Source organism: Macaca thibetana, chromosome 9, assembly GCF_024542745.1.
Source record: "Macaca thibetana thibetana isolate TM-01 chromosome 9, ASM2454274v1, whole genome shotgun sequence".
NCBI classification, from domain to species: Eukaryota; Metazoa; Chordata; class Mammalia; order Primates; family Cercopithecidae; genus Macaca; species Macaca thibetana.
In genome coordinates, this window is record NC_065586.1 from 9,278,321 (window position 1) to 9,350,409 (window position 72,089).

Genomic DNA, 72,089 nt, shown 5'->3' on the forward strand with positions numbered 1-72,089 from the left:
ATATGAGTTATAGAGTGGAAATGATTTTTAAGTAAGCAGGTGAGAATACCATGTTCTGTGAAACTAGAAATTGAAAAGAATTATAGATATCACTCTCATTTGTTTATGTCCAATCAGAGTATCAGCCCAAAGGAATTAAATGGGTATTAGAATTGCCACAGATCTTTGGATTCCTTAAGAGGTTTGGAAGATAGTTCAAATACAGAAATTCTGATGGCTCTAAGTTCTTTTTCTCTTTTTAAAAATTTTTATTTTTATTTTTATTTTTTTGAGACTGAGTCTCGCTCTCTCCCCCAGGCTGGAGTGCAGCGGTGTGATCTCACTGCAACCTCCGTCTCCCAGGTTCAAGCTATTCTCCCACCTCAGCGAGCTAGCTAGGCTCTTCTGCCATGTGAGGTTAGGGTAAGCAGACAACTATTTATGAGGAAGCAGGTTCTCACCGAACACCAAATATGCCAATGCCAATCCTGGACTTCGCAGTCTCCAGAACTATGAAAAATAAAATTCTTTTATTTATAAAACACTGTCCATGGCATTTGATAATATCAGCCTAAATGGACTAAGATGGCGGATATTTTTTTTCATTAAGTTTATACTGAGTGGTTTTAAGGTTTATTAATTTCTTTATCCCGAAGTTCTTTGCTACTGCTCTCATTGTTCAATTGAGACAGCATGTTGTACCTATTATTTGTTAGCCAATAAAAGAAAACAAGCCAATCACTTAAGCTAATAACAAGTAGTTTGCTGGTGGTTCACACTACTTAACATTTTAAGAATCTTTGTTTGTAGAATGTCTCATCATTAACTAGCAGCTGATTAATAGAACTACATCATCAACAGTTTGATTTGCTTTTAATACATCAGGTATTTAATAATGCCACAGCTAGTTAAACATGTGATTGCTGCAACTAACGATATTAGATAAAGAATTGAGATGCAGACGTATAAAATCAGTAAATGTTTTCATGGCACCCTAAAAGACAAATGATTTTGAGAGTAAAGGACCTTTATATGTAGCACTCCTGACATTTTCCTCTTCACTATTTTGCTCCATCCCCATGAACTTGTATTGTCCAGAAGATTCAATGTCTGCTAATGTGGGGGGAACACTATTTGGGGAAATCTCCCTGGTAATCTACAGCAGGGGTCCCCAATCCCTGGCCCATGGCCTGCTGGGAAATGGGCCACACAGCCAGAGGTGAGTGGCAGGCAAGAGAGCATTATCGCCTGAGCTCTGCCTCCTGTCAGATCAGCAGTGGCATGAGATTTTCATAGGAGCAGAGCGCTCTTGTGAACTACACACGCGAGGGATCTAGGTTGCACACACTTTATGGGAATCTGATGCCTGATGATCTGAGGTGGAACAGTTTCATCCTGAAATCATTACCCTCCCCGATCCACCCCCATCTGTGGAGAAATTGTCTTCTATGAAACCAGTCCCTGGTGCAAAAAAGGTTGGGGACTGCTGCTCTACAGAGCCAGTCGTTGTAAGAAATATCTTGAAGAAAATATTTCCTTTTAGGGAGATAAAAGAGAAGGGACCCAACCAGTCTTCCAACAACAACAAAAAAGAGGCAACATTGTAAGTCATTAACACTTTAAAATGGATTAATTTCATGTGTTATTCAATGCATAAGGATTCATATACACAATTTGACATTGATTGGAGAAACCTATCAAAGTAACATATCTAGGACATGGAAGAGAGCCAGGCATGGCAGGTTGACTTATTAGTTCTTATAAATTGAATGCATCTATGGTAGAGTTTCAGATTCTGCATAACCTGACTGGGAAACTGTTTTTTATGAACTTGCTTTGACGTTGCCCATCTTACAGCAATTAACTTCCCAATTGTAGCACTGAGTTACATATTTTTCTTATGACACCAAGTCAATTTTTTCTTCTTCTAGATTCTAGCCTTTGACATTGGACTCTTGGAATTGGAGAAGACATAAGAAGATCAATAAGTTTGGAATTTTTCTGTTAAAAATAGGAAAACTCTATTCTAACCAATCTATTTAAATGTCTCCTGGACTGGATGCATTGCTCCCCTGATACTAACAATCCTACTGACTCTACTTTTCCCTTTTCCATAGTATTTGCCACCTTTTAATATGATAGAACATATTATTATTATATGACAGATTATTATGTCTATTATTTAGTGGATGCCGCCTTCCACTGGAATGTAAACTCAACAAGTGTGGCACCTAGAAATGAACTACTCTCATCTATAAGATAGAGACAATAATCATATGACCAAATGAGCTTATATTTGTAAAGCTTCTGAAAAATGTCTGCCCATAATAAGTGCCATTGAAGAAACTGCTGCAATAACATAAGTAAATAAATAGCTCTTCACAAAGAGACATTCTTCTTTAGGTACAACTAAAATGAGAGAATGGGTGTCCGAGAGGACAAGTTCATGCTCACCCAGTGATGACAGTTTGATTGCAGAATAAGGCTAGACAAAGGGAAGCTGAGCATGACCAAAGTTACGTGACATATGATCCTCGAATATCACAGTATCTATAGTCAGATACATCCCTAGACTGTTCAGGTATGAGAATCAATCTTTTCTGTTTCTTCTTCATTAAGTTGTTTTGATATGATGTCTTTCTTTTTAAGGTGTTTTGATTTGATGTCTTGTCACCTGCAGCCCCTAAAACCCTGAATAATCCACAAACCTACTGCTGCTATGCTGCTATCTGAAATTTTAACTAATTAATTAATTAATTTTTTTTGAGACAGGTTCTCACTCTGTCACCCAGGCTGGAGCGCAGTGGCGGGATCATGGCTCACTGCAACCGCTGCCTCTGGGTTCAAGGGATCATCATGCCTCAGCCTCCTGAGTAGCTGGGATTGCAGGCACCTGCCAACACTCCTGGCTAATTCTGCATTTTTAGTGGAGATGAGGTTTTGCCATGCTTGCCAGACTGGTCTTGAACTCTTGACCTCAAGTGAGCCACTCGCCTCAGCCTCCCAAAGTGCTGGGATTAAAGGAGTGGGTCACTACACTGGCCTGAATTTTTAATTTTATATGCCATTTGTGGGCGTGTATTTATTCTAATTTCTTTCTCCATCAAATATCTGTTGAATATATGCTGTAAACCAGGCTATATTGAGTAAGTTAGATATGAGCACTGCCAGTATAGAGCTTATAGTCTAGTGAAGAAGAGACAGGCTAAATGATTCTGATAATTGCTTTAAAACAATAAGCACAGCATCAGAAAATAAGGGCCAGTGAATGATATTCACTGAAGATGTATCAGAGGAAGTCTTTTCTGAGCAAATGTTTGTAATGCTACATATAAAATTATAAGAAAGGAGCAGGGGCTGGGCACGGTGGCTCACGCCGGTAATCCCAGCACTTGGTGGGAGGATCACCTGAGGTCAGGAGTTCGGGGCCAGTCTGGCCAACATGGCAAAACCCTGTCTCTACTAAAAATACAAAAATTCGCTGGGTGGGATGGTGCAAACCTGTAATCCCAGCTACTCGGGAGGCTGAGACAGAAGTATCGCTTGAACCCAGGAGGTGGAGCTTGCAGTGAGCTGAGATTGTGCCACTGCGTGCCAGCCTTGGTGACAGACCCAGATTCCATCTCAAAAAAAAAAAAAAAAAAAAAAAAAAAGAAAGAAAGAAAGAAGAAGGAAACAATCAGGTAAATGTAGGTGAAAGGACATTCCAGTCTGAGAGGCAAAACATTAGTGAAGCCCTGAGCTGTAATCAATTTTGGTGTGTTCAAGGGTTTGCAAGAAGGCTGCATTAGTTAAGCCTAACTGAGCATTTTGGGGAGTTAGGCAATAGGAAGGTTGGAGCAGGTAACAGAGAGAGATGCTCCCTAACAGGCCTTAGAATTTACCAAGGATACAGGAGGTCAGTGGTGATGGGAAAGAGGCAGAAGTGATGCTTTTGAGAGCACATGTGCTTCACCTTGGAAAGAACTGGCGAAATGAGCTTCTATTAAAACTGAACAAAGGGGAAGAAAAATGTGGAAACAGAGAGGGGAGTTTGATAACAGAATGCCAACTGAGTGCTTTTAAAAGTTTCTCAATGGCTGGGCGCGGTGGCTCAGCCTGTAATCCCGGCACTTTGGGAGGCCGATGGGGGGCAGATCACCTGAGGCCAGGAGTTTGAGACCAACCTGGCTAACATGGTGAAACCCCGTTTCTACTAAAAATACAAAAAATTAGCCAGGCATGGTGACATGTGCCTGTAATCACAGCTGCTTGGGAGGCTGAGGCAGGAGAATTGCTTGAACCCAGGAGGCGGAGGTTGCAGTAAACCAAGATCGCGCCATTGCACTCCAGTGTGGGCAAAACTCCATCTCAAAAAAAAAAAAAAAAAGTTTATCGGTAAAATAGGAGACACACTTATCCACAGAGACCGTATTGGATATTGTGGATTGGAGACTTTAAAACAACGCTTTTATTTGTGAAGACTCTCTTGGGAGTGTTCTTGGTAATCAATGAGAAGCGTGCCAGGCACTTGCTATGCTACACCCTTGTTTAAAAGTGTATGCCACTGAAGGAATCTTGCAAACATTAGCATTGATAGCATAAATAAGTAATACCCCCAATACTACAAGGCTTTTGTTTTCTTAAGTAGTATATTCACAGTTACTTTGGAAACGGTTTAGCTTTTCTGACTCAGATTGTTACAGCATGCATAGCAAATGAACCTAGCACATAAATAGCATCCGATGTATTCATGACATGATACATTTCCAAAGATATACACAACAGGTCTAACAATGCTTTTGATTTAAGAAATGCTTGGAACTTGCTCATTGTGCCTATTTTGTGTGATTCCCCCACAGAATCCCATCTGTATCTCTCTCAGCAAACCACATCCAACCACCTCCGTAATTATTAAGTGCATGTGATCTATACATACAGGCATCTGGATGTCTTATTTGAATTATATTACAAGATAAAAATATTTTACAATTTCCAATTTTTTTTTTCCTTTTTTTTTTTTTTGAGATGGAGTCTCGCTCTGTTGTCAGGCTGGAGTGCAGCGGCGTGATCTCGGCTCACTGCAGCCTCCACCTCCCTGGTTCAAGTGATTCTCCCGCCTCAGCCTCCTGAGTACCTGGGACTACAGGCGCACGCGCCCAGCTAATTTTTGTAGCTTTTAGTAGAGATGGGGTTTCACCATGTTGGCCAGGATGGCCTCGATCTCTTGACCTCGTAATCTGCCCATCTTGGCCTCTCAGATTTCCATATGTTTTTGAAACCATCTGAAACATGTCAGGAACTTTTCTTCTATAAGTATTGATCATGCTTTCTTTCTCCCATACTAACCTGGAGGCATCTTATGGAAAACGCTTTCAAATTAGCCTGTTGAATTAGCAGTAGACAATCTTCATATACATATACACACACACATGCACGCACACATACATATATATCAGGTGTATATATATATACACACACACACACATATATATCAGGTACACATACATATATATCAGGTACATATATCAGGTATATATCAGAGTTTCCAGCACTGACTTGGATTGTAGGATGGGCACTAACAGCTGAATCTGAAAGACAAAGTAAATGAGCCAACTACAATTTTATAGGAGCTTTTTTCTCCTTGGTAGACTGACCCCACTCACCTCCTCCTAAATGCCAATTAATCCCTTGCTTTCCTTGCTCTATTTTCTAGAAAATACTTGACATGGTGAAAATATTTTATGAAGATTAAATTGTTTCCTCTCCTAGGAATTCTGGTACTTTACGAGGATGTAAGAAGACTCCGAACAAAATAATACACTGCTCATGGTAGCTAACAGGTCTTGGCAGCAGTATTTTAAAGAGAAGAATCGGGAGGCAGGTGGTTTTCTTTTGCAAGCCCATTGCCTAGACACTGCACACCAGCCTGGCTCTGCTGAAGTAGTAAGCAGAGGCCAACCACATCTGAAGATTCTGTATTTTTTTCCTCTCCCCTCTTCCCTCTCTCCCTGATGTGGTTTGACTGTGTCCTCACCCAAATCTCATCTTGAATTGCAGCTCCCAAAATTCCCAGGTGTCATGGGAGAGACCTGGTGGGAGGTAAGTGAATCATGGGGGCAGGTCTTTTTGTGCTGTTTTCGTGATAGTGAATAAGTCTCACAAGATTTGATGGTTTTATAAAGGGGAGTTCCCCTACACACGCTCTCTTGCCTGCCTCCATGTAAGACGTGCCTTTGCTCTGCATTCACCTTCTGCCATGATTGTGAGGCCTCCCCAGCCATGTGGAACTATGAGTGAATTAAACCTCTTTCCTTTATAAATTACCCAGCCTTGGGTATGTCTTTATTAGCAGTGTGAGAACAGACTAATACACTCCCTCTTTCCTTATTTCTCTTTCCTCCTTTCTTATTTCTTTTTCCTTCTTGCCTCTCCTTCTCTTCCCATACCTTCCCATTCCTTCATTTTTTTCTCCTCCTCCTCCTCCTCCTCCCTCTTCTTCTTCTTCTTCTTCTTCTTTTCTTCTTCTTCTCCTCCTCCTCCTCCTCCTCCTCCTTCCTACTCCTCTTCCTCTTCTTCTCCTCCTCTTCTTATTCTTCTTCTCCTCCTCCTCTTCTTCTTCTTCTCCTCCTCTTCCTCCTCCTACTCTTCCTCCTCCTCCTCCTCCTCCTCCTCTTCCTCCTCCTCCTCCTCCTTCTTCTTCTTCCTCTTCTTCTTATTTTGTTGTCTCTTTAAGAGACAAAAAAGTCAGTGTCTCAGGCCAGATGCAGTGGCTCATGTCTGTAATCCCAGCACTTTGGGAGGCCAAGGTGGGTGGATCATTTTAGGTCAGGAGTTCGAGACCAGTCTGGCCAACATGGAGAAACCCTGCCTCTACTAAAACTACAAAAAATTAGCCAGGCTTGGTGGCATGAGCCTGTAGTCCCAGATACTCAGGAGGCTGAGGCAAGAGAATCACTTGAACCCAGGAGGTGGAGGTTGCAGTGAGCAGAGATCACACCATTGCATTCCAGCCTGGGTGACAGAGGGAGACTCTGTCTCAAAAAAAAAAAAAAAAAAAAAAAAAAAAGGTCATGGCTACAAATCAAGTAGAGTTGGCCAGTTTGATTTTTATAACACAGGGAATGTTGATTATATAATGCATCTTATTGTAATAGAGTTATTTGAAAGCATTTATCAAAATTCATTCAAATTTTTATTTCCCAGAATGCTTAGCACTTAGCATTGCTCTCTGCATAGTAAGTGATGAAAAATATTTTTCAAAGGATTTGAAGATATTTCTGTTGTTTTATAGTGTCTATACAAAATGATGATTATTCTATTTTATTAGGATATTTTTTTTCCTATAGGTAATATTGCATTTTCATTTCCTTTATTGTTTAAATCTACAATTTATTTTTGCGTATGTACTTTGTGTTAGCTCCTGTGTTCAGTGTTGGGGATACAAACTTTCTTTAAAAAGACAATTTCTTTTTTGAAGGTATTCACTGTCTACTGGATGGGACAGATGAGTGAGTATATATTAAAATATGGCTGAGATGTGAGGTAGGTACTGGACAAATTAGAACACACACAAGAAATTTATTTCAGACCAGAAAAAACCGTGTAAGTAATTAAGTGCATAGCAGCCTAATGAGATACCAAGTGCACCATAGTCAGTTCAAGCTGCTATACAAAACTGCCACAGACTGGGTGGATTAAACAGCTAAAATTTATTTCTTATATCTCTTGAGGCTAGGAGGCTAGGAAGTCCAAGATCGAGGTTCCAGCCCATTTGGTGCATGGTGAGAGCTCTCTTTCTGTTGGGCAGAGTGGTGCCTTGGTGGAGAGAGTAGGGTCTGGTCTAGTCATCTTTTTAAGGACACTTACCTTATCATGGGGACTCCACCCTCCTCATCTAAGCTTAGTTACCCCCAAAGGCCATCCCCCTCCCCAAACACTATCACCTTGAGGATTAAGGCTTCTATATCTGAATTTCATGGGGACAAAAACATTTAGTCCACAGCAATGTGCAAAATTTTAGAGGCAAGAAAGAGTGGGATATTTGAAAATAGTTATAATAATAGTTATAATAATCTGGATTATATAGATTTTATGGACAGGATACTAAAATGATGCTGGTACCATCAACAGTTAACTAGATGACCTTATCATGGTATGTTCACACAGTGGAATACTATCTAGTCACAGTTCTCAAATTCTAACGAGGCATAATAATCCCATGAACAGCTTGACAAAACACAGATTCCTGGGCTCCACTTCAAGAGATTCTGAATCAGCAGGTCTGGGGCGGGACCTAAGCATTTGCATTTCTAACAAGATCTTAAGTAACGCTGCCGCAGGTCTAGAGACCATGCTTTGGGTAGCATACCCAAAACAGTAACCCATAGTGATGTGCATGAATGAACTACAATATGGATGCATCTCAGAAATGTAAAGTTGAGTGAAAGAGCAGCCAGGCACTAGAGAGCACAGTTGGTATCACTCTACTTATATAAAGTTCAAAAGTAGACAAAGTTAATCTGTGCTGTTAAGAGTCAAGATAATGGTTACCTTTGGGATGAGCAGGTGGTGAGACTGTATAAGGTACCAGAGAAACTACTTGGCCTTTGGCAATGCTTTGTATCTTTATTTGAGTGCTAGCTACATGCTTGTATGCAGTTTTAAAATATTCATAAATCTGTATTCATTTTTTGCAATTTCTTCATTGTATGTAATTTTTAACAAGAAACAATGATGAAGGAGTAGGCAGAACCCAATACACCAGTTATTGGGCACTCGTCTTGTTCTAGATGCCATGATAGACATCGTCAGTGATCCAGTAATAAAAATGACTTAGTTACCACCTTCAAATAAATCACAGTTTAATCGGAGAATACAACACTTTAATAAGAAAGATTATGATTTATGACAAAAAATGGTATCAAGTGCTGCAGAGTTTCAAAGGAGAGAAATACAACTTCTGGTTTAGGAGATCAGCATAGATTATAATGAGGCAATAGTAGTGGAAATGGATCTTGGAATGATGCGTAGATTTCACAATTGGTTTGGCTTCATGTTTAAAACCATTTTTTCTCTATCCAGGGTCTTTTAACCAAGTTCTCATGTTTCTCTCAAGTGGCATCTCTACAGGTCTTTTATTATATACTCAAGCTTCAGCTGACACTGCTAGTAGTCACTCTCAAGATGAATTTCATATAGCCTATGTTGCCAATAGTTTCAATGGGACTATTTCAAATATAACCTTCAAATTTGGTGAAAATCTGCCTACTTTTTACATGATGCAATAGCTGAAACATTACAAAAAAAATGAGCAAATAAAACCAAAGTGCATTTTACTAATACAGGCAATGAGGTAAGGTATATTCCTGAAGCCTATGTTCAAGGGCACAAAAATTTATTCCTTATTTTATTTCACAAAAATATTACCAGGTATATTGTTAAATATAGCTCAGCTGAGACTACATTGATAGCAAAGGACAGAAGAAAAATGCTACAATAATAAATTGCCAACAATAGAGATGGCCCAAATATGAATATAAAAACATTCAAATTAGGAAATCTCCATGAATAACTTAAAGTCCAAAAACTATATCTCATTGTCCTTTTAAATTAAAGCTCATGGAAATTTACAATAGTGCCCACTACAGTCCCACCCTATCTCGTATTCTGCTCAAGCACAGGTGGGAGCCTCGCTTAGGTATGTGGATGTATTAGTTGCTGTAGCATTATACATCCGTTAAGAAATGGATGAGAGTTCCACTGTTTCTGCATTCTTGCCAGTACTTGGTATTGTTAGAATTGTTTATTGCAGCCATTCTAATAGCCATGTGGTCATATCTTGTTTTGTTTTGATTCGTTCGCATTTTCCTAATGATTAGTGATGTTGAGCATCTTTTCACGCACTTGTCTGTTATATTGTCTTTGATGAAATAGCTATGCATTTTCAATTTTAAACTGAGCTGCATGATTTTATTAGTGATTTTTGACAGTTTTTATAATCTATGCTGGTTTAAGTACTTTGTCAGATATGTATTTTGTAAGTAATTTTTCCCAGTTTGGGGCTTTTTTCTCCATTTTCTTAAAATCATATTTCACAGAACAAAAGTTTTTAATTTGGATAAAGGTCAATGTGTTAATTAATTTTATTGTACAAATCTAAGAAAGCTTTGTCTAAGCCAGGCTCATAAAGATTTACACAAAGAATTTCCTAGAAGTTTTTGTAAGTTTTAAGACTTACATTTAACACTATAACACTTCTTGAATTAATCTTTGGATAAGGTGAAAATACGAATAAATATTCCTATTTTTGCATATGTATTTCTAATTTTTCTAGCACCATTTTTTGGAAGACTATTTTTCTCCACTGAATTTGTCTGGCATTTTATTCAAAAGCCAGTTGGTCATACATATGGGTCTAATTTTAGAATTTCTACTCTGATTCATTGACTTATATCTCTACTGCTTAGTCAATACCACATGTATCATAAATTGTAGGCAGTATTAATTATATTACCACTATTATAAATGTAAAAGCATTGGCTATATCTCAATATAAAACATAATTACTGGTTACTTAAGTCTAGAAATCAGTGTGAGTGCTGCAATTTTGTTCTTTTTCAAAATTGCTTTTGTCTATCCTATTAGCTTTATATAACGTACAGTCTCTTTCTACCAAAGAGTCTATCTCTGCAAAATTCACTGTCTATTTCTGCTAAAGGTTCTTTTGTGGTTTTGAGGAGTATTTTGTTTAATCTATTTCAAAGTTCTGTTGAAGTTTAAGGAAACTTAGTATCTGAAAATTATTGAGTCTTACATGAAAATCTCTGTGTATGTGTGTGTGTGTGTGTGTGCATGCACAAGCATGTGTGTATGTATAAACTACCCACGTATATGTCATATTTGATTTATTCATTGGTTTTATAGTTATAAAGAGATCAATTAATCAGCTTTGTACAGGGTTGCTTAGAGTAATTTCTAAATATTTTATATTTTATATTATTGCAATTGGTACTAGTTTTAATTATTTCGATTGTTCATTTCCAGTGTACAGAAATATAACTGATTATGTTCTATTGTTCTTGTGTCCCGTGGCTTTGCTAAAGTCACTTATCAAGTATAGTAGTTTTTTGTCGATTCCTTGATATAGTCTATGTATACTATAATGGAACCCAAGAATAGAAAAGTTTATTTTTTAGTTTTCATTCTATATATTTTTTTATTCCTTTTTCTTGCCTTATATCACTGGCTGGGAACCCACAACATGATGTTGGATAGAAGTAGTGAGATTGAACATCTTGCTTTTTCTGAACCATAGGGTAAGGGGTAAACATTGAGTATGACGTTAACTGTACGTTTTTTGCAGATGTCTTTTATTACGTAGAGGGAGTTACTTTCGATGTCTAGTTTGCTGAGAATTTCTAGACATGTTCTGTTGTTAACACTTAATTGTTAATATGCCAAATTTTGTCAAATTATTTTTCTGTATCTATTGAGATGATGATACAGATTTTTCTTATTAGTCTGTTGGTGTGATGATGTATATTAATTGACTTGCAATGTTAAACTAGTCTTGCATTCCTGGGATAAATCTCACCCAATAATTATGGATATTGCTTGATATGATTTCCCAATATTTTCTTGACGACTTTTGATCTAAGATCATGAAGGATATTGTTCTATAGTTCTCTTTTCTTAAAATGTCTTTATCTGGTTTTGGTATCTGTACTTTCATGGTCTCATAAAATGAAATACTATTCCCTATCTGCTATTTTCTGAAGGATTTTGTATACAACTGATATTTTTCTTCCTTAAATGATTGATACTATTAAATCATTGAAGCCATTTAGGCCTAGATCCTCTTTATTAGATTTTGTTTTGTTGCTTGTTTGTCTTTTAGAAGTTTGATTGTGATCTATCTAGACAGATTTCTTTGGGTTTACGCTGTTTGGATTTATTGTAGCTTCTTGAAAGCTTCTATAAATTTATATCTCAAGATCACTTTGAGAAATTTTCAGCCATTATTTCTTCATAGGTATTTTCAGTTCCATACTCTTTTTTTTCCTCTCCTTTTTAAGGTAAGTCCTTTAACAGGACTAAGATAATTTGTTATTTGTATAAAACAATGATATCATAGCAATCTGCATTTTTTATTACAATTTTCACATGTTCTGATTATGCATTAGACATACTTGTTCTTACTACATTCTGTGCTTTTTTTCTCCCTGGCAGCTTTATTGAGATATAATTTATGCACCATAAATGTCACCCATTTAAAGAGTACAACTTAGTGGTTTTCAGTATATTCACAGATACATGCAACCATCACAGTGGACAGTTGTACAGAACTTTCATCACCCCGAAAAGAAACTCTGTACCTTGTAGCAACCATGTCCTACCACCTAGTTTTCCCGCCCTCAGCCCTAAGCAACTACTCATCTACTTTCTGTATCTGTAGATTACCTGTTCTGGACATTTCACATGAATGGAATCATATGATTCCTTTGCAATTGGCTCCTATGATTTAACACATTACTTGAAACAAAAACATTAGCTACCATCAGTGTACTTTATCTAAAGTAACAGGAATAAAAGGAAGAAAGAAAGAAAGAAAGAAAGAAAGAAAAACGGCTAAGACTTAGCCCCTGTATTTTCTACCTCTGTAGCTGTTTTAGAGACTAACCAATATAGACAGGACCATTTCAAGTTAGATTTTTTGGATTGAAAATTTAGATCATATTGATAGCTAAAGATCCCCAAGTACTCAATATGCTAACAGAAGACAAAAGTGTTACAGAATATCATATATTAGTAAAATTGCTACATAAAAATCAAAATATTAAATGATATCAAAGGGAAAAGCTGATCTATAATGTAATTGTTACTACGACCTCAACTGATCCTTTTTGGAGCTCTGGAAAGAAAGTTAGCAAGTAACTCATTTGTTAGCCAAGCAAGGAAAGTGGTTGACTTGTGGTAATTCAACTAAACCATGTTTGATTGAAGCAGATGAAGAAATGTGTCCACATTTTGAAACAAACAAAAAAAAAGACTACAGATACTCCTTGACTTGCAATGGAATTATTTCCCAATAAACTTATTGCAAATTGATAATATCTTATAATGAGTTTATCAGGACATAACCCCTTGTAAGTCCATGAGTATAATAAATGCATACTACTTTCACACCATCATAAAGTAAAAAAAAAATTGTAAGGTGAACTATCCTAAGCCAGGGACCATCTGTACTAGCCTTAGTAGATTTTAAGTGTTCTTATCACAAAAAAATACTAAGTATGTGAGGTAACGCATATGTTAATTAGCTATATTTAGCCATTCCGCAATGTATACATATCTCAAACCATCACGTTGTACACCATAAATATACACAACTCTTATTTGCCAATTCAAAAAACTAGTAGTTTTTATACAAGAATAGTTGCTCCAAAGTTGAAACAGTGGAAGCAAAGTTAATCATCGATTAAAAAACAAGGCAAACAATTGTGTGTGGTTGTCCTTGGTTCTCGATAAACGGACAGATGTAACTAATCCTGTTCAGTTGTCATTGTGTATTAAAGGAGTCAATGTTGAGTTTGAATTGGCTGAAAAATTCGCCTCTATGAGTAGTCTGCATGGAACAACTACAGGCAAGAATATTTTGAGACGTTGATAAAACACTCATTCAATACAACCTGAAGTGAAATCATCTAAGATGCACCACAATTGATGGTGGTAAATGTGCATGGTGTAGAAAAAGGCATAGTTGGAAAAATTTACAAAGCTCCTTGTGAAAATGTAAGGAGCATAAGTCTTGCCATTATTCACAGTAGCATTCATTAGCAGATACTTTGCAGAAGACATTTATCTATCAACATATTATTAAAAAGTAGTGTCAGTATTGAAATTTAGTCACACTCATGGACTTGGACATTGTGAATTCTGTAAACTTTTGTCAGAAAAAGTCGAATACACTAAATTGTTCTACCATCTATACAGGCAATTTGATGGCTTAAGCAGGGGCAAAATTTCATTGTGGATTTTTTTTTAGCTTGAGGCCAAAACTGAAACTTATCTAAACAAGAATTGCCCTTGATCAATATTACTGAACACAGAATGTTTTGGGAAATTAGCTTTTGCTGCACACTTGATTATGTTTCTTGGTTAACTCAACCCCAAATTACAAGGGAAAACTGAACTTATATGTGAAACTTATACTACAGTAAAGTCATTTAAACAGCAAACATTGTTTGAATCATGATGTCAGCCTGCTTCATACATTTCTTGTGCTATCAAAAGTTAAAACAAGAAGTGAGATCTTTATTTCTACACAAGTTTCCATAGAATATATTTTCTGAGCTCAAACTAGGTTTCAGCAGCATATTTTGACCTCAATGAAAGTGCAAAGGGAATTTCCATAATTTACAATCTACTTTGGTGTGAAATTGAGAAACTTTCACCTAACGTTCAATTGGGACAGATTAATACACAATGTAAAGCCATGCCAAAACACCAATATCAAGTGGGAATCTAATAGAATTCTATCAATGCCCTGAAACGGATGCATATGCTCAGTTAAGATCATATGCTCATCAAATGATATCAGTATTTGGCTGCAAATATCTGCACGAAGGCATTTTCAAAGATAAAATATGTAAAATCTCATTACAGATCACTATTAACTGATGAATATTTCCAACAGATTTTGATTGTAGAGAACATTAACTCTGAACTCCAGTTAAAATATTATCTCCTTCAAAAATAATTCCATTCTTCACATTAGTGGGTCTGTATTAGCAAAAATTGTACTCAAATATTATTAGTATAATCAGAATATTGTCTATAAAATTTTGTGGAAATTTGTTTCTCCCTTCTTAGGTATGTATATAAGAAGGGAGAAATGTACATATATAAGAAGAAAGAAAGAAATTACCACAAAAATATATTTTGTCTCTTCAACAATTTAAACAAATTTTGTCAATCAACAAATTGATTTCGCTTTTGAGGGTTCATCCTTAAAACAATGACTAATACGTAAATGGACACCTTGAGGAAGGTTTGGAATGGCCAGGATATGAGGCTGCCTGTTGAGTGGATTATTCTCTTGACTTCATTATGAACAGTCTTCACAAAGCAGATGTCTTGTGCTTCTGTTTCTAGTGGTTCATCTATAAACTACTCCTGTAGACCACCTTCTTAACTCGTTTCATTTTTTTCTAGCTTTTTGATAGATTTGCAACCTTAATAAGTTGCCACTACTCATGCATCGCTATAGATACATGCATCAAGCCATCTCTTATTTTACATGAAATAGAACCATATACTGACCTAATATAAGCACATGGGAGGGTTTTCCTTCACTGCTGCTTCCAGGGCCCCTCTTAATTAACACCATCTTTTGCCTGATACCTGTAAACAGCGCATATCTAAATGCAACACAGAGCTACAGATCCCTTAACAAGTCATAGAAAACTCACCGCAAGGTAAGAGATGTGTTGAAAGAGAGCCAGAAAGGTGGCAGGAGCAAGTACCGAGACCATCAGAGCCATCTGTGCTCTGTTAATTACATTCTCCTATAAACATTCAATTTTATGGTTCAGCAGACTAGGTAACACCCAGGTAATGATGGATAGTTCAAGTCATGTAATCAGTGGGGTTGCATGGCCAGCAGCTAGGAGTTTCCCAAGAGGTTTGGTGAGCATAATACCATCCATGTAAGGGACCAGCCTGATGTCCTGTAGGACAACAAGACAATCAGTGCCTCTTCCAGGTAAACTGTGACACAGGGTAAGAGGTTTCACCAAGTTCTGAGGAAAGACAATGAAAGAAGTATTGTTCCATTCTCTAGAAAGTTAACCACTTCTGATGACCTTTGTTAACAGTGATGCCGGAGATAAGGCAACCAAGTAACTGTACATCTATTGCCATAGTCTATGGTGGATTCTTTAAATTAAGACTACAGATAGAATTACAGCTGCAATGGGAAACATCACCTGATAAGGATTTTTCATGATCATTCCCCCAAATCTTTACCACCTTTTCACTGGACAAACACAGTCAATGGGGCTGCTTTATGAGTCACAGTCACTACCTCTCTCAATTGTCTGATGGTCACATACATCTCAACAGTTCCGCCAAGCCTAGGGTTTTATGGTTCCATCATGCAGTGAGCAGGGAGGGCGATTTGAGGACCTTCCACTTGGCCCTTTCTAAGAAAATCCTCACTCTGTGAGTTATGTCTCACTGCAGTGATTTTGCCAGGAGTTAATTGCATCTATTCTCCTAGTATATTTGGGGGCTGGAGAAATGATTGTAGGACGGAAATGTTACAAATGTTAGACATGAACTCAGGCCAAAGCTACGTTCATCTTCTTAACTCCATAAACCCCACAGTGGCATTTATGGTCTAGAGTAATGAGTGTCAGTTCAGAAATGGTATCTAATAGCTAGCATGACTGCACAATTCATCACACAAAACAGGATGCCTTTTAGTGTGAAGAAGACTTTGACTGGACCGATGCTGGGACAATGGGCGTACAGCAGGGCCACCCCTGAGCAGCTGCAGCGTGTGGCCACTCTACTGATAGACTGGTAATCTGGATATTTCTCTTTCTTCTGGACACAGTTATCCTAGTAAATGGGTGCAGTTCCCTGTGGCAATATAGTATTAGGTTGGTGCAAAAGTCATTGTGGTTTTGCCATTACTTTCAATGGCAAAAGCTGCAATGACTTGTGCACCAATTTAATAGAATTTTTGCCAAAGAACCTGGCTCCTTATCAAGGGCAGAAGTGCTAGCTTTGTTACCTGGCTTAGAACTGGAAACTGAGTAAGAGCAGTCAGAATCCCACACAGGAAGCCAAGGTGGTTCTGCCCACTAAACAAGTAAAGTAAGCAAACACTAACAACAATGAATATTAAACAATGCATGCGTGTGTGTGTGTGAGTGTGTACTTGCCCAAAGTATGCTTCAAGAGCTGCGCATATATTTTCCCTCCAGGAGCTCCGTGATTAATTAGCAATCACTATGGATTTTGCAAGCCAGAACAGTCTGAAGACTGCTGTATCAGCATGACTTATTGTAGAAATGGAAAATGCTCTGTTGTTGGAGCACCCCCACATTAGCCCCTTCCAATCTAGGCCCTCATTATTTTCACTGAGATGAGAATTTAAATCCCACCATCACCTGTGGACTACAGAGGACTGGTCCCACCACAGAACTGGATAAGGATGCTGGCGCCGCCCGTTACCGAGACATTTCTTAATGCCTGGTATGGGATGGTCCTTCAAGTATTCATTGCAAGGGGGTAAGTTAAGAGAATGGCTGAGCAGTCTGCAAACAATGTGTCCTTTCAGTCATTCCCAAATCCCTGGATCTTCAGATTCCTTCCATGAAAGCATGCTAGGGGAACACCAGGATTTACACTCCTTCATTGTAAAGCATATTTAGATGCAGGCTTTAATTAATCCATCTGGTAGACAATTGTTGTCATTGCTAAGTACTCAATAAATTTCAATTTTTAAGGTAGCTCAAATACATTAAGAAACATGTCCTAATCCAAGTCTTATATTTCACTCTTGTTGCTCTAACACTTTCTGAGTGAAATCTGATAGATTTTTCCAAATTCTTGCCAAAACAAAATGGTGAGGTCCTACAACTCCTTCAAGGTTCTCTCTTTTGCCAGATGAATCCTTTTGTTTCTGGGGGAGGGGTGGCAATGTGGAGAACTCAGTCTCTTCGTGCGGCCTGAACATAATGAGGTTTAATGAGTGTTGTTGCTATGATAATCATTAAGTGTCTAAGCAATAGTCATTGTAAAGTTTTGATAAGGAGTTTTGTTCTCCTAGTGGGGAAGGAGGAGGTGGACAATGACCTCTGCTAGCAAGGGATATTTGGGAATTCCACAGTTTTCAGTGTCTTCTATGTCTTCTAAAATGATCCCATTTCCGGACTCAGGGACTCAATCTCTCCCAGGAACCTAAGATACTAGATGAGTTGGTGGTTGGTGCTGACACCCTATGACACTCACAGTTGAGGTCTGGTACAAGTGATCATTGGCCCTACCTGCTTTGCAAGATCAAACACGCCATGGAGACTGCTGCTCACCCACCTGTGGTCTGCGTGGGACATTCATGGTCTTCCATTAGCTCTTTCGTTGTGTGCACGCTCTCAGGCCTTCTGAAGCTGTCAGCCGATTCTGCAATCTTTACAATCGCTGTTGTCAGCATTGCGATTAATACCGGTCACTTCATCTCTAGACATCTCGCCCTTCTCTTGTGTTCATTCCTCTGTCACAGTGCAGATGACTTGAAGTAATTGTGTTGTCACTACATGCCCAGGTTTCAATCTGACCCTAAGCAGAGAGTTGTTCATACCCTCCTCACATACGTCAGCATCCCAATTCCAGACATATGGGAGGTTCTACTTCCGGAGGCAATGTCTGGCAATAGTTATTGTACAAGTCAGATTCCCAGCAGACAGACAGCACTTTCACTTTTAAGTGGGTGGGCTTAATAAAGAACTATTTTCAAAGTAATGGGCAGGATTTAAAGAAACCAACAAGTGATAGATCACACCCCAGGATGGCAAACCCCCAGGCCTCCTGACCAGAGTGATGGCCTTGGTTGGAGAAAGTACAATCATCTCATGTTACACAGCTTGCTGGGTGTGATGGTTAATATTAGGTGTCAACTTGAGTGAACTGAGGGATGCTTTGATGGCTTGTGAAGCATTGTTTCTGGTTGCCAGAGGAGATTGACGTGTGGGTCAGTGGACTGAGAGAGGAAGACCTATCTGCAATGTGGGTAGGTGCCATCCAATTGGCTGCCAGCATGGCTGGAACAAGGCAGGTGGCAGAAGGTGGATAAGTTTGCTAGCTAAGTCTTGTGGCTCTCTTTCTTTTTCCAATGCTGGATGCTTGCTTCCCCCGCTCCTGCCCGTGGACATCAGACTCCAGGTTCTTTGGCCTTTGTACTCTGGGACTTGCACCTTTGTCCTCAGACTGAGGGCTGCACCATCATCTTCCCTGGTTTTAAGGCTTTCAGACTTAGATTGAGCCATACTATCGGTTTCTCTTTTTCTTTCCCCAGCTTGCAGACTGCCTATCCTTATAATGGTGTGAGCCAATTCTCCCTAGTAAACTTTCGTTTATATATACATATATCCTGTTTGTTCTGTCCCTCTGGAGAACCCTGACAAATACAAGGAAGATGCAGGAAATATGGCAAACTCACTTTCCTCCTACCTTCTTCTTTCCTGCAAGGGGCCCATTGATTAAGTCCAACTGAAAGCTAGAAGCAGAAAGTATGGGGATGGCCTCTGCATCAGTCTCCATCCACGCATCAAGGAAGGAAGAGTGGAACCGGATCTGGAGAGGGAAATGACGATGTCGCCATCCAATGCAGATGTTTTCTGTATCGCTTGTGACACAAAAACACATGATTCACCTGATTATTGCAAAAACCTAACACAATTTTAAAAATCACTCAGAACGTTCTAAAATGAAAGCTCCTTTCCTCCCCTCACCAAATCCACTCTGAAGCAATAAAACTTTGTAGGGTTTCTATAACTTAGTTTTTCTGACTCTAACTTTTGATGATATATTTAACCATGTTAGACCAAGTTCATCTGAATCATTCTCCTCATATAATTCTATGAAAATGTGGGTGAAATACCATCATCTGAATACTGCTGAGAGTAAATGGGTGAAGCTAAGCATATGTGAGGGTGGTAGTGTTAAATGTCAGAACTAAGAAAAAACCTTAAGCCCTGACCATTAAGTGTGAGTGCTGAAACTGTGGTGGTTTAATCAGACTGAGATATGCATCCTAAACTTTAAGAAAATGCGCTTTTAATGCTGAATAGGAACAGAAACAGGGACCTTAAACCACTATGACACAACAGTAAGGAGCTGGGACCACTGTATAAAGTCTGGGTTTTGAGAGAACTGCCCATTTCATCCCTGTGGATGAGAACAGCTCTGTGCACTGCCCCAGTGAACTGTTGAGTGAAGCTTTCTCCACCAAGGGTTCTCAATGGGAAAAATAATCTCCCATTATAAGAGCCAGAGTGCACGCTGGACATAAGAATGGCTTCCACATTATACTAACTGGGGCGTGTGGAAATCCCAGCTTGAGAAATTAATGCACAAACTGATTCCAGACTGGGTCATCTTCTGCAGAAAGCTAACAAAGGCCAAATTTTTCCCTAAGGACTTTCTACAATATGAATTGCATGAGGATCCTACATAGGAAAAAAAAATACACGAAAGATTCGATCAGGAAAAATCATTACAAACTATAAGAGCTGGTGATGAGTTAGAATCAGCAGAGACACAAAACAGGAGGATTAGGACCCCAAGTAAATAAGAAAGAACACAACGCAAGCGTCTGTTTCTTTGGGGGTGTGCAAGATCAAACACACCATGGAGCTGTGGTCTGAATGGGACATCTATGGTCTTCCATTAGCTCTTTCCTTGTGTACATGCTCTCATGTCTTCTGAAGCTACCAGCTGATTCTGTGATTTTTACAATCACTGTTGTCAGCATTGCAATTAGTATGAGAGTCACTTGATCTCTAGACAACTCGCCCTTCTCTTGTGCTCATTCATCTGTCACAGTGGAGAAGACTTGAGTAATTGCATTGTCACCACATGCCCCGGTTTCAATTTGGTCCCAGAAAGAAAGTTGTTCATGTCCCTCCTCACTTAGGGCAGCAACCCAATTCTAGACATAGGTGAGGGTCCTAAACAGGAGAATTAGGACCCCAAGAAAATAAGAGAGAGCAAAATGCAAGAGTCTGTTTCTCTTAGGGTGACTATCATTTTCCCGGACATGACTTCTCCAGGAGGTGTCTGTGGGGTGAGCCGCACTTACTGTCCATGCCCTCACATCAAAGCACTTTCTTCTATTTATTTGATCCAGGCACCTCCACATAGACGCCTCTACTTCTGCCCTTTGGAATCTCTTCTGCCTCTGAAGGGCGTCTTCTGCATGCTCCATTAGTTTCTCCCAGGCCACAGTCATTAAGGGGCACAACCTCATTAACCCACTTTAAAAGGTGTTGACATTTTCTGGCCCCCTTGTGAGACCTGCCACTTGCATTCCCTGGACTTGCTTCCACCCAGGATTTCTGCACTTTGTCTTTTCACCTCCTACCCCCAGTGCCTGGGGAAGTGTGGAGATAGCTTTTGAGCACTACCATGGCTAGGAGGTTTCCAGAATCCCTGCTCTTGCTGGCACTCCAATGGCTGCTTCCCATCATTTCTTGCCAGATTCTGCCTCATTTTCAGCAGCACTTATGCATAATTTGGAATTTTTCGTGATATCTCTTTATTGTTTCACTGATAATTTTTTTTTCTTCTTACTTTTTTTCGGACAACATACTCGCCTGCTAAATGATCAAATTTATGACTAAATACCTATATTTACCACTGCCTCCTTACAGATATCAGCTCTCGATCTTGCTCTTGCAAAGCTAACCTCATTTAGCTACAGCAGTGATGACTTAGTGACTCACTTTGTGGAAAACAGAAAAGAATAAAAAGAGAAAGGAAGTAGCTAATACAGCTAGATAAGTTATGTTCATATAAAAACATTTGATTTTGAAGTTACAAATTGGGTCAAAGCGTCAATTTTATCCTTCTATGTGTTATGTCAGCTCATACAACTTTCACAATTGACCCTCCTTCATTCATCCTCTGGAATGGAAAGAAGAAAGAACATGAGAATAAAACATAATGATCCAACTGCAGGGAGGCTGACACCATGGTCTTTGATTCAATCAAGTGACTTTTAGAAGAAACTCATCTCTTAGGACCACATGGATATATCCAGTTTCTTAAGCTGAAGAAAAGTTTGCTGACTGTGTCAGAAAATGGAAAAGACGATTTAATGTGCATATATATAAAACCGTACATTGACCAGAAACGTCAAACTCAATGAAACATCTATTCCTAGGGTTACTCAGGCACTACTATTATCGGCTTAAAGAAAGAAGTCTTTCACAACACCATGTATTGTTAGCATTTTTTTTAAAGGTATAAAGATCCCTGGGAAGTCTCAATGCAGTTTGATAAATAAAGAATCAAAAGGAGTAATTGCATTACTGATTAGCTTCTATTTAGAATGCAGTTGGCAGAGTTACTTAAGGTTTTGGAAGTAGAGAATGTTATTTTGACGACAGGCTGAAGAACAAGACAGTCTTAAGGATTTGAGCTTTGTAAGAAAGGAAATTGATTTTTAAGAATCGAGGTGATCAAAGGATCTGACAATTTGGAATGCAATACATTTTTCATGGAGAAGCAACATAATATGAGAAATTCAGAAGGATATGAGAATAAGTATTCAGGAATTCAGGAAAGAATTAAAAAGGAAGTCTCTAAAAGAATATTTATAGTTTAAGAGAGAGTAATTGTGTGATAAATGAATAAATTAAAAAATGCCAAATGACACATGGGAGATAAGTAAAGGAATTAAACCTTGTAACATGTTTTGTTATATTAAGTGACTGTGCTCTGCCATTCCTTATGTTGTTAGCAGATACTTTAGGAGAACGTCAGGCTGAATATCTTTGTGTTATGCAGAAAAAATATTTGTTTCCCAATGCAAGCATGTTAATGAATAAATTACTACTATGTACAGATATATTTTATAGGAAGTCACTGGAAGACCTCAGTGCTTGTTTGGGCTACAAAACATTTCTTCTGATTCCATATAAAACCTTCAGAGTATAATATATCTCTGCTAATATTTTCCTTAAAAATCAGTGATGTGGCTTATGGATTTTTATCACATTTTATACTGTACTTCAAGAATGAATTATGTAATGTGAGTCCTCCTGTGTTAATATCAAAGGAAGATGAAAAGACTTTACTGTTCCAATTCTGCATCTCAGATATGTCTTCCAAAAATAGATCTCAGGGTCGAAATACCACTAACTATATAGTTCTCTTTCAAACAAACAAACAAATACCACCATATTCTAGAGAAATAAATGCCTTAGGGTTATCTCAGGAAACTGAACTAGAAGTGAGGAATAATATACATTACATTTAAAATTCATTAACCTCTTTACATGAAACAACTGGGCTCTGGAAAAGACATTTGCTTGTCAACTCAGCAAGGAACTTGTTGCAATATAAAAGGAGTTTGCTTGCATTTTTAAGTTACATTTACGAACTATATTACCAATATATTTGATGGTTACAATTGGGTTCAAATGCACATTCTGCCACAGCTGTAAGAAAAAACCACGCAAGAGAAAGGAAAACCTTTCATTTAAAGTTTTTGCTTGAGTAGAAATAGTATATCTGTTGACTTAAGGGCTAAAAACGGTTTGTAAAACTATAGCCATGCATCACTTCATGATGGGTATACTTTCTTAGAAATGCATTGTTAGGTGATTGCATCACTGTGTGAACATCACAGAATGCACTTCCATGCAAACATAGATGGTAGAGCCTACTACACACCTAGGCTATATGGCACAGCCTATTGCTCCTGGGCTATAAACCTGTACAGCAAGTTACTGTACTAAGTGCTGCAGTCCATCGTAACACAATGGTGAGTATTTGTCTATCTAAACATATTTAAACACAGAAAAGGTAAAGTACAAAATACAGTATTATTATATAATCTTACAGGACGGCCATTGCCTATGTGGTCCATTGTTGATGAAAACATCCTTACGTGACGCATCGCCATTTATGTACATTCATGCCGGACTCTACTCCAGAATGAATGTAGCTTAAATGTGAGATCTCCTATCCAGCATTATCTCTAATTAATTTTCCTAATACACTCTATTATTTGCCCAACCTATACCCCTTATCCAGCTTAGAGCACATTCTGCATTCCGTAGCCTCCGTGGATTGCTCATCTTGTTCCCGCTGCCTAGACCGTTCATCTCTCCTTCACTGCTCTACCCATTAGCACTCAAGGCTAAGTAGACTTTAGGGTCCGCCCAGTGGAAACTGCACTTCCCCCTTGAAGTCTTCCTGGATAATCCCTAGAAGCAAATATCTTCTATTTTGGGCTCCCATTTCATGTCATTTGTATTTGTCAGAACAGGTGATTAATTTTTGCTTGTTTTATAGGATATTGTGGGCATCTCTTGTTTCCTATGCTAGATGGTATGATATTTCATGGAAACCAGTTTAACCTTAGTCATCTTTATTTCCCAAACAGGCATATAGAGAAAAGATCGCATGTAGTGGGCACTCAGTAGATAATTGTTGAACTGGTGAAGGTCGCCACTTTGTCAAGAATAGAATCAATACAAACAACTGAATTTTCAGACACTTATACCAGAACTGCTCCATAACACAGGTTTTTAAATTTTTGGTTGATTAAAACTTATGTGTATATATGTGCACATATATATATACCTACTCACACAAATATATATGCACAATATATACTTATATACATTTAAACATATATGCATATATTTTATTATGCTTATAAAATATATGTATATATGTAAATATAAATATGCATACACATATATTTAACACAAATATGTACACACATATATTTAAACTATATATAAATATTTACATAAACATACATATATATTTAAACTACATGAATATTTAGTGGGAACAATACATTTTGCTGCCATGAGGAAAAAAAATTAAAAACTCACTTATGCTTCTTTACCCAGAATGATGAAGACTATAGTCTCTCTTTCTTTCTAAATGTTGCGAAGAAATCACTCATAGAATATAGCGTTTTTATAGCCTGGAACTTGAAAGAGATTGTGTTAATTAGAGGAAATAAGAATTATCAAGACTTTGTATTTTAATAACATTTACTTTATTAGTGTACCATTTTCTCAACAATAAATTAACAAGCAGAGAGGGAGGCAGAACCCTATAGAAATAAAATATGAATTAGAACGGCAGAAAAAAGAGAGAGAATGGGAGCAGAGAATAAATGAAGAGATCAACAATGCAATATATAAATTTTGAAATACTTTGAGTGAATACTAAAATATCAAGAATAAAATAATCTGGACTAATAGCCACTCTAGGGATCTTCTCCTTTCAAACTTTTGAAATGTTTTCTCATAGCAAAATGATTCCCTTAATTGCCAAGAGACAATGATAATTACAGATATTCAATAATTTTATTATTAACAATAATGTTCACATCAGTTGAATGCAAGGCCAACAGAAAGTCTCAGGGACTTTTCTCTCTTGTCTTGATAAAATTAGATTGTTCTGAATCAGGCACCTGATGCCTGACACATCAGCTGAGTCCTGACGCAATGAAAAGAGTTCTTTTCACCTGTTTAAATGCAGACAAAGAGTAAAATACGAAATTCGAGGGTGCGAGGAAAGTCTGGAAGAAAAGCACTTCTTTCTCTTTACTTTGAAAAGGTGGTGCACTTAGAAAATAAAAAAAATAGGTGCTTTGTAGGAAAAGGCGTGCTATAGAAACTACATTATCGGTATTCATAGAACTTCTTTAGAGGATTCGCTTTAAGTAGTTGTGAAATTGAGCTCATGCTTCAAGGTAGCGAGCAGTATGTGCTAAACCATTGATTTGTGTCTAATAGCAGTTGGATTCTCACGGAGGCAACTTTTCTCACGTCCTCCCTTTTTCCAAGTTTTCGATTCTAAATGTCTGGAGCTTCCACACATAAGGGGTTGGAGGGAACTGCCCCTATTCCTGACCCTTGGTAGTGGGCTCTTCCTAGGACAAACAGCATAAGATGCTTATGGTCCAGATGTCCAGATGCAACACAAGAGATGGATTGTCTTAGTTTTCCGCAACAGATTTATAAATTGTAGTGAAAATATTTTTACAATTAAAATTGTTGAGGAGAACCCTTAATCAATAGAGTATGGAAGCTACAATTCGCCCTGACATTTCATCATGTTTTACTATTCAATGCATTTTTACCCACCTTTGTCATTTGTTAATCATAAAACCCTGACAGACAGGTATTGATCTTCACCTCTGGCAGATGAGAAAAGCGAGCTTTAGAGAGGACTGGATTGTACAAATGGAAATAGATTATCAGGAATCCAGCCACCATTCAAACTTAGTGGTCCTGATATAGGGTTTTTTTCCACTACCTTATGGCTATATTCTTTGGAGTTACTTGATGAATGTGACTAATGAAAATATGAAGTCCAGGTAGTTGTGGGCATGTTGAATTTGCCCTTTTTTTTTTTTTGTGAGACGGAGTCTTGCTCTGTGGCCCACGCTGGAGTGCAGTGGCCGGATCTCGGCTCACTGCAAGCTCCGCCTCCCGGATTCCCGCCATTCTCCTGCCTCAGCCTCCCGAGTAGCTGGGACTACAGGCGCCACCACCTCGCCCAGCTAGTTTTTTGTATGTTTTTTAGAAGAGACGGGGTTTCACTGTGTTAGCCAGGATGGTCTCGATCTCCTGACCTTGTGATCCGCCCGTCTCGGCCTCCCAAAGTGCTGGGATTACAGACTTGAGCCACTGCACCCAGCCGAATTTGCCCTTTTTAAACATTTCTACTTTTTAAAATTTTTTTTTAATTTTTTAATTTTTTATTATTATTATACTTTAAGTTCTAGGGTACATGTGCACAACGTGCAGGTTTGTTACATATGTATACTTGTGCCATGTTGGTGTGCTGCACCCATCAACTCGTCAGCACCCATCAACTCGTCATTTACATCAGGTATAACTCCCAATGCAATCCCTCCCCCCTACCCCCTCCCCATAATAGGCCCCGGTGTGTGATGTTCCCCTTCCTGAGTCCAAGTGATCTCATTATTCAGTTCCCACCTATGAGTGAGAACATGCAGTGTTTGGTTTTCTGTTCTTGTGATAGTTTGCTAAGAATGATGGTTTCCAGCTGCATCCATGTCCCTACAAAGGACACAAACTCATCCTTTTTTATGGCTGCATAGTATTCCATGGTGTATATGTGCCACATTTTCTTAATCCAGTCTGTCACTGATGGACATTTGGGTTGATTCCAAGTCTTTGCTATTGTGAATAGTGCCGCAATAAACATACGTGTGCATGTGTCTTTATAGCAGCATAATTTATAATCCTTTGGGTATATACCCAGTAATGGGATGGCTGGGTCATATGGTACATCTAGTTCTAGATCCTTGAGGAATCGCCATACTGTTTTCCATAATGGTTGAACTAGTTTACAATCCCACCAACAGTGTAAAAGTGTTCCTATTTCTCCACATCCTCTCCAGCACCTGTTGTTTCCTGACTTTTTAATGATCGCCATTCTAACTGGTGTGAGATGGTATCTCATTGTGGTTTTGATTTGCATTTCTCTGATGGCCAGTGATGATGAGCATTTTTTCATGTGTCTGTTGGCTGTATGAATGTCTTCTTTTGAGAAATGTCTGTTCATATCCTTTGCCCACTTTTTGATGGGGTTGTTTGTTTTTTTCTTGTAAATTTGTTTGAGTTCTTTGTAGGTTCTGGAATATTAGCCCTTTGTCAGATGAGTAGATTGCAAAAATTTTCTCCCATTCTGTAGGTTGCCTGTTCACTCTGATGGTAGTTTCTTTTGCTGTGCAGAAGCTCTTTAGTTTAATGAGATCCCATTTGTCAATTTTGGCTTTTGCTGCCGTTGCTTTTGGTGTTTTAGACATGAAGTCTTTGCCCATGCCTATGTCCTGAATGGTACTACCTAGGTTTTCCTCTAGGATTTTTATGGTATTAGGTCTAACATTTAAGTCTCTAATCCATCTTGAATTAATTTTCGTATAAGGAGTAAGGAAAGGATCCAGTTTCAGCTTTCTACTTATGGCTAGCCAATTTTCCCAGCACCATTTATTAAATAGGGAATCCTTTCCCCATTTCTTGTTTCTCTCAGGTTTGTCAAAGATCAGATGGCTGTAGATGTGTGGTATTATTTCTGCGGACTCTGTTCTGTTCCATTGGTCTATATCTCTGTTTTGGTACCAGTACCATGCTGTTTTGGTTACTGTAGCCTTGTAGTAGAGTTTGAAGTCAGGTAGCGTGATGCCTCCAGCTTTGTTCTTTTGACTTAGGATTGTCTTGGAGATGCGGGCTCTTTTTTGGTTCCATATGAACTTTAAAGCAGTTTTTTCCAATTCTGTGAAGAAACTCATTGGCAGCTTGATGGGGATGGCATTGAATCTATAAATTACCTTGGACAGTATGGCCATTTTCACGACATTGATTCTTCCTATCCATGAGCATGGTATGTTCTTCCATTTGTTTGTGTCCTCTTTGATTTCACTGAGCAGTGGTTTGTAGTTCTCCTTGAAGAGGTCCTTTACATCCCTTGTCAGTTGGATTCCTAGGTATTTTATTCTCTTTGAAGCAATTGTGAATGGAAGTTCATTCATGATTTGGCTCTCTGTTTGTCTGTTACTGGTGTATACGAATGCTTGTGATTTTTGCACATTAATTTTGTATCCTGAGACTTTGCTGAAGTTGCTTATCAGCTTAAGGAGATTTTGGGCTGAGACAATGGGGTTTTCTAAATATACAATCATGTCATCTGCAAACAGGGACAATTTGACTTCTTCTTTTCCTAACTGAATACCCTTGATTTCTTTCTCTTGCCTGATTGCCCTAGCCAGAACTTCCAACACTATGTTGAATAGGAGTGGTGAGAGAGGGCATCCCTTCTTGTGCCAGTTTTCAAAGGGAATTTTTCCAGTTTTTGCCCATTCAGTATGATATTGGCTGTGGGTTTGTCATAAATAGCTCTTATGATTTTGAGGTACGTTCCATCAATGCCGCATTTATTGAGCGTTTTTAGCATGAAGGGCTGTTGAATTTTGTCAAAAGCCTTTTCTGCATCTATTGAGATAATCATGTGGTTCTTGTCTTTGGTTCTGTTTATATGCTGGATTATGTTTATTGATTTGCGAATGTTGAACCAGCCTTGCATCCCAGGGATGAAGCCCACTTGATCATGGTGGATAAGCTTTTTGATGTGCTGCTGAATCTGGTTTGCCAGTATTTTATTGAGGATTTTTGCATCGATGTTCATCAGGGATATTGGTCTAAAATTCTCTTTTTTTGTTGTGTCTCTGCCAGGCTTTGGTATCAGGATGATGTTGGCCTCATAAAATGAGTTAGGGAGGATTCCCTCTTTTTCTATTGATTGGAATAGTTTCAGAAGGAATGGTACCAGCTCCTCCTTGTACCTCTGGTAGAATTCAGCTGTGAATCCATCTGATCCTGGACTTTTTTTGGTTGGTAGGCTATTAATTATTGCCTCAATTTCAGAGCCTGCTATTGGTCTATTCAGGGATTCAACTTCTTCCTGGTTTAGTCTTGGGAGAGTGTAAGTGTCCAGGAAATTATCCATTTCTTCTAGATTTTCTAGTTTATTTGCGTAGAGGTGTTTATAGTATTCTCTGATGGTAGTTTGTATTTCTGTGGGGTCGGTGGTGATATCCCCTTTATCATTTTTAATTGCGTCGATTTGATTCTTCTCTCTTTTCTTCTTTATTAGTCTTGCTAGCAGTTTGTCAATTTTGTTGATCTTTTCAAAAAACCAACTCCTGGATTCATTGATTTTTTGGAGGGTTTTTTGTGTCTCTATCTCCTTCAGTTGTGCTCTGATCTTAGTTATTTCTTGCCTTCTGCTAGCTTTCGAATGTGTTTGCTCTTGCTTCTCTAGTTCTTTTAATTGCGGTGTTAGAGTGTCAATTTTAGATCTTTCCTGCTTTCTCTTGTGGGCATTTAGTGCTATAAATTTCCCTCTACACACTGGTTTAAATGTGTCCCAGAGATTCTGGTATGTTGTATCTTTGTTCTCATTGGTTTCAAAGAACATCTTTATTTCTGCCTTCATTTCGTTATGTACCCAGTAGTCATTCAGGAGCAGGTTGTTCAGTTTCCATGTAGTTGAGCGGTTTTGATTGAGTTTCTTAGTCCTGAGTTCTAGTTTGATTGCACTGTGGTCTGAGAGACAGTTTGTTATAATTTCTGTTTTTGTACATTTGCTGAGCAGTGCTTTACTTCCAATTATGTGGTCAATTATGGAATAAGTGCGATGTGGTGCTGAGAAGAATGTATATTCTGTTGATTTGGGGTGGAGAGTTCTATAGATGTCTATTAGGTCTGCTTGCTGCAGAGATGAGTTCAATTCCTGGATATCCTTGTTAACTTTCTGTCTCGTTGATCTGTCTAATGTTGACAGTGGAGTATTGAAGTCTCCCATTATTATTGTATGGGAGTCTAAGTCTCTTTGTAAGTCTCTAAGGACTTGCTTTATGAATCTGGGTGCTCCTGTATTGGGTGCATATATATTTAGGATAGTTAGCTCTTCCTGTTGAATTGATCCCTTTAACATTATGTATGGCCTTCTTTGTCTCTTTTGATCTTTGATGGTTTAAAGTCTGTTTTATCAGAGACTAGGATTGCAACCCCTGCTTTTTTTTTGTTCTCCATTTGCTTGGTAAATCTTCCTCCATCCCTTTATTTTGAGCCTATGTATGTCTCTGCATGAGAGATGGGTCTCCTGAATACAGCAGACTGATGGGTCTTGACTCTTTATCCAGTTTGCCAGTCTGTGTCTTTTAATTGGAGCATTTAGTCCATTTACATTTAAGGTTAAGATTGTTATGTGTGAACTTGATCCTGCCATTATGATATTAACTGGTTATTTTGCTCATTAGTTGATGCAGTTTCTTCCTAGCCTCGATGGTCTTTACATTTTGGCTTGTTTTTGCAATGGCTGGTACCGGTTGTTCCTTTCCGTATTTAGTGCTTCCTTCAGGGTCTCTTGTAAGGCAGGCCTAGTGGTGACAAAATCTCTAAGCATTTGCTTATGTGTAAAGGATTTTATTTCTCCTTCACTTATGAAACTTAGTTTGGCTGGATATGAAATTCTGGGTTTAAAATTCTTTTCTTTAAGAATGTTGAATATTGGCCCCCACTCTCTTCTGGCTTGGAGAGTTTCTGCCGAGAGATCTGCTGTTAGTCTGATGGGCTTCCCTTTGTGGGTAACCCGACCTTTCTCTCTGGCTGCCCTTAAGATTTTTTCCTTCATTTCAACTTTGGTGAATCTGGCAATTATGTGTCTTGGAGTTGCTCTTCTCGAGGAGTATCTTTGTGGCGTTCTCTGTATTTCCTGGATTTGAATGTTGGCCTGCCCTACTAGGTTGGGGAAGTTCTCCTGGATGATATCCTGAAGAGTGTTTTCCAACTTGGTTCCATTTTCCCCCTCACTTTCAGGCACCCCAATCAGACGTAGATTTGGTCTTTTTACATAATCCCATACTTCTTGCAGGCTTTGTTCATTTCTTTTTCTTCTTTTTTCTTTTGGTTCCTCTTCTCACTTCATTTCATTCATTTGATCCTCAAGCACTGATACTCTTTCTTCCAGTTGATCGAGTCGGTTACTGAAGCTTGTGCATTTGTCACATATTTCTCGTGTCATGGTTTTCATCTCTTTCATTTCGTTTATGACTTTCTCTGCATTAATTACTCTAGCTATCAATTCTTCCACTTTTTTTTCAAGATTTTTAGTTTCTTTGTGCTGGGTACGTAATTCCTCCTTTAGCTCTGAGAAGTTTGATGGACTGAAGCCTTCTTCTCTCACCTCGTCAGAGTCATTCTCCGTCAAGCTTTGATCCGTTGCTGGCGATGAGCTGCACTCCTTTGCCGGGGGAGATGTGCTCTTATTTTTTGAATTTCCAGCTTTTCTGCCCTGCTTTTTCCTCATCTTTGTGGTTTTATCTGCCTCTGGTCTTTGATGATAGTGACGTACTGATAGGGTTTTGGTGTAGGTGTCCTTCCTGTTTGATAGTTTTCCTTCTAACAGTCAGGACCCTCAGCTGTAGGTCTGTTGGAGATTGCTTGAGGTCCACTCCAGACACTGTTTGCCTGGGTATCAGCAGCAGAGGCTGCAGAAGGTAGAATATTGCTGAACAGCAAGTGTACCTGTCTGATTCTTGCTTTGGAAGCTTCCTCTCAGGGGTGTACTCCACCCTGTGAGGTGTGGGGTATCAGACTGCTCCTAGTGGGGGATGTCTCCCATTAGGCTACTCAGGGGTCAGGCACCCACTTGAACAGGCAGTCTGTCCCTTCTCAGATCTCAACCTCCGTGTTGGGAGATCCACTGCTCTCTTCAAAGCTGTCAGACAGAGTTGTTTCTGTCAGCAGAGGTTTCTGCTGCTTTTGCTGTTGTTTAGTTGTGCCCTGTCCCCAGAGGTGGAGTCTACAGAGAGGCAGGTTTCCTTGAGCTGCTGTGAGCTCCACCCAGTTCGAGCTTCCCAGTGGCTTTGTTTACCTACTTAAGCCTCAGCAATGGCGGGCGCCCCTCCCCCAGCCTCGCTGCTGCCTTGCGGTTAGATCGCAGACTGCTGTGCTAGCAATGCGGGAGGCTCTGTGGGCGTGGGACCCTCCCGGCCAGGTGTGGGATACAATCTCCTGGTGTGCCTGTTTGCTTAAAGCGCAGTATTGGGGTGGGAGTTACCTGATTTTCCAGGTGTTGTGTGTCTCAGTTCCCCTGGCTAGGAAAAGGGATTCCCTTCCCCCTTGCACTTCCCAGGTGAGGCGATACCTCGCCCTGCTTCAGCTCTCACTGGTCGGGCTGCAGCAGCTGACCAGCACCGATTGTCCGGCACTCCCTAGTGAGATGAACCCAGTACCTCAGTTGAAAATGCAGAAATCACCAGTCTTCTGTGTGGCTCGCGCTGGGATTTGGAGAGTGGAGCTGTTCCTATTCGGCCATCTTGCTCCGCCCCCCCAATCTTTTCTACTTTTAACACACTGTACTCTATTTGCTAAGCAGTGGCAGGAAAAAAATTTTGGAAAAGGCAAGTAAATTGCACTGCTGACCCACTTCTTTCTCTATCATACTTATAGAATTAATTTCTAACAGGTTTAGCCTCAGCTACATATGAGACACATATTATATATTATATACTAAATATACACATACAATGCACATGTATATTATATATGTGTATATATGTGATGTATACATATATATTTCATTATATATGCATATGTAATTCATTGCCTCAGGACCCAGTTGTATCATACATCAGGTGCCTCACACATTTAAGAACAATGTATATATTATGTATAATATATTATGTAAATACTATACATTACATATTGCATAATATATTGCATATATTATTTATAATATATTTATAATATACATTATGTAATAGATTGTGCATATATACTATATACACATAATAAATGTATATACATATATAATATATACATAATTGTAATATGTGTATATACGTACATAATATATAATATAGATATATTATAGATACTATATTGTATTATGTATATAGTATATATGTAATATGTAAATAATATATTATACATAATATATTTATATAAATAATGTATAATATGTATAATATAGGTAATATATGTATGTACATATATACTATATATACATATTATAGAGAAAAATATTGTATTATATATAATATATTATATTTTATATTACATATAAAATATACATTTTATATATAATATAAAAATATATATAGAATATTTATATATAAAAAATATATATTACATATAAACATACATTTAATAATAATATATTACATACAGAGAAGTTATTTATCTATTTCTATAAACTAGATAAATATTTACATTAGAGGTTGCAATTTGTTGAATTTTTGCTGTGTGAGAAATCAGACCTTGGCAATGACCTTGAGCCGTAGGATATAAATAGCTCCCACGTGCTTAGCATTCCAATTCCAATAATGGAAACCTAGGTATAAGTGCATTAACCCACTTATGTGGGTTAGTCTTATTGTATTATTCTTATGACAAGGAATCCACTTTTTATGTACAATCAGGATTGTATAATATCTATATAAGATACATATTCTTACAATATAATGTATAATATATGTATAGAATACATATATATAAAATGTATACTATTCTTACAATGTTACGTGTTTAATTTTATTCCATAAGAATGACAAGCTGACTCTGACACTCATTTTATAGTTAAGAAAATGCAACTGAAATAAGTTAGTGAATCTGCAAATATCACATAATTAGTAACTGAGGTGGGTATTTTGGCTCCTAGGTTTGTTTGTTTGTTTGTTTCAGAACATCATGCTTACGTACTCTCTACCTTGTGTTTCTTCAGGTAACTCCTATGCAATTTTCTGCTAGTTTATGACCCTCCAGAGAATGCCCTTTAGCTCTTTAGAGCCTCAGTGTAGAATGTAATTGCATGATACTCTAAAGCTTTGCTTGCAGGAAATCACTTTTCTCTATTCTATGTTTTGTGTCCTTATATTTCCTTCAAATACAGTATCTGACATAGTTATTAAGACAAAACTCCTTAAGCTGAATCATACTAGGTGTGGATAATGTGTTATTATTCTTATGACAGGGATTTCTTTTTTATGTACAACTATGATTGGAGAAGTTTGGACAAATGCTTAAGGCAGAAGCACCCTCAATTTGTATGGTTGCATTTTTCTTCATGTGTTAAAATTGTTATTTCTCCACATTTTAACTGGTGGGTACTTGAGTCACTCATTTTGATGGGACCCAAGGGAGAGACAGGGGAGAGACTTGTGCTGGAGACTGGATTTAAAAAGTCTAGTGAGATAGAAGCTACAGTGTTAGTTTTTTGAGGACACCAAGAATAGAATTGGAGCAGGGCAAGTCTCGCCCAGGTTACAAGTTCAAAAGGCATAAGCAGATTTGAGAATAGGGAAAACAGAGTGGGTAGCAATAGAAAAGAATAATAGAAAAGAATAAACACTGTTAGCAGCTTCCTAGGGAGTTTCTGAGACAGGAGTGGGAATATCAACGACTTGCATTTATTAGTTGGCATTTGTTGAAAGAAGGTTAAGAATATAACATACGGCTTGCATAGAGCCTGCTAAATGCTGTAACGAAATATATATATTCTAAGTGGGATTTTAAAAATTTGATTAAAACTAGAGATTCTAGTGATCTTAGGAAAATTCTTTCCCTAATATCAATGTATCCATCATACATTCTTAGACAAAAAGTGAGTTAGCTTTGGCATATTTAAACAGAGAATAACAAAGATAGGGTGAATTGAATAGAAAAAATAAAAGGAACGTACTCCAATATTTAGATTTGCGTTTTTCAAAGATTATTTCTCTATGAATTATTTATGTGTCTGCTGATGGCGAATGTGTCAGTGGAAGCACTGGGATTTCTTTCATGATGGTTTCTTTTCTAAAAAGAAAAATATGACCAGCGGCCATGGAGACCATCTTCACCCCTCTATTAAAGTGATAAAGTCATATTAGACTGATGCTAAGGTTTTTATTTGACAGGAATGAAATTTTTTAATTTCTTGTATATTTTCAGAAGAGAGATACAAATTATATTAAAAGTCCAGAAAAAAGAGTCACTATCATCCAGCAACATGAACAGAGCATTCTCAGGTAAAATCAATGTAAGTTTCTAAACAAAAGATATTGACCAAAAGCAGCAAGTTTCTTTCTGTCTAGAAAAACAATTATGACTTTCATTTGAATGGCATGTTGTCATAAATCATCCTTTGTGTTTGTCCAGGATGCCCCAAGAGCTATACATTAATTTTGGTCTTAGCCCAGGGCAACTGCACATGTCAGTGTTGAACACATGCCAAGAGTTTAATACAAAAATTGATGTGTGCTTTTCATAGAAAATATCAGACACATTAGCCAAATCTTTTGCAGAAATACATATTCTTTTGCAGATTCTTCATTACTTATTAAATCTCCTGTATTAGCCAGAAGCAAAAGGGAGTAGGAATTTAGACAACTTTGACTGCAGGGTTTTCCCGCAGGGGCGTTCATGAGATTGGGAAGCAATTGAACTTTAACCAAAAAGAAAATAATTTTATTGTCTAAGATGGAACCCAGTGTTCCTTAGAAATTTTAAGGGGAAAGAAATAGATTTGGGAGGAGAGGATTCAGGGATTCATTGAACGGGGGTGGGAGGGAGGGAGACAATAAACAAGAAAAATGAAGAAAGTAAGAAAAAGATGAAGGAAAAGGCACACAAATATCCAGAAATATATTACACTTAATATTTCATCTGGCCCACCATTTTCCTCCATTTATTCATTTTCCCTCATTATTTGATGAGATTATCATTTTCTTCCTACCCAATGGAGTCATTATCTAGTTGTGGCTCATTTGGAATGAATAGTAAACAGATCTTAATTCTGCCATTTTGTAGACCTTAGTCCCTTGAATCTAACCTTCTTCTTACAAAGTCAGTATATATATCAATTTTCCTAGACTGGAGTAAAGCCAGCCGACATTCTCACACATGGAATTCAAGGAAAGAAAGAATTTCATAATAAAAGAAGTAATCAACGCAGCCCAGAGGTCAAGTAAGTCAAGAAGAAAAATACGCACTGCAGTATCTAGATGGTTAAGAATGGAAAACCTTTACCAAATTATTTCAACAGATTTAGTGAGTTTAGAAGCCTTATATAGTGAATTGAAAGTTTATTAAAATTCTGTACAGCTAAAACCAAACAAATATCATTTAAAAACAAGCAAATTAAAAAATATTTTTTGTCAGGTCAGGCATGGTGGCTCACACCTGTAATCCCAGCACTCTGGGAGACCAAGGCAGGCAGATCACTTGAGGTCAGGGGTTCGAGACCAGCCTGGCCAACATGGTGAAATCCCATCTCTACCAAAAATACAAAAATTAGCCAGGTGTGCTAGAGCACACCTCTAGTCCCGGCTACTCTGGAGGCTGAGGCATGAGAATCACTTGAACCCAGGAGGCGGAGGCTGCTGTGAGGCTGAGATTGCCCCACTGCACTCCAGCCTGGGTGACAGAGACTCCATCTCAAAAACAAAACAAAATAAACTGTCACAAAATACCTAAGCAAATAACAAATTGTAAGTAGTATCTGTTTGCAGCAGAAGATATCCGAGTCACGTGGCACCATTGTACGTTTGTGGTGGTGAATCCCTACGAGTCTGCAGCAACCTCAATTCTTGCCCCCTCAGAAGAAGGAATTTGACTGAGGGGCATAAGGCAGAAAGAGAGACTGAGGCAAGTTTTAGAGCAAGAGTCAAAGTTTACTGAAAAGCTTTAGAGCAGGACTGAAAGGAAGTAAAGTACACTTGGAGGAGGACCAAGAGGGCAACTTGAGAGAGCAAGTGCCTGGTTTGACCTTTTGATTTGGGGTTTTATAGGCATGCTTCCAGGGTCTTGCATCCCTTTTCCCCTGATTCTCTCCTTGGGGTGGGCTCTCGGCATGCACAGTGGCCTGCTAGCACGTGGGAGGTGAACATGCCCAGAGTGTTGACTGGAATTGTACGCATGCTCACTTAAGGCTTTCTTCCCTTACCAGCTGAATGTTCCTAGCAGCTCATATACCAGTTAAACACCACCATTTTTCTCTTAATGTATACAGTTGAACCTACCTGCCCAACTCCTGAATCTTCTCAGGAAGTGCCTTCTCATAGCTTCAGGTGTTTTCTATTTATTGGGGGACTGCCTTTCCCTGGCACTGGCTGTGACCAATCATTATTTGAGAGAGACAATTAACAACTGCCTGACCATCACCTGATGATCTCCTGACATGCCTGGTGTGACAAGGGGGAGCCCTCTCCAGCCCTGATCATGCCTGGCTAGCTACCTAGTATAATATGTCCACATGGCTTTCATGATTTCATGAGATAGAAGGGAATTTAAAATTTTTCTAAGAAGAATTAGGAAAAATGAGAATATGCACAGGTTTATTTTTGCAGGACTGAGAGACAGTTATGGAAATAAAAAAGTATTTGCATCTATTAATCATTAATAGATCACCTTTATTCAGACAAATAGGTCTACAAATGGAACACTATATAAACATATAAAAAGGTTGAAGATACTAATTTCATTAATATTTTATTAATCAAATTAATATTAATATAATGTAAAGTTTTCTGAGTTGCTTAAATGTAACAATTTATGGAAGACCTGTTGGTTTTGGATACTGTTATGCTAAATCATTCTTGTGATAAAAATGTGGATCATTTTATCTACATGGGAATGACTGTATTTTATTGCTTGGTTTGCCATTAAACATGCTTTCTTTATGGGTTATCAACTTCCCATTCAGTCTAGGTAGATTTAATTTTCAGCATATATAGGTGGCCTCAGCACTCTAATATTCTGACTTTTCTTCAAAAGGAAACAGGAGCAAATATTGCATTCTCAATATGCCTTGCACTTTGATCAAAATCTTTCAACCTGACAGATTGAATATACAGACACCAACCAAACTAAATATGACAATACATCTCTCACCTAGGTAAGAAGCCCAGTAGGCCAAACCCCAAGGTCTGATTCAGTCATTCCTAAACAGTCAAGACTTAATCAAGGACGACCACCTTCCACTTAAGACAAACTAGAAAAAGCCAAATATGCTCTCCAGCCAATCACATAAGATGACCTGTTTCTCCCTAAGCCATGCCAACCTCAGCTTCTCCATACCAACAACCTCTAGCAAGAGCATATCTGAAGCCTTCTCTTCCCCTGCATCCTCCCCAACCCACTATAAAACTTTCCCACACCCCTCTGTGCTTGGAAGCATTGGGCAAACAAAAGTGATGATGGCCAATTGCTCGGACCCCGTAGGCGGAGGTTGCAGTGAGCTAAGTTTGCACCATTGCAGTGCAGCCTGGGTGACAGGAGTGAAACTCCGTCTCAAAAATAAATAAATAAATAAATAAAAACAAAACTTACTGAAGACAGAATTTCTTCCTCCTACTCCCCTGGTTTCTGTAAGCATGGACTTTTCTATTTTGCCATTTTCTTTCTTCAACCTGTGGAAAAGGAACATGTTACGTGATTGATGACAATAGATTAGTGTCAGTTTCCTATTTAAGTGGACTTCAGCTATCAAAAGTCATAAGCATGGGGCTTTGAGAACACCTCTTCTTCTCACAGACTAAATCGGAGAGGTAATGACCCTGGTTAGCATGCCTGTGTCTTAATCAGCTCAGACTACTATACGGTGTCACAGACTGGGTGACTTACTAAACAACATGAATTTGTGTCTCACTCTTTTGGATGCTGGAAGTCCAAGATCAGGGTGCCACCCTGGTTACTGTCAGGTTCTTGTAAGGGCTGTCACGAGGTTGCAGGTGGACATGTTCTTGTTATACTGCCACAGGCAGGAAAGAGGACCATAGAGTTCTCCGGGGTCTCCTTCATAAAGATACTAATCCTATTCATGAAGGGTCCACCCTCATGACCTGATCACCTCTCAAAACCTCACCTCCTAATACCATTACATTAGGGGTTAGGATTTCAACATAGGAATTTGGGAGGAGGACACAAACATTCAGCCCATCACAATCTACAAACTCCAAATTTCCTTGGTGCAAGCATTCAATAAGTGAGTGCCCACTGGAGGGTAAGGGTGTCTTTAAACCTAGAATTCATAAGCAAGTACAGAAGTGTTTTTGGATTCTATCTGCCTAATCATTTGGATGTAGGGAAGATTTTGAGATACTTATAAGCACCAGTAACAGGTCCCCCTATTTCGTTTTGTTCTATTTTCCGACATTAAAAAGAGAGAGAGAGAGAGAGAGAGAGAGAGAGGTGACTTCACCTTTCTCTGCTTCACAGAACAGAATTCTGACCATTATAAATCCTGTTGGGTTCATAAGAAGTTTCAGTTTTGTTGAATAAGCTCTGTTATTCATTTTTTTCTCCCAAATGCTTTGATTTTTTAAAATGTGTTCTCACCTTTTTATTCTTTGTAATTTTACAAATTTATAAGTTTTGCATTTTCAGTGTGTGGGTGTGTGCAAATGAGCTTAATGTGCTTCTGTTAATTTTTACACTGTTTGCTGCTGTGTTCCTGCTAGGCTGCTAAAACCAGCTTGGGAAAATGTCATTGCTGTTACCTGGGTATTAAGGAAATTATTATTTTTGTAATTCTCTTGTAAGAAAAATAGTCATGTTTTAACAAAACAATAACATGCCTTGTGTTATTTTACTTTAGATCACTGGGTTAGCATGGAAGTGCTCATAGGAACACCAAGCCCATGTTTCCAGAGATGCTCCAGGGATCAGGCAGTGGGGTCTGGGTGGGTGGATAAAAATGTCAAGCCCATGACAGGCATCTTCATATGAGAACAGATTTATTTACTTTGTCTGAGACTTGAGGACATTTTTGTTCTTTCTCATATTTCACCCCTTTAATATTGATTGGTTGGATTGATTGATCCAGTTTCTGGAAATATATCTCATGATGTATGGAATGATGAGGCAAAAAACAAAGGGAAGATGTTTTATTTCCATGTCAGGCTAACTTGAGAGCTCGCTCTGAAGTTAGGAGAGTGCTTAAAAATGATGCCAAAGGTGTAAGTTGCCGGTGAATTTTGCTGTATGATTATGGGAGCGTGTTCCTAATGTTCTCACAGGTTTTTTTCCCCCAGAAACCAAACAAAAAGTAGAAATAATGAGGGAAGCAAAAGCATATTTTTAGTGAGACTCTGAGTTGGAGAAAATCTACAAATTTCAACTAATATATGACTACTGCCAAAACCTCTGAGGCCAGAACACCCCATGTGGGAAGCAGTGACGGTCCTGCCAGGAAGGAGTGGGAGTCATGAAGGGGCGTAGAGGGTGCACATTTGTTGGTTTCAATGGAGCAAATGCTAAACTAGTGCTTATTATGTTCCTGGGATTTTTCTAAGTGACTTACAAATATGACCTCATTTAAACCTCATAACAACCCTATGAGGTACTATCTTATCTACATATTACAGGTAAACAAAAAGTGAAGTACAGAGAGTCAGTGGTGATCACCAAAACTGACAATGAAGATTCCCTTTAAATGAGAGGGCATGTGGACAAAACCAATGGCTGAGGAGAGAGAAAAGGTATAGAAAGTGCCCAGAGAAACCCAGAATTGTGCTTGCAGAAAATACACTTTGTAAGGATATGCAAGTTACCTAGGTAAGCAGTTAACTGTCTGGGTAGCAAGGGCTACAGAAGCCATGTGGCTGTACCAGCTGCCAAAGTTCCCCTGAGTCTGGTAGGTTATGGGAGTCAGAAGAGATGAGGAAGTTACACAAAGCAGGTGCAACTATGGGTGGAGAGTCCCTTGCTGTAGCAACAAATTCCTGACCCCTCTCTTCTCCAAAGGATGTGTCTGCTAATAGTTTTCTAAAAATCCAGCTCATTCAGAATTAAGCAGTGAAACAAGAAAAAAAAAAATAAGCGCAGTACAATAAAATTGTAAAAGAAAAGTTAAATTGAACTCAAAAAATCTGAATCTACTGCCAGTAGACACAATAGATGAATAGTGTGACCAAAATTGCAGTATGAAACAAAGAAAAAAACTTTGATGAAGCAATCAAACATATACATAAAAGAACAAATTTAAAGACCAGATAACAAGAAAAAGGAGAAAACAAAACAAAATGAAACAAAAACTTCAGGAAAGGAATTAAAAAAAAAACATTTTACAAATAAAGATGAAATAACAAGCATAGAATGGAATAGACATCATAGATTTGCATAGTAAGTGAAGGAAACATAATGAAAAAAAAAAAAAAAAGAACTAGAGAAAGTGTGTATAGATAACAAGCACCCAAAGGAGGAATTCTCCCCCAATTGTAGTTTAAATTGTATTGTATTTAAACTACAATTCAAGAAAGCTTTCCTGAAATAAAAGAAGATTAAATCTATATATTGACAAAATACACTGTACACCAGGGAAACTTGATCCAAAACAGTCAATACAAAAATATATTCTATTAAATACTGGGACTTTAAAGGTAAATGTATTTCAAGAAGTCAAACAAATATATCAACCTCTTACAAAAAGAGGTTGATAAGCAAAATTAAATACCAGTTTGTAAAATTTTAAGCAAAATTAAATGACAAATATTGGAATAATACCTTTAAGAAAATCAAGGAAATAAATGGTAAGTCAAAGTTTTATTTTCAGACAAAATTTGAGTTAAATTTAATTATACTCTCTAACAGGTTTGAATTTTAACAACTCAGTGACTATTCTTCCACTGAGCTCATTACGAGAAAATGCCAGAGGAGAAACTCCTACCAACCAAGAACCGACAGGGAAAACTACAGCAAAGACCCAGTGGTGGGATCTGAGTATATTTAACTGTAGGTCAATACAAAAATAGAAACCAGAGCAAAATAATCAGAATGAAAATAAATATTGTAAACTACAAGAATGTAGAAATGATAGAGGTAACAAAATCATGACAACGGGAGAGAAGATACAAAGTAAAATAAGCCCAGTATTACGTTAATGCTAGTAGCTACAATTCAAATATTTAATTTCTTAATGGCATATTCTCCACTTTTCTCTCAATCATAGAAACAGGAGTATTAGAATCTCTATTCATAAGGGTAGATTTGACTATTTCTTCTTTTAGTTCAGCCGATTTTCATTTATATATTTTCAAGGTATGCTATTAGGTACACACAAATTCAGTCTTATTTTGACTTTCTGGTAAATAGATTCTTTTATCATTGTTAGATATCTGTCTTTATCTATAATGTTAATTCTGATCTCTTACTCCACTGTTTCAGATAATAACTGAGCCACTCCAGCCTTCTTATGGCTTGCATATCTACCTTTTTGTACTTTTACTCATATTAAATAACATTTCTAGATTTTTATACATAAAGCACATCTCTTACAAGCAGTAGACTTGAACCTTGCTCATTTAGTCAACGTGACGAACTCTCCCTTTTAATTCAAGAGTGTAGTCTACTTATATTGAATGTAATTATTGATGTTATTGTGTGTAAGTTCAACCAAAATATTCTTTTCCTACATTTCCAATTTGTGTTTCTTTCTTTTTTTCCTCCTTTCTGGAGTTCTTTGGATTAATTCAGTATTTTATGTTTCATTTTATCTACTCTGGCTTTTTGACTCCATATCTTTATATTTCAGTGTTTTCTTAAGACATTATTATATGAATCCTTACCACAGTCCACTTTCAAATAATATCATATCGACGTAAGTATAATTGAAGTTTAAACATGATACTTCCATTTACCCCCTCATTGTTGTCATACATTTTAGTTTCATATATGTGCAGTCCTTACAATTTATTATTAGTTTTTGCTTTAAACAGTCAATCATCATTTTAAGATAATGAGAAAAATGCCTTTTACGTTTAAAATTGCCAGTGTTTTTTATTTTTTATTTCATATTTATTTATTTATTCATTTTTGAGACGGAGTCTCACTCTGTCACCTACGCTGGAGTACAGTGGTGCAATCTCAGCTCACTGCAACCTCCACCTCCCAGGTTCAAGTAATTCTCCTGCTTCAGCCTCCCGAGTAGCTGGGACTACAGGCGTGTGCCACCGTGCCCGGCTACATTTTTAGATTTTTAGCAGAGATGGAGTTTCTCCGTGTTGGCCAGGCTGGTCTCAAACTCCTGACCTCAGGTGATCAACCCGCCTCAGCCTCCCAAAGTGCTGGGATTACAGGTGTGAGCCACCACACCCGGCTGCCAGTGTTCTTTAGCCCTTCATGTAGATCCACATTTCAGCCTGTTATCAGTCTGAGAGATGCTTTCCCTGATATTTCTGTTAGGGAAGATCCACTGAAGATGAATTCTCTTGGTGTTTATTTGAACTTAAAGTGTTTCTGTTTTGCCTTCATTTTTGAAATTGAATTATGGGTTGAGAGAGTTGTTTTGTTTTGACATTTTAAAGGCGCCAATCTCTATTGTCTTTTCACTTGAATTTGTGATAAAAAGATGGAGGTAATTTGCATGATTGCTGTGCTACATATAATGTGCCTTTAAAAATTCCATTTGACTACATTTAAATATTTAAATGTAAACATATACAAATATTTCATTGTCAAGCTGATTTCAGTAGTTTGCCAATGAAGTGCCTACATATTGTTTTGTTTGCATTAATTGCTCTAAGAGTTCCTGTTTGTGAACTCTATCAAGATATTGTGTTTCATTTAGGATTATTCCAAATAATTTTATATCAATAAATAATTATTTATTGAGTACTTTCCAGGTTCTTGGCACTATTTCTAGGATTGCAGCTCATATGCAGTTACTATTAAACATTATCCCTATCTTTAAGGATCTCACAGTTTTACTAGGAAATAAGACACATACACTGAAAGCAGGGCATTGCAAATATTACTGCATAAATTATCAGATGTGACTGCACTTGGAGTGCTTAGCATTTATTTATGAATCCCAGGAGACAGAAAAACATTCTTCTCTGTCTGTGAAGGTTAGGAGAAGGGAAACAGTAGCTGCTGTTATTGCTATTGTTTTTTTTTCTAGATTCATGTAACCATTACCAGCAATAGATGTAGAAGAGTGAAAGCCACTTTATTTTCTTTCTTTGTGCTAAAAATCATCATCTGTACCATCAGCATTAAAGGAATAAGAAAATAAAATGAAATAAGATTCAAATAAATTAAGTCAAATAAAATAGAGTGGTTGCCTTTGTCAGCTGATCCCAAGTGCAGCCCACGAATCCCTCTAGCCTCCCACTGCGAAGTGTTGAGTCAGTCCTGACCAGGGAATAATGTGAATCAGCTGCTTCACCTTCTCCAGGTAATTGATCTTGCAGTCAGTTTTGTGAGTGTGCATTAAGACCCAGCCTGCAGTGTACTGAGTGCATCTGCTAGTTTGCAGCCGTTCAACTCCTTCAGTGTTTTAGCTGAACCCATTTCACTGGGCATCTGCTTTGTCTCATCTACCTAGAACTAAAGTCTCTCCTGAGACCTTGAGCCTCCTCTGAATCCTAATTTGCTCTGTACCATTATTCCTTTTTTTTTTTTTTTTTGAGACGGAGTCTCGCTCTGTCGCCCAGGCTGGAGTGCAGTGGCGTGATCTCAGCTCACTGCAAGCTCCGCCTCCCGGGTTCACACCATTCTCCTGCCTCAGCCTCCTGAGTAGCTGGGACTACAGGCGCCGCCACCTCGCCCGGATAGTTTTTTGTATTTTTAGTAGAGACGGGGTTTCACCGTGGTCTCGATCTCCTGACCTTGTGATCCGCCCGCCTCGGCCTCCCAAAGTGCTGGGATTACAGGCGTGAGCCACCGCGCCCGGCCCATTATTCCTTTTTTTGCGGGGGAGGGGGAACGGGGTGGGGGGTGCTTTTTCCAAAGGAAGGGGATTATGAAAGATACAATTTGCCTGTGTCTAAAATTTTAACACATTCTGATAATTTATGTCATGGTGATGATAGGGTAGAATCAGAATAATTTGAAATCAAGGTTATCTTAACAAAGCAAGTAAGTATATTGTTAATTGTGGTTTCCCCAACAATATTTCAACCACTGTACAAGTCACTCTGAACATGCATGCTCATTTTAAAGTTTTTATATCTTTATGATTTTTAAAAATCCTCATAGGAAACAAAATCTCCCAATTAGAGAAAACTCTTTTATATACTCAAAGAACATCTTAGCAGCCCTGAGTCCCCAATTCCTCACACTTCAATTCCCCACAGGGTAACATAATGAGGGTCAGATGTCCTTGTACCCGAACCATAAAATTATGAGACCCAGAAGCCACGAAGAGCACCTGGCACATCTGTCTTTCCTCCAACGAGAGAGAGAGAGAGAGAGAGAGAGAGAGAGAGAGAGAGAGAGAGAGATTTTTGCTTTGTAATGTAAGCAGATGCTTTCTGGGAGAGTAGAGGAGAAGGTCTGTTAAGTTTTATCACTCTTAGGATGTAATCAGAGACCTTAGAGGAGATAAGTCTTTAGGTTCCTTTTTCTTTTCCTTTTTTTTTTTTTTTTTTTTTTTTGAGACGGAGTATTGCTCTGTAGCCCAGGCTGGAGTGCAGTGGCTATGATCTCACCTCACTGGTTCACTGCAACCTCTGCCTCCCGGGTTCAAGCAGTTCTTCTGCCTCCGCCTCCTGAGTAGATGGGACTACAGGTACGTGCCACCACGCCTGGCTAATTTTTGTATTTTTAGTAGAGACGAGGTTTCACCATATTGGCCAAGCTGGTCTCGAACTCCTGACTCCGTGATCTGCCCGCCTCAGCCTCCCAAAGTGCTGGGGCCTTTATGTTCTTTTGAGGCAATCTATCACATCTAACTTCCAAGGCATATTTATCATTCAATTATCTTTTTACCAAGATTTTGTTTTGTCTTGTTTTCTTTCTTTTTTTTTTTATTTTACTTTAAGTTCTACAGCACATGTGCATAACGTGAAGGTTTGTTACATACGTATACATATGCCATGTTGGTTTGCTGCATCCATTAACTCGTCATTTACATTAGGTATTTCTTTTCAAAGAAGACAAGATGGGAAATATTCAGGGAACATTGTCACCTCTCAACAACATCAAGGTCAAACTGATTAGCTTTTATAGATGGTCCCTGACTTACAATGGTTTGGCTTAGATTTTTCAACTTCATGACTGTGTGAAATCCATCCAATAGAAACACACACTCAGTGGATAACCCTATTTCTCTGGTGGTGCTGGGCTGTGGCACTGAGCCACAGCTCCCAGTCAGCCACTCCTTTTGGACTTAGGATATTTTCAATTTATGATGGGTTTATCAGGACATAACCCCTTCGCACACTGTACTCCCCATCTGTACTCCCCAAACTGCCAGCATTACATTTCTCCTACTGTCTTGGACATCCTTCCTTATCTACCAACTTATATATCACCTGTCAATCATTACTACTCTCTTTGCATAATTTGCATTATGCAAATGCACATAGTTTCTATGCTTTCTTCATTTCTCTCATGTCTGAACTGTCTAGTTTGAGTTCCCTCTCTCTTTATCTAGGATTCAGCACTGGTCTCATCGGACATATTTCTCAAAGTCCAGAGTGTCTCATCCTCAAAGCTACCAGGGTTAAAACATGCAAGCCTTCAGACAGGCCCTCGAAACCACCTATCTAATATGGAATGCCAAAGAATTATGAAGGGAACGGAGGAAAAGCAAAAGAAAGCTTTCATAAGGCTATAACCTAAATTACATTTAAATGGGTGCAATGGCCGGGCATGCTGGGTGGTTCATGCCTGTAATCCTAGCACTTTGGGAAGCCGAGGCTCTCCTTCTCTCTCCTTCCTTCCTTCCTTCCTTCCCTCCCTCCCTCCCTCCCTCCCTCCTTCCTTCCTTCCTTTTTTCTTTTTCTTTCTTTCTTTCTCTTTTTTTTTTTTTTTCTTTCTTTCTCTCTCTTTCTCTCCTTCCTTCCTTCCTTCCTTCCTTCCTTCCTTCCTTCCTTCCTTCCTTCCTTCCTTCCTTCCTTCCTTCCTTCCTGTCTTTCTTTTTCTTTCTTCCTTTCTTTCTTCTCTCTCTCTCTCTCTCTCTCTCTCTCTCTCACTGGAGAAGAGATAGATGTGCCAGGTGCTTTTCATGGCTTCTGGATCTCATAATTTTATAGTTCTTCCCCTGTGGTACAGGGACATCCGACCCTCATTATGTTACCCTGTGGGGAATTGGAGTGTGAGAAATTGGGGACTCAGGGCCGCTAATATGCTCTTTGAGTATATAAAAGAGTTTTCTCTAATTTGGAGATTTCGTTTCCTATAAGATTTTCCTATTAAGATTTTTAAAAATCATAAATAAAAATATAAAAACTTTAAAATGAGCATGCATGTTCACTTGAGGTTAGGAGTTTGAGACCAGCCTAGGTAAAATGATGAAACCTTGTCTCTACTAAAAATACAAAAATTAGCCAGGTGTGGTGGTGCACGCCTGTAATCCCAGCTACCCAGGAGGCTGAGGCAGGAGAATTACTTGAACCTGGGAGGTGGAGGCTACATTGAGTGGAGATCGTGCCATTGCACTCCAGCTGGATGACAAAGCAAGATCCTGTCTCAAAAAATAAAATAAAATAGATGGATATGATGGACCAAATGTGTGTGTGCCCTGAAAAGTAATATGTTGAAATCCAAATCTCCAATGCGATGGTATTGGAGGTGGGGTCTTTGCAATTTAATCAGATCATGTGGGTAGGGTGCTTGTGAGTGGAATTAGTGCCCTTTATAAAAGAAACCCTAGAAAGCTCTCCTGCCCTCTTTTCAACACGTGAGAATAAAACAAGAGGACTGGAGCCTGCAACTCGAAGGCTCTCACCAGCATCTGACCACGTGGGAGCCCTGATCTTGGATTACCAGCCTCCAGAACTGTGAGATATACATTTCCACTGCTTATAAGCCACCCAGCTTAAGGTACTTTGCTATGGCAATCCAGACCAGCTAAGACAATAGGTAAACTGAAAAGTAAAGCAAGGTATCATATTTGGTTAATTGTGGACAAAGTATATTGTGTGGCTCGCTGGAAAACTATAATAGCATTTGTAATATTTTTATGTGGACGAATGTTGAGTTTTGGTTTCCAAACAACATTAAATATATTGTAGAATGCAATGTTATTGGATATTTGAGACTACTAATTTATATAAAATTATAAACCACAGCAATTAATTTTCTAATATGAAGAAGTAGTAAGAGGAAAATGCCACATCATATTAGTGTCTGGATAAGTCTTCTTGTCATTAAATACATACATACCAGCATGCGTAAGTGTAATTTATTTATGAAATTAGAAAATGCAACCTAGCAGAAAGCTAACAAAACAGTGAAAGCTACTGTCTCCTAGTTCAAACTCATATACAGCATCTGTCTCTTGCCTTCATTCTCTCTTTTTCTACATCTAAGTGTGTGTGTGTAAATTATTTTGCATACTATTTGGTACTTTAAAAAAATTTACAGGTGTGTGTGTGTGTGTGTGCGTTTGAGAGGAGTACTTTAATGTCAACTGTACCTTGTTACATATTTCATTTTAAGTGGATACAGGGGTAATATTAATGCAATACAATTTCATTATAGTTTATATCATAACTTATATAACAAAAAACTATTGGTGAGTATATTAGTTGTTTTCTTATTTTTTACAGTATGTTTACAATCAATATCCTTATACTTTGATAGAGGCATTAGTTTAAATTCTTAGCATTAAGATTTTCAGGTAAAGTGACAATTGCATTTTATAATTTTCATATATTTTTTCAAATTTTCCTCCATAGTGTGCAGCAATAGTTACATATTTCCCCAAACACTCGCAACAGACCATGGAGAAGTTAGACAACAGGACTCGATGAGGGACAAATGGCTTTGGATATGGGTGATCCTAAGGCCTTTAAGGAAGATATGAACATGATACAATAATTAAATGTTTATGCACATGTCTGCCTACTCGCAATTACAAATGAATATCAAACTTTAAATATTAAAAAAGTAATTGTTAACACATGGGAGGAGATTGAAAAGATAACACATTTTACACTACTGTAGTGCTTAATTTTTTTTAGGTGGGCATGCAGTAATCTTACCCTATAAAAATAATTATAGTGATGTAAAAATACACACTAAAAAAGACAAGAAAATGGAACAATAAGAAAGACAATTCTGAACAGCTGCATCATCAATAGAAGGGCAGATCAGAAAATAAAACTATTCTTTATGAAGAAAAATTGGCTTCAATGGGTAGAATAAATAATAAGAGATAATATTTAATTTTAAAAATGTAAAAGTGGCATAGCTATGCAGATTGAAAGAGTTTCCTATGTCCAGAAAATTCCAGTCAGGAGAAATATACTCAAATTGTTCTGAATTACAGAGATAAACTAAAAATCCTACTAGCATCCAGTAGATATAAACAAACAAATACAAATAATGAAAATCTAAAGTAATGAAGATCCTATGAAGGAATGCAAACTAGCCTACTTCACATTTCTCCTTTGCACCGTTTTATGTAGATTATACCAACTTTTACATAATTCTTTAGGAATAACAGTATTTTTTCTTAAGCAACTAAAATTCTTATTAAACAAGGACAGTACAAATATAATCCAAGGTTAGTTTCTTTTCTGTATCTGTTTATGATTCAAAGTTAATAAGAAGAAATACAATTTAAGTTGAAGAATAGGATATAGTGGCTATGAAGCAAATGGTAATAACCACTGAGTTCACCTAAGAAAAATGTTAAGTATAAATAATTAAGAAACTACTTTAGCTAATGGATGCTGGGCTTAATACATGGATGATGGGATGTTCTGTGCAGCAAACCATCATGGCACATGTTTATTTATGTAACAAACCTACACATCCTGCACATGTACCCTTGAAATTAAATAAAAATTTGAAATAAAAATATATTTTAATACAAAACATAAACAGTAAAACTTACTGTTAAAATTTAAAAAGGATATTATAAAAATTACCATTTGTAAAAATTTTATCTTGAATTTTCAAATGATAATGGCAAGGGCAATGTTGCAGGATGCTTGAAAAGAAATAAACAAAATACAGCACATTTCTCCTCTTCAAAATGGAAGCCTTAAGCTGGGCATGGTGAGTCACATCTGTAATCCCAGCGCTTTGGGAGGTTGATGAAGGAGCATCACTTGAGCTCAGGATTTTGAGACCAGCCTGGGCAACATAGTGGGAACCTGTCTCTATCAAAAAACAAACAAACAAACAAAATAGCCAGGTGCCGGGGGCAGCATGCGCCGGCACTCCCAGTTTGGGAGGTTAAGGCAGGAGGATTGTTTGAGGTTGGGAGTTCGTCAGTGCAGTGAGCTGTGATGGTGCCGCTGCATGCTAGCCTCTAACAAAGTGAGACCTTGTCTCACAAACAAAAACCAAACAACCACAATAAATAACAACAATAAAGGAAAACTTAAAAAATATACAGTTTCACTATTGACATTAATGAACAGAAAAGATAGAAACAATACATCTTAATCGTAAATAGTATAAACACAATGTTACATTATTATAGGTATATAACTTGACAATCCAAATAAATAGCCAAAAATACTGGATGCAAATGAAGGAATAAAATTCTACACTCAAAAGATGACAAGAAAACAAAGAACAGTTAAAACAATAAAATGAAAGCTAGAAAGCAAAATAAACAGAAAGGCAAAAAGAATAAACATATTAGTTAATAATGAATATGAATTAATTAAACCCTTTGTTATGTGAAATACTTCTTCTTGTATTGAAAATCAACACCTAATTAAATGCCAATTTTAGGATATCTATTCAGAAATGCAATGCCAAACAATTATTGGAAGGTAAAGCTTTTTGTTAAATGACCTATTTTACATTATCTCCACTTCTTTATGACATCTTATTAAAATGCTAGTGAAATAATTTAAAAGTTATAAATATACAACAGCAAAAGGAAGAGGAAATAAAAGGACGGGAGATTTTAAACCTATTTATGGAGGAAGGGAAGTGGAGAACTGGCAATTAAAGTGGAAGCTGGATCCTAGATACAGAATGCCTTAGCAGGATCCTAGATGCAGAGTGCCAAGCTGGATTCTAGATACAGAGCACCTCAGTGAGATCCGAGATACAGAGTGCCTCAGTGGGATTCTAGATACAGAGTGCCTCAGGGGGATTCTAGATACAGAGTGCCTCGGCGGGATCCTAGATACAGAGTGCCTCAGCTGATTCCAGATACAGAGCTCTTCAGTGGGATTCTAGATACAGAGCACCTAAGCGGGATTCTAGATACAGAGTGCCTCAGAGGGATCCTAGATACAGAGTGCCTCAGCTGATTCTAGATACAGAGGGCCTCAGCAGGATCCTAGATACAGAGTGCCTCAGTGGGATTCTAGATACAGAGTGCCTCAGCGGGATTCTGGATACACAGCACCTCAGCGGGATTCTAGATAGAGTGCCTTAGGGGGATCCTAGATACACAGTGCCTCAGGGGGATCCTAGATACAGAGCAGCTCGGTTGATTCTAGATACAGAGGGCCTCCGCGGGATCCCAGACACAGAGTGCCTCAGCTGATTCTAGATATAGAGCGCCTCAGCGGGATCCTAGATACAGAGGGCCTCAGCGGGATCCTAGATACAGAGCGCCTCAGGGGGATCCTAGATACAGAGCGCCTCAGGTGATTCTAGATACAGAGCGCCTCAGCTGATTCTAGATACAGAGCGCCTCAGCGGGATCCTAGATACAGAGCGCCTCAGGGGGATCCTAGATACAGAGCACCTCAGCGGGATCCTAGATACAGAGGGCCTCAGCGGGATCCTAGATACAGAGCGCCTCAGGGGGATCCTAGATACAGAGGGCCTCAGCGGGATCCTAGATACAGAGGGCCTCAGCGGGATCCTAGATACAGAGCGCCTCAGGGGGATCCTAGATACAGAGGGCCTCAGCGGGATCCTAGATACAGAGGGCCTCAGCGGGATCCTAGATACAGAGCGCCTCAGGGGGATCCTAGATACAGAGCGCCTCAGCGGGATCCTCGATACAGAGGGCCTCAGCGGGATCCTAGATACAGAGCGCCTCAGGGGGATCCTAGATACAGAGCACCTCAGCGGGATCCTAGATACAGAGGGCCTCAGCGGGATCCTAGATACAGAGGGCCTCAGCGGGATCCTAGATACAGAGGGCCTCAGCGGGATCCTAGATACAGAGCGTCTCAGCTGATTCTAGATACAGAGCGCCTCAGCTGATTCTAGATACAGAGGGCCTCAGCGGGATCCTAGATACAGAGGATCCTAGATACAGCTGATTCTAGATACAGAGCGCCTCAGCGGGATCCTAGATACAGAGGGCCTCAGCGGGATCCTAGATACAGAGGGCCTCAGCAGGATCCTAGATACAGAGCGTCTCAGCTGATTCTAGATTCAGAGCGCCTCAGCTGATTCTAGATACAGAGCGGCTCAGCGGGATCCTAGATACAGCTGATTCTAGATACAGAGCGCCTCAGCGGGATCCTAGATACAGAGTGCCTCAGGGGGATTCTAGATACAGAGCGCCTCAGCGGATTCTAGATACAGAGCACCTCGGGGGGGATTCTAGATACAGAGTGCCTTAGCAGGAAACAAATATTGAGCCATGTCACAGAGGTACTTGCTATGTTAGGATTGCTTAGGAGAAGGGAAGTGGCAGTGAGGTGTTGGGCAGGACATTGCGATTCCATAGGAATCTTCATAAAGAGGAATCAATACCTTCCCTTTCCTGGACACAGTCCACACAGTTAGCTGTTAACTTCATAGAATAAAAGAAACAAAAACCATATCCATTTTTTTTAAAAAAAAGCTAGTAATAAAGAGAAAGAAATCCCAAACAGAAAGATTTATCTCTGAAAAAAGTGTTTTTAAAATCTGGGGAGAATTACCATAGCCCTGTGGTAAAATTCATGAATTGTGGTCTGTTCCATGTGCATGAGAGTCCAAATCCTCTTTTAGAATTGGCATAGAAAAAATGTATTTGCCAACTAAATGGCTGTATACTGCGTATGTGAGGCCAAATAAACTACACAGCAAGGATGTCAGATCTGGCACAGTAGTTGTGCCTGAAGTTATCATGAAGTGAGTTTGCAATGGTTAAGTCATCAGCTCAGACCATGTGTCCAACATAACATTCTTCTTTCTCAGTATAAAGGAAATAGCTATTGGTTATTTGGGGGAAATTACCACGCTTACTTACTACAACATTGCAATCCTTCCGACTACAGATCCAGCTACCTCTTCTGTTAACTACCTTCATGTTTGAGAACTGGCTTAGATTCACCCCCAGTATCCTGGTTGATGCTTGATTTTTTCTGCTGGTGTTCTTTGAACAATGGTATAGAAGAAATTGTGTCCTCTCCCAAAATGTGTATGTTAAAGCCCTAGCCCCCAGGGTGACACTATTTGGGCATTTAAGAAGGTAATTAAGGTTAACTGGGGTCATAAGGGTGGGGCCCTGATCAAACAGGACTGGTATCTTTACAAGAAGAGGCAGAGACTCCAGACAGCTCTTGCTCTTTTTCTGTCTTTGATTGAGTCCAGAACTAAGGCCATGTGAGAACACAGCAAGAAGGCCTCATGGTAGCAGGGATGGAGGTTATGCCTGGGATCAGCAACATGGACTTCCACTCACCAAGGCTGACCTGGCTGTAGCCACTGTTGAGTGCCCAATTTGCCAGCAGCAGAGACCAACACTGAGCCCTTGATATGGCACCATTACTTGGGGTGATCAGCCAGTGGCCTGGTGGCAGGTTGATTATATTGGACCTCTTCCATCATGGAAAGGGGAGAGGTCTGTCCTCACTGGAATAGACACTTACTCTGGATATGGGTTTGCCTATCCTGCATGTAATGCTTCTGCCAAGACTACCATATGCGGACTCACAGAATGCCTTATCCACCATCATGGTATTCCACACAGCATTGCCCCTGACCAAGGTACTCAGTTTACAGCTAAAACAGTGCAGCAGTGCACTCATGCTTATGGAATTCACTGGTCTTATCATGTTCCCCATCATCCTGAAGCAGCTGGATTGACAGAATGGTGGAATGGCCTTTTGAAGTCATAATTACAATGTCAATTAGGTGACAAAACTTTGCCGGGCTGGGGCAAAGTTCTCCAGAAGGCTGTTTATGCTCTGAATCAGTGTCCAATATATGTTCCTGTTTCTCCCATAGCCAGGATTCACGGGTCTAGGAATCAAGGTGCAGAAGGGGAAGTGGCACCACTCACCATTACCCCTAGTGATCCACTAGCAAACATTTTGCTTCCTGTTCCTGCGACATTATGTTCTGCCAGCCTAGAGGTCTTAGCTCCAGAGGGAGGAATGCTGCTACCAGGAAACACAACAGTGATTCCATTAAACTGGAAGTTAAGATTGCTACCTGGACACTTTGGGGTCCTCCTACCTTTAAGTCAACAGGCTAAGAAGAGAGTTACAGCATTGTCTGAGGTGATTGACCCAGACTTTCAAGATAAAATCAGTCTACTATGCCATAACGGATGTAAGGAACAGTATGCATAAAATATAGGAGATCCACTAGGGCATCTCTTAGTATTTCCATGCCCTGTGATTAAGGTCAATGGGAAACTACAACAGCCCAATCTAGGTAGGACTATAAATGGTCCAGATCCCTCAGGAATGAAGGTTTGGGTCACTCCACCAGGAAAAAACAAAACAACAACAACAACAAAAAACTTGACCTGCTGACGTGCTTGCTGAAGGCAACGGGAATACAGAACGGGTAGCAGAAGAAGGTAGTAATTGATACCAGCTACAACCACGTGACCTGCTGCAGAAACAAGGACTGTAACTGTCATGAGTAGTTCCTCCTTCTTTTGTTAAAAACATGTTTGGTGTGTATGCACTTGTACTAAGAAAACATCTTCATTTTATTTCCTTTTCCTTTATCATGTGACATAAGATTTATTAACTTTGCATCAGCATTTATGTATTGTTAACTTTATGTAATAGTATTTAGGTTGGTGACTGGTGCATTTCCAGTTGAACAAAGGACAGTTGTATTATGTAAGTTGTAATTACGACCTTATCATTGTCTTTATTTGCAGATTATGTATGATCTCGGGAGATGCATATGGGTTCAAGTTGACAAAAGGTAGACTTGTGATAGCTAATACTGAGTGCCAACTTGATTGGATTGAAGGATGCAAAGTATTGATCCTGGGTGTGTCTGTGAAGGTGTTGCCTAAGGAGATTAACATTTGAGTCAGTGGGCTGGGGAAGGCAGATCCACCCTTAGTCTAGTGGGCACAATCAAATAGCTGCCAGCGAATACAAAGCAGGCAGAAAAATGGGAAGAGGTGAGACGGGCCTAGCCTCCCAGCCTACATCTTTCTCCCATGCCAGATGCTTTCTGCCCTCAAACATCAGACTCTAAGTTCTTCAGTTTTGAGACTCAGACTAGCTCTCCTTGCTCCTCAAGCTTGCTGACAGTCTATTGTGGGACCTTGTGACCATGTAAGTCAATACTTAATAAACTCCCATATAGATAGATAGATAGATATAGATTTCATTAATCTTCAAAAACAAAACAATTACAGTAAGTGTGCCTTGATTAGATTTTGATTTGAAAAAACATTTCAAAAAGTAACTTTAACATGGGTATTTGGTGATATAAAGATGATATGTCAATGACTATGAAAATAGCATTTTAGTTATTTAGAAAATATCCTTTTGTGTTTTTGATCCTGAAATATTTAAAGGTGAAATGAGATAAATGACATGATACGTATTATTTGTCATAAAAAATGCTACCAAAAGTTGGAAGATAAAAAAGTAAGACAAAAGTAAGCACTTGGAAGCTGACTAGTATATTGAGTTTTTCTTTCCCCTCAAATTTTGGATATTTGAAAATTTTTAAACTAGAAAAATGTGATGAATGAATTAGAGAACATAGAGTCAAAATGATTTAAAATCTTTTTATAATTGACTAGTGGAGGAAATAAAAATGGGTTACGTGTGCTGCACAAAGCAGGGAGGGAAGTGAAGAGGGTGTGACCAGTCAGAATGCCCACTCCTGCCCATGCCATTTGCTTCAAGATGGGAAAGTAATTTAACCTACATCAACTTAAACATCCCTTTCCAGGGGAAACTGCTCTCTTACAACAGGGCTGTTAAACTAAGAAGATAGATATCTCCACCACTATTCACCTTTCCTACAACCTCTGAAGAACAAAAAAATACACAAGTCATCAGAACTGAGACTAAAAGATAAAATGAGTCCTGCCATTTTCTCCTGAATCCCTGCATTCCAACACACCTAAAATTATTGTCCCCACATATTTTCTAGTTACATGTAAGTTTTGCTTAAGATAGTTTAAATTGACTTAGACTACTCCATTGTTGGCAACCGTGGAAGACTCAACAATAACTTGACAAAAAAAATTAGCCAAGTGAGTTAAGTGCTCAGAAATAGAACGAAATATAACTCATGCCAGGTGATTATTTGTGTCAATGTAGAGATCGATAACTAGACAAATAGAGATAGTAGGTAAGGTTATAGTTCTAGATTATACCAAATATTAGAGTTGGGATCTCTGTGCTTTTTAGATTATGGATCTAAAATATTCTTGATTATGGAATATTTTGTGTTGTATTGAAGCTTTAAAATTTTCAACATAATTTTTATTTTAGAAATATAAAGTTTTAATATTGAAACATTTTAAATTACAGGCATACATTGTTTTATTGTACTTTGATTATACTTTGCACATACTGCATTTCTTACAATTGGAAAGTCTGTGACAACCTTGCATGGAACTAGTCTGTTGACATCATTTTTCCAAAGCATATGCTGATTTTGGGTCTCTGTGTTGCATTTTGGTAACTCCTGAATATTTCAAACCTTTCCATTATTATTATATATGTTATATTTTATATTATTATATCATATTATTATATCTTTTTCATATTATTATATTTTTCATATTATTATATCTGCTATGTTGTTTTGGGGCACCATGAGCCACACTCATAAAAGACGGCAAACTTATAAACGTGTGTGTTTTGACTGCTCCACCACCTAGAAATTCTCCCATCTCTCTCCCTCTCTTTGGGCCTCCCTATTCCCTCAGCCACAGTGATATTAAAATTAAGCCTATTAATAACCCTATAACGGCCTCTAAGCATTCAAGCAAAAGGAAGATTTGCGTATCTCTCATTTTAAGTCAAAAGCTAGATGAATAAGCTTAGTGAGAAAGGCGTATTCAAAGCTGAGACAAGCTAAAAGTTAGGCCTCTCAGGCCAGTTACCCAAGTTGTGAACGTAAAGGAAAAGTTCTTGAAGGTAATTAAGTGCTACTCCATTGAACACACAAATGATAAGAAAGGAAAACAGCCTTATGGCTGATATGAAGACATTTTAGTGGTCTAGGTCGATGATCAAGCCAGTGGCAACATTCCTTTCAGTCAAAGTCTGGTCCAGAGCAAAGCCCTAACTCTCTTCCATTCTATAAAGGCTGAGAGACATGAGAAAGCTGCAGAAGAGAAGTCTGAAGCTAGCAGAGGCTGTTTCATGAGGTTTAAGGAAAGAAGCTGTCTCCATAACATAAAAGTGCGAGGAGAAGCAGCAAGTGCCGATGGAGAAGCTGCAGCAAGCTATCCAGAAGATCAAACTAAGATCTTTGATGAAGGTGGCTACTCTAAACAACAGATTTTCAATGTAGGTGAAAGGGCCTTCTATTGTAAGAAGATGCCATCTAGGACTTTTACATCTAGAGAGAAATCAATGCCCGGCTTCAAAGCTTCAAAGGATAAGCTGACTTTCCTGTTAGAGACTAATGCAGCTGATGACTTTCAGCTGAAGCCCATGCTCATTATCATCCTGAAATTCCCAGGGTTCTTAAGAATTATATTAAATCTACTCTGCCTATGCTCTGGACCAACAAAGCCTGAATTATGGCATATCTGTTTATAGTGTGAGTTACTGAATATTTAAAGCCCACTGTTGAGGCCTACTACTCACATAAAATGTTCCTTTTAACACTATTGCTCATTGACAATGAACCTTGTCACCCAAGAGCTCTGATGGAAACCTACAAATAAATTAATGCTGTTTTCATGCCCGATAACACATTTATCTATAGCCCATGGGTCAGGGGTCACTTCAATTTTCAAGTTATATTATTTAAGAAATACATTCTATAAGGCTACAGCTGCCATAGACAGTGATTCCTCTGATGAATCCGTGCAGTCTAAATTGAACACTTTCTGGAAAGAATTCACAATTCTAGATACCATTAAGAACATTTGCGATTCATGGGAGGAGGTCAAAATATCAATGTAAACAGGAGTTTGGAAGAAGTTGATTCCAATGCTCACAGATGGTGTTGAGGGCTTCAGGATGCCACTGGAGAAAGTAACCGCAAATGTGGTGGTAATGGCAGAACTAGAATTAGAAGTGGAGCCTGAAGATGTGAGTGAATGGCTGCAATGCCATGATAACACTTGAATAGATTAGGAGTCGCTTGTTATGAATGAGGAAAGAAAAAGTCATTTTCTGGGATGGAATCGACTGCTGGTCAAGATGCTGTGAACACTGTTTAAGTGACAACAAACAATTTAGAATATTATACTAAATGTAATTAATAAAGCAAAAGTAGGTTTTGAGAGGATTGACTCCAATTTTGAAAGACATTCTATTGTAGGTAAAGTGCTACTGAACAGCATCCAATGGTACAGAGAAATCTTTTTTCATGAAAGGGGGAGTCAGTCAATGTATCAAACTTCATTGTTATCTTGTTTTAAGAAATTGGCACAGTTACCCTGAACCTCAGCAAATGCCACCCTGATCAGTCAGCAGCCTTCAACAATGAGGCAAGGACCCCCACAACCAGCAAACAGGTTATGACTTGCTGAAAGCTCATATGATAAGTAGTATTTTCTAGCAACACATTATTTTAAAATTAAGGTGTATACAATTTTTTTAGGCATAATGCTATTGCACATTTAATAGACTTCAGTAGAGTGTAAACATAATTTTTATATGCACTGGGAAAACAAATACTTGTGTCACTTACTTTATTGCAATATTCACTTTATTGAAGTGGTCTGGAAGCAAACTTGCAATATATTTTGAAGTATGCCTGTATGTAGATTCTTAATATTTTGAAAATATGTTCTTTTGAAATGTGTGCACATATTTATATATTAAAGTGGACATTCTGGAGCTTATTCATGTCTTTAACTATATTGTACGAGTTAAATAAATTTCTTTTTTTTTTTTTTTGAGATGGAGTTTTGCTCTTGTTGCCCAGGCTGGAGTGCAATGGTGAGATCTCGGCTCACTGCAACCTCCACCTCCTGGGTTCAAGCGATTCTCCTGCCTCAGCCTCCTGAGTAGCTGGGATTACAGGTGCCTGCCACCATGCCTGGCTAATTTTTGTATTTTCAGTAGAGACGGGATTTCACCATGTTGGCCAGGTTGGTTTCAAACTCCTGAACTCAGGTGATCCTCGCATCTTGGCTTCCCAAAGTGCTGGGATTATAGGCGTCAACCATCGCGCCCGACTCCACTATCTTTTCTTTTATTTTTATTTTTATTTTTGAGATGGAGCCTTGTTCCATCACCCAGGCTGGAGTGCAGTGGTACGATTTCAGCTCACTGCAACCTCCACCTCCCAAGTTTAAGAGATTCTCCTGCCTTAGCCTCCTGAGTAGCTGGGATTACAGGTGCGCACCACCAAGCCCAGCTGATTTTTGTATTTTTAGTAGAGCCGGGGTTTCACCATGTTTGTCAGGCTGGTCTCGAACACCTGACCTCGTGTTCCGCCTGCCTCGGCCTCCTGAAGTGCTGGGATTACAGGTGTGAGCCACCGCGCCTGGCCCCACTTTCTTTATTGAACCTTTTCTTCTGAACTCCAAACTCACACTGCGCTGTGTGCTCCACGTCTTAGCATGGCTGTCTTAGGTACGCTTACTATGTTTGAAGCTCCTGATATTCCCTCCCCTCTAAAACTGCTCCACTCGTCTTTCTCCCCTCAGCTTTCCATCCTTAGTCATTCAGAAAAAGACTTGGTGTCCTCTTTGAGTTCTGTCTTTTCTTCAATAATCCCATTTCCTTCTTCAGGTAGTCCTTTGATGGGACCTCAAACATGCATCAGTAATCTGGAAGCGGCCTCTCATCTCATCTTCTACCACACACTCCAAGTCAAGTTACTTTAATCTTTTACCTGGATCATTACAAACATCTCCTTGTTTTAATCCTTTTCCCCATACAGTCTCTTCTCCAAACATTAGCAAGAGAAAGCCTTTCAAAATCTAAGTCATATCGTGTCACTTCTCAATTTGGAATACACCAATGGCGTGCCAGATGAAAAACCAAAGGCATCACAGTGACCCCCAAGGCTCTAGAAGACTTGACTCTTCCATGACCTCTCCTTGTCTTCACTCTTCCAACTAGACTTGCCTCCAATATTCAAATGTCCTCTCTTGCCTCAGGGCCTTTGCACTGACCGTTTCCTTTGACTGATATTCACATGTCTCTCTTTCCTCCTTCAATCTTCACGCAAATGTCACCAATTCAGTGAAGCCAATTATAATCAACCTTTTAAAAATTTTAACCACACCACTAGCATTGCCAATATCCCCTAGCTGTGTCTTTTTTATTAGTATTCACCAACTTAATATGAAACACATAGTTTTCACTTCCACGAGAGCAGAAATGCATCTGTATTTTTTCCACTGATTTCTCTTAAGTGTGAAAACAATATCAGGTAAGCAGTAGACACTTGGTATATCCACAAATATTTATGAAATGAATGAATGAAGAAAATATTCAATATTAAAAGCAAGAAGAATATAAATCCTGGTAAGCATTTTGGGAGTTCCTAGGAGAAATGTACTGCATTAACTGAGGATCAAGACAACATTTTATAAAATTTGCTTCATTAATAAAGTGAGTCTAGATAAAATAAACTGTAAGTTATTTTTGTGATTATTGAATGCAAATAATTTCATGCTATTTAAGTGAAACATGACACATCATTAATGGGGAGGAAAAGAGAGAAAATGGGAACTGGAAAATATTTTACCCAGAAGACTTTTTATGGAAATCTTCTTCCAAAGAAAAGAGCTGAAATATGTGTCCCTGAAGAGAAGCAAGATTCAAGATTGAAAGTAAGAAGTATGTGTCCCATTGGAGAGCTGTGCTAACTCTATATTATATTAAGATCTTTCACATAATCAATATTAAAGGAGTCCCAGAGAAATGAATAAAAATCAAACTGTGGGATAAAGGTCTCTTAAATCTGATCTCTTGAGTGTATGATAGAGACCTCATGGTATATAGAAGTTTCAATCTTTAAAAGACGTTAGTAGCTACTTAATAGAAGGAGAGAAGTAACAACTCAACTCTCTCCTGCCATATTACCCACAAATGTGCTATACAAATAGGAGCATTGCCTTGAAATAATGTTTGAAAATAGTTACAAAAATGGTTGTTGACCTTTGCTGCTTTCAAGGTGGACTATATTGCAGCCCAATTATAATAGTAAAAATATTAAAGAATTGGCACAGGGCTTATATATTAGTTGCAGATTTTTTTGTGCTGGAAATAAATAAAGGGCTGGCCTATTTGTTGAGTGTGTTGACTAGAACTCATAGACCAGATTAACGATCTGTATTTTAAATGAACATGTGCCTCAAGTTCTGTTGTGTCCTGTGTCTGTGTTTGGTCACTATTAATGCAATATGGATGATTAAACTTGCTGAATAGAAAGTTACACATGAAATCTGTGAGACGAGTTTTGCATTTACTGATAGTATCAAGTAAATCTGTAAAGTTGAAAATTTTGAGAAATTTTGAATATGACCAAAGATAATTGTAGAAAAATTGTCTACCCCATAAATGATTCTAGCACTAATCTTAGCAAACATAATTTTTTTGTTGTTGTTGTTTGAGATAGAGTCTTGCTCTGTCATCCAGGCTGAAGTGCAGTGGTGGGATCTCTGCTCACTGCAAACTCTGCCTCCTGGGTTCACGCCATTCTCCTGCCTCAGCCTCCGAAGTAGCTGGGACTACAGGCGCCTGCCACCATGCCCGGCTAATTTTTTGTATTTTTAGTAGAGACGGGGTTTCGCTGTGTTAGCCAGGATGGTCTCAATCTCCTGACCTCGTGATCCGCCCACCTCTGCCTCCCAAAGTGCTGGGATTACAGGCGTGAGCCACCACACTCAGGCAGCAAATATAAATTTTCAACTTTCTCCCAAGCTGGGAAATAAATGGTTAAGAGGTTTTACATTCATCAACATATTTTTATACCAAATAATCACTGTATTTTGTATCTTATGGGCAGATTGGTTAACACAATTAAAGCTGAAATAACAAACTACAAGGGTGGCATGAAATTTTTAAAATTTGCTAACAAATAATGAGCATTTTTAATATGGTATAAATATTTTTAGTTATTTTGACTTGGAATTGGTTCCATGCATGAATTCATGCTTGTATGTTCCTGCAAATATGTATATGACAGAGAGAATCAATTAATATGCAGAGAGAGGCACAAAGTTCCAGGAATTATCTATATTGTGCAGTCATCTATTTTGAAGCAAGTAATTATCAAACCTTTTTCATGAGTAACTGTAAGCAATATAATATTGGATGTTCAAAGCAAACAAACACACCTAGCTTTGAGGTCCTGGTTGAGTACTGTAGTCTTTCAAGTGGAGGAACAGGACAATTTCATTTTAAAGACTAAGTTAAAGGTAAATATATGTGATGAGTGCTATGAGTATAGAAGCGACTTTTTTTTTTTTTTTTTTTTTTTTTTTTTTTTTTTTTTTTTTTTTTTTTTTTGAGACGGAGTCTTGCTCTGTCGCCCAGGCTGGAGTGCAGTGGTGCAATCTCGGCTCACTGCAAGCTCCACCTCCCGGGTTCACGCCATTCTCCTGCCTCAGCCTCCCTAGAAGCTGGGAATATAGGCGCCCGCCACCACGCCTGGCTAATTTTTTTTTGTATTTTTTAGTAGAGACGGGGTTTCACTGTGTTCGCCAGGATGGTCTCGATCTCCTGACCTCGTGATCCGCCCGCCTCGGCCTCCCAAAGTACTGGGATTACAGGAGTGAGCCACCGCGCCCGGCCTAGAAGCGACTTTTGAATAGCTAAGAAAGAGAAGGAATTTATTTCATGCCCTCATATCTGGTGATGCAGAATCTTCCCTAAAGGCGTGGTGTCTTAATTACATGCAAAAATCCTCTTAGACATCCACATATGTATGCACTTATCATTAGCACATATAAAGAACCATGCAAACATGCCCACTAAAAGCAGTTATATTATTTGCAGACTACATTTATACTGCATAAAGTGCCAGTTATTTTGCAATATTAACTCCTATGAAACCGAGATAATTTCTGTGACTTAACTTTTCTTTATGGTGTCTTACAAAATGTTCATACGTATTTGCAGGGAATATAAATGTGTAACACATACATCAGGTGTACGTAATATTTCAGTGTTATTTTGAACATTACATAAGAATATTTGTTTAATTATATAGAAAATTGACTTAATTTGTGGCTACTGAAGGGAGTACCAAAATTATAAAAGTCGATTAAATTACAGCAATTTAATAGAATTGTGTTGTTATATTGTTATAATGGAAGCAAAAGCTTTTCCATCTTGAACACTTAGTAGCTATGTGACCAATGTGACTTATGTTAACTTTTCTTTGAATTTTAGTTTCATTTTGAAATTTGAAGATACCTACTCAGAGATATGAAAGAGAAGATTAAATGGGAAAATGTTTATAGCACACTACATCACAGGGTCTTACACAAATTACCTTCTCTACAAATGGTAATTATTATTTTTTCCAATTAATTTTCTAATGGTTTCATTATAACTTGAGAAATTAACTTTGAAGTCTTTTAAAAGCTGGCAATTATTATTTTTCAAGTATTCTTTATTGAATTTATAGTAAGCTAAGTGTCGGGTGAACTTAGGAGAGAGGATAAGGTGAAGAGGAGATGAGGTACTTTGCTTTTATTTTTGAAAATTCACTTTCAGTGGGAGGAAATACTATTGTATTCATCCATATTTATGAAAAAATAAATTGAACATTTAATACTGCATTAAAGCAATTGTAAATCAGTAAAATAATTATGAAGGTCTTTGCTTTTATAGAGAAATACTCTCAGAGGAGAAAAAAGAATCAGTTCAATTGGCACAAGATGAGTTTTCTAAGAAGCTTTCAAACTCTGCTCTCCAACGTCCTTCTATGTAGTAAGGTCACAACCAAAATAGTTTTAATTTTACATATTCTATAGTTAGCACATTAAGCATGTTAGATATAGATGTTTATATGCTGCATGTAGAGTGTAAGCACGTTCTGGATTTTGTACATAATTGGTATGCCAGGGATTCATTTATGGAACTCATTGAAAATGTTTTAATGTATGAAGTATTTAAAAGATGTGAAGAGTAGTTTTAATGTTTGAATTTATTGCATATTTGGTCAAAGTTATGTTTATATTTAGAATTGGAGAGAACATGAATGATGGATAATTTGAAAAATGCACAATTACATATAATTTTAAAACATGTTTTAATCCCGAAATCAAATTTATTTTTGAAAATAATTATCTAGTTGGAAGGCCAGAGATAAAAATATGTTTTGACGTTTGAGAAATTTGACGTCTCAATCTGCTCATAAAATCCAGTGAATCCATCTTCTCCTTCTGATGAACTGAAGTAACAGGGACTATATAAAATATCTGACATATAAATTTTCAAACACTGGAAAATAGGCAATGAAGCATTATGATCTCTGAGAGAAGGGAAACAAAATGAGTCCAACCACTGTAGGAGATTATAGTTAGGAGGTGCTTACAAGTTTCAGTACAGGAAAGAAAAATGTAAAGAGAGCCCAGAGATCTCACCGAATTGAGGAGGCAGAGACCAGCATATGAGGAAGAGAAGGTGGCTGGTATTCAGGACAGAGAAACAAACAGGAGGGAGCTGAGAGGGAGAGAGAGAGAGTGAGAGAGAGAGAGATCCAGAAATCTGCAGAGGGGTTCCCTTAAGAATATTGGGCTGCATACTAATTTGCATATGTATAAGGAGAAATTACATGAGGCTGGGCAGGCATCACCAAAAGTAGATATTCCTTTGTGTAGATCTTTTCCATCTGATATCTGCCTGAAGAATTTTCCTTTAACATCTCCTGAAGCCAAAGTCTGCTGCCAATGAATTATTTCAGTTTGAAAATATTTTCTCCCAGGGCATGCTTTGTCTTTTCATTTTCTTAGCAGTAAATTGTGAGGACGATACATGTTTAATTTGGAATAAGTTTAACACATTTTTACATTTTTTGTCTTTTGTTGTTGTTGTTGTTGTCTTTGTTATTGTTATTTGGGATAGAGTTTCACTCTATCACCCAGGCTGGAGTGCAGTGGTGTGATTTCGGCTCACTGCAACCTCCACCTCCTGGGTTCAAGGATTCTCCTGCCTCAGCCTCCAGGGTAACTGGGATGACAGGTATGCGCCACTACACCCGGCTAATTTTTGCATTTTTGGTAGAGATGGGGTTTTGCCATGTTGGCCAGGCTGGTCTCAAACTCCTGACTTCAGGTGATCCGCCTGCCTCGGCCTCCCAAAGTGCTGGGATTTACAGCCACGAGCCACTGTGACAGGCCTTGTTTTTAACTTAAGAAATCTTTGGGCTGCACAAAACTATGACCATTTCTCCTGTTTTCTTCTAATAGTTTTACAGTTTTAGGTCTGATCCAATTCAAGCATATTTTAGGGTATACAGTGAGATAAATATGAATTTTTAGCATATAGTTATCTAATTATGCCAGCATCATTTGCTGAACAGCTCATTCTTTTTTCCACAAATCATCTTGTTCCTTTGTTAAACTTATCATATATGTATGGGTCTGTTTCTGTTTTCTATATTCTGTTCTTTAAACATTTATCAGTTCTTATATCACTTCTTATCAATATTAATCTATCTTTATTGCTATAGTTTTGTGGCTTTAGAATTGGTCATGATTTCCGGCTTATCGTTATTTCTTAATATCTGCACTATCTGCAGTGATGTCTCAACTTTTGTTTCCAATATTGGCAATTTCTACTTTTTTTCTTTTTGTTCTTGCAGTCTGCTTAGCTATTTATTGATTTATTGATATATATTTAAAACCAGCTATCAATTTATTGTTGTTGTTTTTATTTTATTCACTTCTTTCTTGATCTTTATTATTACCTTTCTGTAATTTATTTTAGATTTAACATGCTTAAACTTAACTTTTCTCATTTTAAATTTAGAACACTGATGTAATAGAATTTTCAAATTTCCTAATACCAGTCTTTAACGCAGAAAAATTCCCAGAACCCATAAAGAAATAGGTTTAGTTTGTGTTCTGATCAACCTCATTGGAAAGTTCGTAACACCTGGAGCATCAGTTAGAATTCTCACCCTCGTACTGAGGCTCACTTAGCCCGGGACTAAAGCATACTCGGGCTTCACTCTAAGAAAGCCTGAAAGCGAGCTAGAAAGGACCCCCCTGATTCTGAGTAAACTGCAAGCCAGCACAAAAGTTAAACACGAGGTAAAGAACTGCAGTGCAATCCAGAACATAAAGCTCACAGTATTCCGGACTTATTTAAAAAGCACCAAGGCTAAAAAGAAGTAGGAAAACTTGACCCACAACCAAAAGAAAAATTATTAATACAAACACATTCACCAAGGAAGATTATGGAACTCAAAGAGAAATATGTTAAAACAGCTATTATGAATACGTTTTGTGTGCTCAAGAAGGTAGGCGAAAACATGACTATAATGAGAAGAAAAACGGCCTATTGCAAAACCAACAGAACTCATAGAGATAAAAGATACACTATTCAAAATGGAAAGGCAATGAATGAGATTAACAACACATTAAACAATGCAGGAGAAAAATTAGTGTACTTCATGACAGCTTCACACAATTTTTAATACATTGTACTTTCATTCCATTAACAATATTTTCTAATTTCCTTTATGACATCTTCCTCGACCCAGGGGTTATTTAATTTCCAAATGTTAGGAGATTTTATATCTGTTTTTCAATTACTAATATCTACTCTTATTTCCTTGTGGTCAAAAGATATACTTTGACTTAAACCCTTTTTAATTTACTAAGACTTGCTTGATGGTCTAGAATATGGTTTAGATTAATGCACATTTCATGTGTAGTGGTAAAGATGTATACTCTGCTGTTTTAGGTAGACTGCTTTATAAATATCAATTAGGTCAAGTCGATTGAATATGTTACAATTTATACAGCTGCAATCTTTCTATCTCCTTGTTCTATAAATTACTATGGAAGAGTGTTTAATTCTGCAACTACAATTGTGTATCTGTTTATTTCTCCTTTCTGGTGTGAGTTTTTGCTTCATTTATTTTGAAGCTCTCTTATTAGTTTAATAAATAATTAGGAATGTTCTGTCTTTTGATAAATAGATCAATTTGTCTAAATGTTCCATTGTATTCATAGTAATACTCCTTGTTCATGCATATGATTTCTATCTCCTAAAGCCCCACACAACTTTATTAATTTTGCCTTAAAGATTTAATTATTTATTAAAGTTTCAAAAAATAAGAAAAATACGTTTTACATTTTATAGTACATAAAATGTGTAAAATAAATATAATTTATGGTAAATAAATGTGTATAATATGTGTAATATTATGTATAATATATATGTATACATATAATATGTATGATAAATGTGTGTAAATAAATGTACACATTTATTACTTTTTGGTGCTACCAGAAGAAGGTTGAGAGGACAGATAAATACCTGAGGAAATAAGAGCTAAACGTTTTTCAAATATAATGAAAATGATCAACCTACAGACTTACCAGGATCAATAAATCTTGAGCATAAGAAACTCCCCTAAATCATGACATGTTGTAATCAAATATGAAAATACCAATGATAAAGAAAAAAATCTTAAAAGCAGCCAAAAAAAATACACATATTGAGAGGAACAAAACTAAGAATGACAGCAGATTTCATGTGAAAAGTTATTCAAGATAGGATATCATGAAATGGCTCCTTGAGTTATGAAAAATTGCCACTCTAGATTGTCTTTAGTAAGAGTATCTTTCAAAAATGAAAGACAAAAATGTTACCATACACATTAATATGATAGGCTTCATAGATCTGCTACCACTCTTTAGAAATAAAATATTATCTAATAGATATTTATCTATCTATTGATAGATAGATAGATAGATATAGACAGGAATCAGTTTTTTCTGCAGCTGTTTAGTAAACAATTGTCCCATAGCATTAGAAATATACTTAATCCCTACTGGCAAGCACTAAGACAAGATTGAAGTCAAACAATACATACAAATATCTCACCTCTTCTGGGATTCCATCTTTGATTCTTTATATTGTGATCTAAATTCTTGTGCCTAGTTTCCTTAATTTCCTTTATAGTAAAGGCATCACTACAATTACCTGCAGTTGCTGACTTCATCTCGATTTCCCTCCAAAGACTGTAAATTCTGTGCCCCACCGTTTATCCACCTCCGTCACTGTCTTCTTCTGTCTGTGCCTCTTCAAAAGTTCAGGGATCTGCAGGACTATGATGAGGAGAAGACACCCTCTTTCTGCCTTCCAGTTACCTAGAACCCGGTATTCCCCGTCAGAACTGCACTGAACCTGTTTCCAGAACCTGAACAGATCTCTTCCCTAGGTGTGTCTGCTTGGGGTCAGAATACCCCAGTGTACACACTCCGAGGACCAAGAGATATTTAAAGGTCTTTGTAGGAATGTGGAAACAATTCCATGAGTTGCAGGATGGAATGGGGTCTAGGATTCAGGTGGTCTGCACTGGCCATTAAATTCTGATAAGGAAGTCTGGGTATTATGTGGAATCCTGGCTTTCTGAATTCTTTGGAAGGAATATTTTTCAAGATAAGAGGATAATCCTTATTTACATTAGTTTGATGTATGACTTTAAATACTTACACATACAGTTTGTGGGCCTCCATTTGTATGCTTGTTTTGGATGCTTCAAATGCTAGGGGTAGGCCTGATGGAGAAAGTGTCACATTCAGTTATCAGTAATATTTAGCTTGGTGTTTACTGCACTATTAATGTTAAATATTTGCTGAATAAATGAAACAACTAATAAATAATATAACTATAAGACTGTCTCCCTGGAAGAGTTTGCAACCTAATGAGAATGTGGGTTGTGGAATTCAATTACAGTGCATATTATAATACAGGCTGTATGTAAGATGTTAAGTCCTTTCCGAAATTGAGGTCATTTAGCCAGTTTATCAGGATTCCCTTTTAATTATTTTTTAAAAAATATATTACTGAATATTTTATCTTTAAGTAGTGAAATATTAAAAGTCTTTTACATGGAAATTTAACTTAAATTTAGGGAATTAGCTTCTACTGCCTTCTTAAATATGGACTAACACTGTACACATATATTGTAACCTTTTCTTCAGAAACAGATTCCTCTTTAGGAACAGTCTTCATTCCTTCTGAATTGTATTTGGGGAATTTGAGCAGTTTTTGATTTCTCCATAATTTATTTTGCTGACATAAATAATGTCTTTTCTTGGATGCTGCTTCTAATTTTCTGTGACTGAGGAAGGCCAATAATAATTCTTCAATGATTAAAACAGAGAGGAGACACTGGAGGAAACTTAGTCTAATCTCCCCAGCTTTCTAAAAGGCATCTGGGGACTAGCAGTGCTTGTGAATAACTACAGGGTGTGTTTGTTTCCTGTCAGGATTCAGGCTCTCACCACAGATAGGGTTGGTAGAAAACTAAACCCTGGTTGAATAGGATTTTGGCATCTAACAGTGACATTAATTTCAGGTAGCAAATGGATCTAAGTACTCTGTATTCTCACCCAAGAGCATCTAATATTTTAAATCAAAACCAAATCCAAAGTAAAAACAAAAACATAAAAAACTAAGAATAATTCAGAGGTGTGTGTTTCAGAACGTAGTGCTTTCATGGAAACATTGAGGCATGGTAAGGCCAACAGATCAGAAGGTTTATTACTCACAGTTCCTAAGAGGAGAGAATGTGCCACACCATGGGGGGGCCACATGGGGGAGCACCAGGATGGATCAGGAGGCAGAGGGAGCAGGGATGCTGCAGACAAGAACCTTTATTGTGTTTTCAGTGGGAAGAATCAGGTGAGGCAAGGTGAGCAGATTCAGATTGGCTGGTTTGTTCCCCCAGGGTATAGGGGCAGTCCCTGGTTGTCTAGTATCTGACCAGGAGTGAATAGAGCAAGGGATGTTGGTCTAGAGTGCAAGAGTCTAATAAAGGCAGTGACTGGGGTATGGGCTCTGGTTGATTGATTTGTAAAGCATACCTAGGAGAAGGAGGCTGCTTGTCCAGGGAGGGGGTTGCAAGGGGAGTGACAGGGGAGCAGTAGGACGAGGCAAAGTGATATGGTTTGGCTCTGTGTTACCACCTAAATCTCACCTTGAATTGTAATAATCCCCATGTGTCAAAGCAGGGCCAGGTGGACATAATTGAATCATGGGGGTGGTTTCCCCCATACTGTTCTTATGGTAATGAATAAGTCTCATGAGATCTGATGGTTTTACAAGTAAGAGTTGCTCTGCACAAGCATTCTCTTGCCTGCCACCATGTAAAACATGGCTTTGCTCCTCATTTGCTTTCTGCCATGATTGTGAAGCCTCCCCAGCCACGTGGAACTGTGAGTCCACTAAACTTCTTTCCTTTATAAATTACCCAGTCTTGGGTATGTCTTTATTAGCAGCATAAGGACAGACTAATACACAAAGTGACACAGGTATACTTTGGCACTGTCTGGAGCAAAACATGTCCAGCACATGTTGGGCACGTGTTGAAGCATCAAGTTTCAGGGAGCTAGAAACATGGTTAATACAGCATAGAAAAACATCTTGGGCTTGTGATGAGATCTGAAATGTGAAAGATATGGAGGAAATGTTTTCATTGATCTCTGTGGGACGACAGCAGGAGCTTTTCCCACAAAGTTTACAACTAATTCAGAATATGTCGGTTTAAGAGCAGAGAGTTGAAATTTTTCTTTTTAAGATGTATTATAGCTCATACACATCCAGGGTGAGTTCTCTTTTCTTAAATTTTTATCTTTCTTGCAAGTATGTTTTGTGGTTCTCACTATTTATCCCTACAATAACCAAATTAAAGACATTTTGATGTCGCCTTCAACATGTCTTTCTTTTGTTCTAAATCCTTAATAGATATATTTAATAGACTCAAATCTCTAATATATTCATAATTCTATTTCATTTTTACTCTATACTTCCTTATGCTTTGGCCCAGTGCAAATATAATATTCAATTTTCATTAGTATTTCATTTTCAGAATGTCTTAGGGAATTTCGTAAGAAAAGAGAGAAATTCCTAATTATTGAGACATCAGAGATGCGTCAATTTTAATGCATTATTTCATATTTAGACAAAAGGACTGTGTTTTCTCTGTGACTGTATTAGATAATTTTGTAGTGTTCTCAAAATTTGAAAAATGATAATTTAAAAATTGTAATATATTATTTTCTTTGTAAAAATAAGACAGAATTAAGATAAATTATACATTTTTGTGAGCAAGAAAACCTTACATGCAACAAAGAGGCGAATAGGTATATTCCTAAGATATACTTAGTAAAACTATGTTTATGATATCTGGAATATAGAAAACTCGGAAAGTCCACCTAATTATCTCAATAAAACTGTAAAATATTTAAATACCTAAATACTTTCCACAATTATGAGAGACTAATTCCAATTCATAATTTTATCACTAAATGTCTTCACAGAGTGTGCTACACATTGTTGAATTTCAAATAACAAAAATTACAAAAACCCAACAATATAATCGGGAACACATCATAGATTTTACCCAATAAAATGTTTAAAAGTTAAAATGTTTTTA